Below are 72,089 nucleotides of genomic sequence, written 5' to 3'. Positions count from 1 at the left end.
GCCGCGCGGAATCCACTGCAGGACGTGGAACAGGATCATGGTTGTTATCGTGATCTGCCAAGGGGGCACGGATCTGTTGATCGAGGTTCGGCTGCGGTCGGAATCCGGCCTCTGTAGCAGTCTGAGAAGGGTCCTCCTTCCGATTGGGGTTGTAGGTGGAGTCCGGCTCCCGTAGGAGTCCGGACGAAGCTTATCCGCAGTGGATGTCGGAGGCGGAGCCCGGCTCCCGTAGGAGTCCGGGCGGAGCTGTGCTGCAATTGACGTCGGAGGCGGAGCCCGGCTCCCGTAGGAGTCCGGGCGGAGCTGTTCTGCTGTGGAGGGCGGAGCCCGGCTCCCGTAGGAGTCCGGGCGGAGCCGTTCTGCTGTCGAGGGCGGAGCCCGGCTCCCGTAGGAGTCCGGGCGGAGCCGTTCTGCTGTCGAGGGCGGAGCCCAGCTCCCGTCGGAGTCCGGGCGGAGCCGTTCTGCTGTCGAGGGCGGAGCCCGGCTCCCGTAGGAGTCCGGGCGGAGCCGTTCTGCTGTCGAGGGCGGATCCCGGCTCCTGTAGGGGTCCAGGCGGAGTCATTCTGCTGTCGAGGGCAGAGCCCGGCTCCCGTAGGAGTCCGGGCGGAGCCGTTCTGCTGTCGAGGGCGGAGCCCGGCTCCCGTAGGAGTCCGGGCGGAGCCGTTCTGCTGTCGAGGGCAGAGCCCGGCTCCCGTAGGAGTCCGGGCGGAGCCGTTCTGCTGTCGAGGGCGGAGCCCGGCTCCCGTCGGAGTCCGGGCGGAGCCGTTCTGCTGTTGAGGGCGGAGCCCGGCTCCCGTCGGAGTCCGGGCGGAGCCGTTCTGCTGTCGAGGGCAGAGCCCGGCTCCCGTAGGAGTCCGGGCGGAGCCGTTCTGCTGTCGAGGGCGGAGCCCGGCTCCCGTAGGAGTCCGGGCGGAGCCGTTCTGCTGAGGATTTCGGCTGTGGGTATTTTATACCCAACACTAGTCCCCCTACTTCCGAGTTTGAATTTCAAGCGAAGGAAGTACACAGAGAGAGACGTGCGCAGCCAAAATTGCCCCTTCGATCCCTGCGCACTGCCACCCCCACTTAATGCGCGCACGCCAGAATCCATTTTTCGGTGAAGGCGACTTGAAAAGTCTTTTCGGAACCCCCGTTGAAACGCAATCCCAAGCGTCGCCCTGCGGGAATCTGTGAGCGGTCAACCCTCGATGGCGGTGAAGGGGATAAGCGCGCCACGTGGCACACACCAGTTGGCCCAGGAATACCCGCCGCCATAACTGCGCCAGGATCTATCGGCTATTTAAACCCCTCAGTCCCTTCGTGGTTTCATCCTGGCGCTGTTATTCCATCTGAGAGTCCTGCTTTTCCAGTCCCTGTCTCTTTCCCTCACACCATGTTCTCTACTCGGGGGGCTGCTCTCGAGGGAATTTTTAGGGTTTGGAGGAAGGTGAGGAGGAGAATGGCGGCTGGTGAAAATCTCCGTCGTTCTAAAGGGAGCCCAAGGAAGAATTCCTTCAACAACAGGGGTTTAATAACGGGGGCTGTCGGTGAAGTTATTCTGCCCGCGAATCTCGGAGTAGCAAGGCGGGGTGATACCGGTCAAGAGGGCGGAATAGACGTCATAAGCCATGACGGGATCCTTGACGCCGTCGGGGCCGAGAGACCAGAGGCGGTCGGCGTCGACGGTGGGGCAGTAGAACTTATTGCGGGGACGGTGGAAGTAACGCATGCTGACCTTGCCGGAGCGTCTCGAGTGGCGGCCGTCGTGGTGCATTCGGAGATGAGGCATATCTCTGGTGTCCCAACCGCTCCTGAAGTGGCTACGGTTTTTCTTGAAACAGGTCTTCGCTACTGCCGCCGTTACCCCCACCGCCTTCGGAGATCTATCCCACCCCTTTCCCGTTAAGGTTGGGACTTCGGGAACAGAATGAGGCGAGATGGGGCGAGAGCTGTTACACGCACTGGAGAAGGATAGAGACGGAGTTCATAGCTCGGAGCGGCCTCCGATTCGTCCTGCCCGAACCGTGCTCGCGATACTTGCGATGACGTGTATCTCCTTTTTTCCTGACCCACCGGGTCTTGTAACGTGTACTTCTGTTAAATGAAAAAGTGATTTCAGTACCTTGTTTGCATCTTGTGTTAAATAGTTGTCTGCCGAACTTCTTCATTTTTCTTTCCTTCTCTTTGTCTGTGTTACGTCGTTCCAAGGTCGTCGGCGACCTTTTCAGTTCATGTGGGGTCGTCATTCGCCGAGCTTCTTTTCGGCTTTTATGCCGTTAGGAGATACCCACTTGTCAGGTTTGCTGGGATTTTTCTCCGCTGAAGTCGGGGCTAAGTTCGGCTCCCTTGATAATCCGAACGGAGAAGCCCTCGGAAGTTGGAGTAGCTTGGTCTTCGTAAAAGTCAGGGCAAAGTCTTTCTGTAATCAAAGTCATAAGTAAAGTCCGGCTTCCGTAGAAGTCCGGGCGGAGTTGTCCTGTAGCTGATGTTGGCGGTGGAGCCCGACTTCCGTGGGAGTCTGGGTGAAGTCTGGGTGAAGTCTCTTTTTTCTCTCCCCCCCGCTTTTTTTTTTTTTTTTTTTTTTTTTTTTTTTGGAACCCGGCTCCCGTAGGAGTCCGGATGAAGTCTTCTTTGGCGTAGGGACCCGGCTCCCGTAGGAGTCCGGGTGAAGTCTTTTTGGCGGCGGAACCCGGCTCCCGTAGGAGTCCGGGCGAAGTCCTCTTGTCGTAGGAACCCGGCTCCCGTAGGAGTCCGGGTGAAGTCTTTTTGGTGGCGGAACCCGGCTCCCGTAGGAGTCCGGACGAAGTCCTCTTGTCGTAGGAACCCGGCTCCCGTAGGAGTCCGGGTGAAGTCTTTTTGGCGGCGGAACCCGGCTCCCGTAGGAGTCCGGGCGAAGTCTTCTTGGCGTAGGAACCCGGCTCCCGTAGGAGTCCGGGTGAAGTCTTTTTGGCGGCGGAACCCGGCTCCCGTAGAAGTCCGGGCGAAGTCCTCTTGTCGTAGGAACCCGGCTCCCGTAGGAGTCCGGGTGAAGTCTTTTTGGCGGCGGAACCCGGCTCCCGTAGGAGTCCGGGCGAAGTCTTCTTGGCGTAGGAACCCGGCTCCCGTAGGAGTCCGGATGAAGTCTTTTTGGCGGCGGAACCCGGCTCCCGTAGAAGTCCGGGCGAAATCTTCTTGGCGTAGGAACCCGGCTCCCGTAGGAGTCCGGGTGAAGTCTTTTTGGCGGCGGAACCCGGCTCTCGTAGAAGTCTGGGCGAAGTCCTCTTGTCGTAGGAACCCGGCTCCCGTAGGAGTCCGGGTGAAGTCTTTTTGGCGGCGGAACCCAACTCCCGTAGGAGTCCGGGCGAAGTCTTCTTGGCGTAGGAACCCGGCTCCCGTAGGAGTCCGGGTGAAGTCTTTTTGGCGGCGGAACCCGGCTCCCGTAGAAGTCCGGGCGAAGTCCTCTTGTCGTAGGAACCCGGCTCCCGTAGGAGTCCGGGTGAAGCCGTTCTTGGCGGCGGAACCCGGCTCCCGCAGGAGTCCGGGCCTTCCACTTTGCTCATGTCAGGACGAGGTTCTCCTCCTGTTCCTGACAGGGCTGCGGGGGCACATTAGGGCGTTGCGAGGCCTCTCCCCCCATCCGGTCTAAAAGAACCGGGCCTTCGACTTTGCTCAAGTTAGGGCGAGGTTCTCCTCCTGTCCCTAACAGGGCTGTGGGGGCACATATGGGCGTTGCAAGGCCTCTCCCCCCATCCGGTCTAAAAGAACCGGGCCTTCGACTTTGCTCAAGTTAGGGCGAGGTTCTCCTCCTGTCCCTAACAGGGCTGTGGAGGCACATATGGGCGTTGCAAGGCCTCTCCCCCCATCCGGTCTAAAAGAATCGGGCCTTCGACTTAGCTCAAGTTAGGGCGAGGTTCTCCTCCTGTCCCTAACAGGGCTGTGGGGGCACATATGGGCGTTGCAAGGCCTCTCCCCCCATCCGGTCTAAAAGAATCGGGCCTTCGACTTTTATAAGGTTGCCCTCTCGTTTTTGATACCATCTGCTTGAATTGTCCCAAGACAAATGGGCACGCATTTTTTGATTAGGACGAAATCACTGGTAGTACATCCGTAAGTTTTCTGAGCTCCACGGTCGCGGGAGGTCGGCTCCTCCGAGCTCCTTAAGATAATAAGTTCCAGGTCGGACTACTTCTTTGACCTCATAAGGTCCCTCCCAATTTGGGGCAAGCTTCCCCTGGCCCTGCGGTTGTGAGACAGTAGCTCGTCGGAGCACTAGATCCCCTGCTTTAAATGCCTTGTTCTTGACTCGGGCGTTATAATATCGGGCAACTTTTGTCTGTAGGCTGCCATTCGAACCTGAGCAATCTCCCGCCTTTCTTCCAGTAGGTCGAGGTTGGCTCTGAGACTTTGCGCGTTTTGGGGTTCGTCGAATGCCACGACTCGTGCCGACGGGAGTTTAAGCTCGATCGGGATGACGGCTTCCGTACCAAAGGCTAAAGCAAAGGGAGTCTCTCCTGTAGGCAACCTCTGGGTGGTCCGATAAGCCCATAGCACATGATAAAGTTCGTCCGCCCAAGTTTCTTTTGCTTTTTCGAGCATGGTCTTAATCCCCTGCAAAAGGGTTCTGTTTGTTACCTCGGCTTCGCCGTTCGCCTGGGATGGACCACTGACGTGAATTGTGGGAGATGTTTAGGTCTTCACAGAATTCAGCAAATCTGGCTCCCACGAATTGCCGTCCATTATCAGTGATCAGGGTTCTAGGCAAACCGAACCTGCACACGATTGATTTCCAGACGAAATCCTGCACTTTCGCTTCCGTGATTTTGGCTAGTGGCTCGGCCTCGACCCATTTGGTGAAGTAGTCGATTGCTACAAGGAGGAATTTCTTTGACCGGACGCCATGGGAAAGGGGCCAAGAATATCCATCCCCCATTGCGCAAAAGGCCATGGGGCACTCAAGGGTGTGAGCTCGGTAGCAGGTTGTCTCTGGACGTTGGCGTACCTCTGGCATCGATCACATTTTTTGACATATTCGATTGAATCATGATGCATCGTTGGCCAGTAATACCCTTGGCGGAGTAGTTTGTGGGATAGAGATCTGGCACCCAAATGGCTTCCGCAAACTCCCTCGTGTACTTCCCATAAAGCGTAGTCAGCTTCTGAGGGTCGGAGGCATCTCAAGAGAGGCAAGGAGTACGATCTTTTGTACAATTTGCCCTCATAAAGGATGTATCGGGAGGCTTGATTTGGAGTTTCCGGGTCTCTTTCGCATCCTGAGGGAGAATCCCATCTCTAAGATAGGTTATTAGCGGGTCGATCCAGCTGGGTCGTGGTCGATCTCCATTATGAGCACGGTTCTTTCGTACTCGGATGTTTTAAAACTTCAAAGAGGACGCCTTTGGGCAATTCGGCCGGAGCCGATATCGCCAGTTTGGAGAGAAGATCGGCTCTGGTATTCTCCGACCTTGGAATTTGCCTGATGTCGAAATTGCCGAAGGCAGGGGTGAATCCTTCACCTTCTCAAGATATTTGGCCATACTGTCCTCCCGCGCTTCAAAGCTCCCGCTGACTTGCCCCACCACAAGTTGGGAATCGCTGTGCACCCGGAGTTGACCTATTCCAAGCTCCTTAGCGATCCTCAATCCTGCGATCAGAGCTTCATATTCCGCTCCATTGTTTGTTGCGGGGAATCCGAAACGCAGAGCGTACTCCGCGACGACTCCCTCCGGGCTGGTCAAGATCAGGCCTGCACCCTGGCCTGCCATGTTGGAAGATCCGTCCACATGGAGGGTCCAAAAGCCATCGGGGAACTGGCTTCTTCGTCGGGGGAGTTCGGTTGAGTCTTCAGGTCGTCAATTTTGCTTTGCTCAGGTTCGGCCTCCTCGGGGATGGTGCATTCTACTATGAAATCCGCCAATACTTGGGCTTTATTGCCGGTCTAGGTTTGTAGTTGATGTCGAATTCTGTGAGCTCGATTGCCCATTTCGCCATTCTCCCAGATATCAGCTCGGTGAAAACCGCCTTGATCGGTTGGTCGGTGAGTAACGTCACCGTGTGCCCTTGAAATAAGGCCGGAGTCTCCGAGCTGCAATCAACAAGACGTAGGTCAGTTTTTCTAATTTAGTATACCTGGTCTCGGCGTCCCTCAACACACGACTAATGTAGTAGACGGTCGTGGACTTTCATTTCCTCTTTAACAAGGACAGCTGCAAGAGCTGTGGGAGAGACTGCCAGGTACAAAAATAATTCCTCCTTAGGCTCGGGCTTCGCTAGCAGTGGGGGCAAGCTAAGGTAGCTTTTTAATTCTTCGAATACCTGTTGGCATCAGAGGTCCAACAGAAGTTCTTCGGCTGCTTGAGGGTTTGAAAGAAGGGCAACATCGTTTGGCCGACCTCGCGACAAAGTGATTAAGAGCCGCAACTCTTCCTGTGAGGCACTGAACCTCCTTGATCGACTTTGGGGCAGTCATATTTTGGATGGCGCAAATTTTCTCCGGATTGGCCTCGATCCCGCGCCCCGATACCATGAAGCCCAGGAACTTTCCTGAGGTTACCCCAAAGGCGCATTTGGTCGGGTTCAGCTTCATTCTATACTTTCGAAGAGCGCCAAAGGTTTCCTCGAGGTCGCGACATGATTCCGGAAGACCTGCTTTTCACGAGCATATCGTCCACATAAACCTCCATGTTTCGGCCGATCTGCTCCTTGAAGATTTTGTTCACCAGCCGTTGATAGGTTGCGCCCGCGTTCTTGAGGCCGAACGGCATAACCCTGTAGCAGTAAAGGCCGCGATTAGTGATAAAAGGTGTCTTTCTTCATCTTCCGATGCCATTCTAATCTGGTTATAGCCGGAGAACGCGTCCATAAAAGTGAGAAGCTCATGGCCCGAGGTAGCATCCACCAGTTGGTCGATCCTGGGAAGGGGGTAGCTGTCTTTGGGCAAGCCTTATTCAGCTTTTTGAAGTCGATACACATCCTCCACTTGCCGTTTGCTTTCTTGACCAAGACAACATTGGAGATCCACTCAGGATAATTGACCTCCTTGATAAATCCGGCCTTGAGAAGTTTATCTACTTCCTCGACTATTGCCTCTGCCTCTCCGGGGCATGACTCCGGATTTTTTCTTTTGTCGGCCGATGTTTAGGGTCGACCTCCAGATGATGTTCATGACCTCTGTGTCAATCCCCGGCATATCCGCCGGGACCCATGCGAAAACGTCCGCATTCCTTCGGAGGAAATCCACGAGATGCGTCCGCACCCCCTCCTTCAGGTTGGAGCCAATTAACACCTATGCTCCGCATTCCCATCGTTCAAAGGAATTGGTATTAGGTCCTCGATCGGACCGCCCCTCTCTTCAGTGAGGTCATCATGCGCATCCAACCCGTCGATCGGACAGAGGTCCGCTTGATCGCTCCTTTGCAGGGCAATGTGTAGCAGTGCCTGGCCAGCGCTTGGTCTCCCCGGACTCCTCCGATCCCCTTGCCGTGGGGAACTTCAATTTCAAATGGTAGGTCGAAACAACGGCTCTGAGGGCATTGAGGCCGGGTCGGCCAAGAATTGCATTGTAGGCAGATGGCGCCTTTACCACCAGAAAATTCATCAGGGCTCTGGACTGCTTTGGATGCTGACCCGCGGTCACAGTTAGAGCTATCATTCCTTCCGTTGGAACGGCGTCACCAGTAAACCCTATCAAGGGGGAGCAAATCGGCCTTAAATGATCGCCAAGAGTGGCCATTCTCGTAAAGGCACTGTAGAATAAGATGTCGGCCGAACTTCCGTTGTCGACGAGAATGCGACGGACGTCATAATTTGCTATGTTCAAGGAAACTACGACCACATCGTTATGAGGGAATTGGACTCCCTGGGCGTCTTCTTCAGTGAAGGCTATGGGTTCTTCAACTTTTTGCCGCTTGAAGGGCGCAGCTGATGTGCTGATTGCCTCCTGCCGGGATTCCCCCGAGATGACATTGACGGAATCTGGCGGGACCGGTCGCCTGGCCACCCTTTGTCGGCGACCAGAGCCGGAGGTAGTCGTGCAGAAACCTCGCGAGAGGGCATCGGACGGGGAAAAGAGGATTGGGTGCCGGAAAAGATGGCCGGAAGCGGGTCCGTTGAGCGCTCCTTCAAGAACAAGGGTGCTGCTAAGACACAGGCCCTCCTTCTAGCACCAATCCTGTTGGTGCAAAAATTGCTTGCGCCGGAGAAGCTGGAGTCGGGGAAGCCGCGGTCGCCGTCGGGACCTGCAAGGGAAGTCTAAACCGGAGGTGGGGTTGCTCCGGCAAGACCCTCCGACGCTCAAGTCAGTTCTCTGTCTCAACAAGAATGGAGTGCTCGAACGGAGAATTTAGCAGAGTTTTGAGATAAGAAAAATGACCTTAAAGAATAACGTATCTGGGTCCCCCTTTTATAAGCGGAGGAGGCAACGGATTGATGGCGACGTCTGTAACCGCCTGGTAGTGGGCCGCCCATGGTCAGGAGAATTGATTGCGAAAGATAGTGGGGTAGACCCGTGGCCATCGTCATAGCCGCCACGTAGGGCCTGTTGCAAGTAGTGGAGCGGCGTCCGTTGCCACTAGTTGTCAGCGAGTAGTGGGATCGTGCAGCACCTGCCGCAGGGAATGGAGCAGCATCGTGGCCGTTGATATAGCCTGTCAGAGAGTAATGGGTCCGCCGCAGGGGGCGATGGAGCCGCACGGAATCCGCTACAGGAAGTGAAACAGGATCATGGTTGTTATTGTAATCTGCCAAGGGGCGCGGATCTGTTGATCGAGGCTCGGCAGTGGTCGGAGTTCGGCCTTTGTAGGAGTCCGGGAGGGATCCTCCTTTCGGTTGAGGTCGTGGGTGGAATCCGGCTCCAGCAGCTGATACTGAGGTCGGAGACTGAGGTCGGAGCTTGGCTCCCGTAGGAGTCCGGGCGGAGTCGCCCTGCTGTCGATGGAGGAGTCCGACTCCCGTAGGAGTCCGGGCGGAGCCGTTCTGCGTCGATGGCGGAGCCCGGCTCCCGTAGGAGTCCGGGCGGAGCCGTTCTGCCGTCGATGGTGGAGCCCGGCTCCCGTAGGAGTCCGGGCGGAGCCGTTCTGCTGTCGATGGCGGAGCCCGGCTCCCGTAGGAGTCCGGGCGGAGCCGTTCTGCGTCGATGGCGGAGCCCGGCTCCCGTAGGAGTCGGGCGGAGCCGTTCTGCTGTCGATGGCGGAGCCCGGCTCCCGTAGGAGTCCGGGCGGATCCGTTCTGCTGTCGAGGGGAGCCCGGCTCCCGTAGGAGTCCGGCGGATCCGTTCTGCTGTCGATGGCGGAGCCCGGCTCCCGTAGGAGTCCGAGCGGAGCCGTTCTGCTGAGGCGGAGCCCGGCTCCCGTAGGAGTCCGGGCGAAGCCGTTCTGCTGTCGATGGCGGAGCCCGGCTCCGATAGGAGTTCGGGCGGATCCATTCTGCTGTCGATGGCGGAGCCCGGCTCCCGTAGGAGTCCGGGCGAAGCCGTTCTACTGTCGATGGCGGAGCCCGGCTCCCGTAGGAGTCCGGGCGGAGCCGTTCTGCTGTCGATGGCGGAGCCCGGCTCCCGTAGGAGTCCGGGCGGATCCGTTCTGCTGTCGATGGCGGAGCCCGGCTCCCGTAGGAGTCCGGGCGGAGCCGTTCTGCTGAGGATTTCGGCTGCGGGTATTTTATACCCAACAGCACCATTATCAGGAAAGGCACCAAATTTAACATTTGATTTTTTTTGATTTTTTAAAATATAGCTTACTAATATTTTTTATTTTTTTTGCAAAAAAAAAGAAAAGAAAAGAGGACAAAAAGCTTCAAATTGGTGAGATCAATCCTAGCCATAGTTTTTTATTTTTTTAGTAATAGTTGCTTTCTTTTTTTAAATTAACTTAAAAATCACCTACATAAACCTAATAAAAGCCACATGAGAAGAGTAGAAACTTAATTATTTAGAACATTCATCATCTTAGATTTACTTTTGATATTCACCGGAGATAAGATAAACGTTCAACTTTATTTAGTTTCATACATCTACTTTAGTTGCGTAGAACCCCTTGATTGAAATTGATTATGTATATTCATATTAAAATAATTTAAGGACAACACCCATAATAAGATAAAGTAGAGATTTTATCGTCCTTCGTTAGTCCAAAAACAACCAACCAGCATCTCGCATTAACTCAAGTCTAATTAAAATTCAATAGACATTGACTCTTAGGATCAATTTAGTTCAGTTCGAGTATTATGGTAAAGTCAAGTGCAAAATAAGTTTGAACTCATCTCTGAAACTAGTGTCTAAGGCAAGAGATTAAAAAGGCAAAGCCTAAGTAGACTCGTGGTTATTTGATTGATTTCGTTAGCTTATCTGGCCAATCCAATTGATGTTTAAGGCAGCAATGGGGGGACTCCCACGATCCTGCCTCTTACCTGACTAGTTGAAGAAAGTGAGAATAGACCCAACTTGCATCTAGATCGAGCCACTCTACATCGAACTATTAGGTTTAAGAAATTTGTAGGTGTCTAGGTTTAATTATTTGCTAACTTACTTATGATTAAAAAAAATAAAAAATATATATAAAAAAATTGAACCACATATATTAGGGTTTTGGTAGGAGATCTCTTTTTTCTGACCTAGTTGAACCCAATCATAAAATTGAATGGTTAATCCAAGTTGAACCTGACAATCAAATAGCTGAAAATCCTACAAAAACACCTAGGCAGATGAAGGAATATTTTATTTCTTTCACTTATAACTCATTGACTTGTATCCACTTACCTGATATTTCTACAAGCTATTATGAGATCAAGTCGATCACAATCCAGATGCTCCCATCTTTCTATGGAAATACCAATGAAGATCCTTACAAGTATCTAAATAAGTTCTTAGAAATCTGTTCCACGATGAAGATCCAAAATTTTTCTGATGATGCACTTAGACTGACCCTATTCTCCTTCTTACTTAAGGATAAAGCCAAATATTAGTTTAGCACAACTGGAAGATCAATCCGAACTTGGGCTGAATTACAACATAAATTTCTTAAGAAATTCTATCCCATAGGTCGAACCAATACCATGAGGCGAGCCATCACTGGATTTGTTCAGCTTCCAGAGGAACAAATCCATGAATCATGGGAGAGACTTAAGAAATTTATTAGAAAATATCCATACCATGGTCTACCTAAGTGGCAAATTATTCAAGCTTTCTATGAGGATTTAAGTGATCAATATAGACAAATGGTAGATGCATCTTATGGAGGTACATTCATGAGCAAGAATGAGGAGGAAGCCTATATCTTGTTTAAAATTTTAAGTGAAACTCATCAACCATGCTTCATTATCTTCCTATGAAAGGTCGATCCCTCACCAAAAGTGGGTAGGAATCTTTGAGATCAAACAATTAGACTCTAGTTCCAAGACTAACTTGAATCTGATAAATAAAGTCGACCGTCTTGCCCAAAAGTTAGATCAGTTTCTAACTCTAAGTCAATAATCTCTTATGCAATACACACCATCTCCTAATTATCAGAAGATTTATTCTATCTATACTAGCTTAGTCCATCATATGAGTGAATGTCTCACGATTGCATAGTTTCCATCTTTCATCCAAGAACAAATTCAGGCTACTCAAGGCTAATCCAAACCAATTAATGACCCATTTTTAAACAAATATAATCAAGATTGGAGGAACCACCCTAATTTTTCTTGGAGACCTCAACAGACTCAAGCTCAAATCCAAATATCGTCGATACAAAACTTTCAAAATAGACCCCAGTATCAAAACTGTGCCTATAATAGAGGTCAGTCTAATCAGCCTATCCAGCCATCTTATTACAATCAGCTTTCATACCCACCTCCTCAACAAACCCCTCTAGTCGATGATAGGTTTAATCAATTTCAACAAATGATTATAACCCAACAGCAATCCATCATCAGGCTAGAAGCACAAATAGAACAGTTAGCTGAGTCCACCATAAGGAGAGAACTAGGTCAATTGCTAAGCCAACCAATACCAAATCCCATGAACAACCCATCCAATGTGCACCAACCACCTGGGCCTAGTCATCAATCCAATGCCCCACCTAAGAATCCTTAATTTGAAAATATCAAAGCAATTTCGGAGCTTAGAAGTGGTAAGATTCTTAAGGACCCATATTAAGATCAAGTGAGAGAGGTTAGTACTGATGCTAGCCAAAATATGGACTTAGAAGAAGAGGTAGAAGAATCTGAGCCTAAAACTAGTATTGATGCTGGTTCCAATTTAAGTGAAAAATATAAAGAAAAGAAGAGAATGGATGAGTTATCTAAGATATATCAACCAAGAGTCCTGTTTCCTTCTATCCTAGAAGCCGGTTCTTCCTCTCTAGAATTATCACCTCCTCCAAAACTGAAGTCGCCCTTGGTCACACCTAAGTACATATGTTTAGAATTAAGTAACATCCTTCTAGTACCCATTACATCAAACTCAACTCCTAACCTAAAAACTCAATTCATGAGCATTTTAGAAGAACAAATAAGAAAAATTCTCAACAAACAAGAGTCTGTGAATGGGTTTGTAAATTATCTTCTTAATATTGAAAAGATAAAAATGACTAAGAATGGAGTCATGAATTACTTTTTGGAGATTGACAACAAAATACTAAAATTTATCAATAAAGATATCGTAGGCCATTTTTTTGAGATTGACAATCCAAAACTATTAAAATTTGTCAATCTAATATTTGATACGGGATAAGCAAAATCTATATGGTCTGATTGAAGATGGTAAACTTAGCACTTTTTGAGAGACAATCCAGCTTCTGCTTTTTAATATCTTTTATATTTTATTTAGGTTAATCGAGTCTTGCTTAGTATCTTTTATAGAATTTGAAGACAATGTTAGCTAAGTTGGGAGGAGAATCAATTTTGAAAAATTTTTTGAGTCAAGTGATATCTCTCATTTTCTTCTTTTTTATTTGTATCCTTTATTTTTCTTACTCCATTGAGGACAATATTGATTAAATTTGGAGGAAAGAATAATAAAAAAAAATTTTAAGTCCTCAAGTAAGTTAGTATTTAGCATTTAAGTACTTGATTATACTTAAGAATCAAGTTGAACCAAGTATTTTTTTTAAAAAAATAAATTGATGTGCAGACTAAAGAGTTTATGAGATATCGAGAGATCAAGTATTAAAAAAATCTAATAAATAGTTAAGTTTAGAATATAAATATTTTTTTCTTGAGTATTTCTAAATTTTTCTACCATCATCAAAGAAGAGTCTACTTTCTATAGGCTTGTGTAGGGTAACTATACATTTCTTTATTAAAAAAAATTCAAATACTTCATGCTGAGTAATCAAGCCTCTTTGCCTAAGAAAGTATTGAGTTTCGTGTCAAAAGATATGAAGGATAAAGAAGTTTTGTTGTAAAACTAGTTTTAACTCATAGCCTATTTGATTTGAGTAAGTCTGAGGGGTATTTTATATCCAGTGCTCTAAAATCATCTAGTTCAAGAGTCATTGGCTAAAAACTCACTATATGGGTCAGACAGAAAGTTTAAGGGATTAAGACACTTAATAGCAATACAATGTTAAAAAAAAAAAGAAAGAGCAAAGTTTAGACATTGATCTCCCACCAAGTAATCGAATCCCTTTGCCTAAGTAAGTGTGGTGGTTCGTATCAAAAAGTGGATAATATAAAGATATTTTTATAATAAATAAAAGATGAAAGTGAAAATACGCTTCTCCATATGAAAGTTAGATGATTTAGAGATAAAAGTAAGAGACATTTAGAAAAAATTCAGAAAAAATTTAATGTTCTTGGTTTAACTCCCATATTGATTAGTACTAATACCTTAATGCCATACCTCACTTACGCTCTACTAAACATCAATGGCCCTTTTTTGAAAATTGCATGGTAAAATTCGAAATTCTAAGCTAAAAATATACTGAACTCTAAATTCTTTCTTTACTCAAGGATGATCAAAATTTAAGTTGGGGGGTGTGACCAGTACATCAAATATGTTATAAAAAGTATTAAAATTTTTGATATTTAATTTTTATTATTTTGAATTTAATATTTTTTATATTTTTTTAAAAATAATTAAATATGAAGATTTCGTTGTAAATCAACAAGTAACCACTCTTCAATACATATAGATGAAGCTGATGTCCAAATTTAAATTTGTTACACGTACGACATGCAAAGATATACTGACATAAAGAATCAAACGAATAATTAATATATATATATATATATATATATATATATTAAAGGAAGTGGGCATGAGTATTTAAATAAGGAGGGACCCATGGGCGTATTAATTGCATGAAGACAAGTGCTGGGTGTGAGAGGCTTTGAAGCAGGCAGGCTTCATGAGGTTTTTGAAAGCAGAACCCAGCGATTTGAATTTGCATGGACTTCACAGTGGAAACAGATATGGAGTGCTGGTTTCACGTGTGGGTCTGAGAGATTTGAAGGAAGCTCACAGGGTCACGTGGGGTTTGTAGGCGCATGAAAGAGGGCTAATAGGTTTGCTGGAGTGGGTTTTGAGCTTATTTCAGGTCAATTTGAAGCGCATAGAAGCAAGTTCTGCATTGGTGGGTTTGCGAGTTCGGTCAAGCGGGTCTGCAGCACCATTTAGATAGTTGTAAAGCCATCTGAACACCTAATTTAAAAGGGATTCAAATACTAACTTCAACCAGAATTCTTGCTCTTCACGGGAGATACGTCCACTTCCTATCTATTAGTCCCAAAATCACAAGATCCTCTCTCCTCTAACACCTATAAAAAGAAGTCTAGGTATACAAGAAAAATCATCCAAGAGAAGAAAAGGCATAGAGAGGAGGCAGCAAGCATAGCTTGGGATTACGGAGAAAAACTCCTGCACTATCTCCATGCCTACACCATCTCGAAGATCAGATCCAAAGGAAAAGAAGAAGAAGAAGCCCAGTTTGCTCTAAAAAGTTTGAAGAAAGAAGGAGAGGTCATCAACCATCTTTCTGACGAGACTGCTCAATCAACTTCACATTCTTTGTTATAATTTTATTTTATTTTATTGTTCTTTTAAATTTCTTATACTTGAATTTTATTTTTAATTAATATAAAATTTATTTCATGTACTTTAAATTTTTGTTATTTATTATCTTACACTTTAAATTTTTATTATTTATTTTTATTGTAAGTAGAAGCTAGGATCTAAATTGTAGATCTTAGTACTAACTTTAGTTTTCATACTTTTAATTTTTATTTTTTAATTTAAATTACTTTCTCAAAATTTTTTTATGAAAATCAAAGATTTCAAATCAGCACTATCTTCTCTATGAATTCGACGTGATTCATCACTTTCTATATAGTTTTAATAATTTTTTTAAAAAAATTAAAATTAATTTGATAATCATAGTGTCTTAACGACAACATCGCGATATTATCAGAAAGCATCCAGGAGAAGGCTAAGGCATAAAGAAGGGGGCATTAGGAGGCCAAGAAGCACACCTTGGAGGTTCAAGAGATATCTAATACTCCAAAATCACATATTCTGATGGGGAGATTCAAAATTGGGACAACCTATAATGCCCTAGAAAAATAACGGTTCATGCTGGCAGAAAGGACTGGAGTAAGTATTGTTAGTTCTACAAGGATCATGATCATCATATCGAGGAATGTGTGTAACCAAAGAATGAGAATGAAGCACTTATCCAATGAGGGCACCTTGATAGATATGTGGATGACTAGTGAGGATAAGGAAATGCTGGCTAAGATAGGTGAACCCCAAAGAGGGGGATGATAATTGACCAACTATAGGGGTGATCACTACAAATTCTGGTGGACTTGTTGTTGGAGGATCTAGCTCTTTAGCTTAAAGGGCTTATGCCTAGCTGGGCTGAGCTCATGAGACAACCTTGCAAAGATCGAGGATCCAGGTGAAGGAACCAGATCTAGGATTTCAGGGTTAGATCTTGAAACTTTTTCAAGATAAGGCAGCGGAAGACTAAAATAAATAAAAATTTATCTTATAAAATTAGAAAATTTTTAGATCTAAGATCCTATTAAATGATTATTATATGACATTAAATCAGAAATTAAAATATAAAGAGCAAGAACTACATGTTGATCATATCAACATGTTTCTATACTACATCTAATGTATGTAAAATATAATAGATCAGATCTATTACCTTGCAAGTTAGACGTTCTAATTTTGTTGATCCGGACTTAAGGATGATGTTGCGAGCCGCACATGCATCCGGCCTCTAGGAGTCGTCCACACGATCCCGCGAATCACGATCAGAAGTCCTGGTTCAGAAAATCAGTACAGTATGCTAGTACTGCGCTGATCCTTCTTTGATGGTCGATCAGATGCCTCCTTCTTCTTGATTTAGACTCTTTTAAAGATGAGAAGTAGGAGAAGGAGTTTTAGATATGAGACACTTTTAAAAAACTCACAGATGGAGGAAGAGAAGAGGTGAACTCATCAACCCTAGAAGAAGATCATCTTCTTCTTCTCTTTTCTCTAACCCAGATACTTAGTTTTGTGTCTATTATATCTCTACGCCCCAACACCCTTTCTCTCTGATTTTCATATGCCCCAAAGGTCTCTCAATGCTCTATAATCCACAAAAATTTCAAGAAGAAATTCATCTTAAATAATGAGATATGAAGAATCCTTGTCTAGGTCAAATACCTAGTCAAGAAAAATTCAAACAGGGCAAGATAAGGGGTGTCCAACTCTTGGGCACCCCCTCCTTCTTTTTCTGTCATGGACCACCAGCAAATGGCGCACAATATGTTCTATAAAAGTCATAAAAATCTCAGAAAAAATCTAGGTAAAATTAGTACCATAAGGAAAGAGTTTTGGTTTCCTAAAATTCTATCTCATAGAATTTGAAATCCAAACTAATTCTTACTTTGACTTGGTCTACAACTACATTCCATATAAGAGAGAAAGAGTGAAAAGCTTTGGGCATACGTGAAGGCCTGGGAGAGAAGGTTTTGTCATACAAAATAAGAGAGAGTGGGCGTGGGGGGCTAAGGTGGCGCAAGATGAAATCCTAGTCTTACTAGGATTCAATTTATGACTTGTTCAAATTTGGTTTCTCAAACCAAATCAAACCAAAATCAAATCAACTCAATTAAAATAAGTCTTAACCTAATTAAGAATCTAATTTAATCAAATTAAATTAGATTTAAATCTGATTTAATTTTTTAATCAAATTAAAAATTAGGTTGACCCAAATCCTAATTGAACTAGGATTAGTTTTTTCTTGCACTTGGCTTATCCAATAAACCAATTGAACTTGATCCAATCAAGTTCATACCAAATCTAATTAAATTATATTCAATTAGACTTAATCTCAACCCATTAACTTAATTAAATTAAGTCAATTAGTAATCGAATTGCTAATCGATCCTCCTGCAACACTTGCACTAGGTTAAATGTCAATCGTATTGATCGTTTAACCCTAGAACGATTCTTAATCATTGATCAACCATCCGATCGGATCATGAACTCTAATGTGTGTGATCTCATAAGTCCGAACCTAAGCTGGTAGCATAGAAATAATTTTTTATACCAATCGAAGTGACTATCTAGCAATGGTATCCGACGGTCGGATAGATCGAATGTGTAGAACAACATCCTTAGAATCCATACGGATATAGTTTTCATATAATTCATCCTCTTGACCAAAATGCTCATAGGGCATCTCAGAGTTCAACTGTCAACTCTAATCAGGTTGTCCACATTGTATTTCAAAATATCAAATCCATCTGATAGATTACCGTGACCAAGGTTTTGCTAAATTGAAATACAACGACTCATTTTTCTCCAACTCTTGGAGTGGTCAATCCCATCTTGATCATACTCTGACTTTGCAAGTACTTGACTGTGCCCAAAAGCTTTCCGTCATCGAATTAGAAATTCAGTTAGTCCAGTACCAAAGCATAGCGAGTTGCTTGCAAGTCACTGAGACGATCTCAGATCTAAGAGACACTTATATCTATATCCCATCAAAGACATTCTCGACAACAGAATACTCTGAAATTGATCACGTTCAATGATGATGTACCCTTACATCTCACTTGTATGCCATACCAGTATCTCTACACTCCTTGGTTAAGAGGACAACCAATCCATATGGCCTATAGCGATCTATGCTCGATAGAAGCTGTCGTCCTTATTAATAGCCTATCATTTGATCGTGAATAGTTTTAAGGACTAATCGATAAATCCTCTCTTTATCGAACATAAATAGTCCTAAAGATTTCATCACAACAACAGAGTTCATTAGAAGATGAAAACTTATGATGAAAATGTCAAAAATATATTTTATTTATTAACAAATCAATTACTATACAAGGTTGCTCAACCGTCAATAAATTGACGATTGACTTTTGGGACATATTTTCCAACACCGGGAGACAATCACATTTTCTGATGCCAACTTATAAGATGTTCAAACCCCACATGATAATGCTATAGTGGTCATCTTCCTTATTGTTGCTTACTATGAGACAACCTTAGAAAGACCGAGGGCCCGAGAGATTATCACATTTTCTGATGCCAATCTATAAGATATTCAAACCCCACATGATGATATAGTGGTCATCTTCCTTATTGTTGCTAACTATGAGGTGCAGTGGATGGTGGTGGATAATGGAAGCTCAGCCAACATCTTCTTCTATAATGCCTTTTATAGGATGAATATATCAGTAAATTAGTTAAGGAGAATAGAGTCCCTATTGATCAGATTTTTAGGGGACCCAGTGTCTGTCTAGGGTTTCATCACCCTACCAGTTATGGATCACCAAGGGCCTTGGCAGGTGACTTTCATGCTTAACTTTTTGGTGGTTAAGATCTTATTTGTTTGGGTACTGTTTTTTTTATTGTGGTGCATAGGTTGAACGTAGATCCCAAATATCGATCAGTATGATAGAAGAAAATAAATTTTGCCCCAGAGAGGTAGGAGGCAATCAACGAAGAGGTGGATAAAGTCCTTAAGATCAAATTTATTCATAAGGTAGACTATACAATATTGCTCGCTAATGTAGTCCTTATTAAGAAGGCCAACAGATAGCAAAGGATTTATATTGACTTCACCGACCTCAATAAAACCTACTCAGAAGATATCTTCTCACTACTAAGGATTGATTAGCTAGTCGACACCACCTCAGGGTATCAACTCTTCAGCTTCATGGATGCTATCTTAGACTCCAACCAAATCAAAATGCATCTAGAGGATGACGAGAAAATGACATTTATCATTGACAAGGGCCAATATTGCTACAAGATCAATTTGAAGAATATTGGAACTACCTATCAGAAGATCAACCACATCTTCGAAGAGTGGATCAATCAGAACATAGAGATATATGTAGATGACGTATTGATGAGAAGTCAAAGGGTTGAAGATTACATAGTTGACCTAGATGAAGCCTTCAAGATCCTGATGAAGCACTACATGAAACTCAATCTGAGAAAGTGTGCCTTCCGGGGTTCTGTTAGAAAAGTTCCTAAGGTTTATGGTGATCCAACTATGAATAGAAGCCAATCTAAACAAGATTCAAGTACACCCCAAAAAATCTATAATTTTCGATCTCACGCACAACAAGAACTTTGACGTTTGATTATGTTGGGACCTATGAAGCTATCGAGAAGAAGGTCAAGTTTGTCTCCACGGCGGAGCCAGTAAGAGAAAGAAGTAGGCATATATATATGCCAAGTCCTACTACTCAGGATCTGATGGAGGATTCTCAGCTACTGGAGGAGGTCAAGAGCAGACCCAAAAGGATTGAGGGCATCACCATCCAGTTGCATCTGCTCGAGACCATCCTCCTCTAACTCCTTGTCCATACTCATCCATCTCCTCCTTAGCTTCCTCCTCAAAATCGCTCTCATAAGGAATGAGACAAGTGATGTCGAATTTGGGAAAGTACCTCTATGTCTAAAGCTAATAGTCAAAAAGGCCAGACAAGTACGAGTTAATGGTAGTGGAGGCATGCTCACTATAATAAGCCAAGGAAGCCCTGTAAACTTCCATAACTTGGAAGATCTTCTCCTCGACTGAAGCCAGTCATTTCTTGGCCGCCACCTCCTCCTCAATCTTGGTGACTTGAAGTCAGGCTACCTTGCATTAATCTTTTAAGCTCCTTAGTTTGGTAGCCGCGAACTTCAACTTGGCTACCAGCTCATCCAACCTTTTCTTCACATTTTCTTGCTCCTACTGCATATCTCAGGCATATTAACGGAGCTCACGGTATCACTCATGAATGAGCACAACATGGGCTATACCTGAAGTTAGAAAACTAGTAATGGATCACTACAATTGCAGCTTGGAAGGCTTTGCCAGAAATGGTCCTCATGTTATCGTCTTGATACTTCTCCTAGTTGGTAGAAAGAATTATGCCCCTCACCAACTTCTATGCTACCTTTGGGTCAGACAGAACTAAGAAAGGACCACCTTGAATCAATCAAAATCCCTTTTGGGCTAAAATATACGACCAGCCCTACTCAGAAGGGTGTTTCTTTAGCATGTAGCATGCATGGATCAGCTCAATAGTAGGCTGTATCTCATGCAGTGATAAAAGAGATAAGAACCCAATAATGGCTGCCATGCATTGGAAACTAGATGGGCAGGAACCAATAGAAAGCTATGCAGAAGGAGGATGACAAAGAGGGAAGTGGAAGTCTTAATCTAGCCTTTAGGATTTCCTCATAAGGGCCAACTTGAGCTGGGTAGCAAGCATTGACCCTCTCATCACTTCCAAATAATCTAAAGGAAAAGCTAGGAGGAACAAAGTAACTATGGTGAAATAGATCTAGATCGTCTTGATCCAGGATGCACTCCTGTACACCGAGACCAAATGCCTCTGGTTTGGTATCACCAGAGCTACTAGAATGATGAGAAAACCAACCCAGCTGATTGACTAGCCTAATAAGTACTCTCAAAAGAGAGCTTTGGAAGAAAGCAAAATGCAACAAGAGAAGAAAAAGAGCAGCCAACCTATGGTAGATTGTTGGAGGATAAAAGTAGGTGAAAGGATGCCGGAAGGAGGAAGAAGAAACAAGGAAGTGGAAGCTTCTTAAGGATGAAGGACTCCAGATAACGGATATTGAAAAGTGGAGGAACCGCCTTAGGATTTTGTTCTATTATATAGAATCTGAATGATGCTGATTTCATTGATTGTTCATTCCTGTACCCATAATCGCCACATGTAAACCCAACATTTGATGGCTTTATACTCCCACGGATCAATCCTGTGAAAAAGAGTGATGGGGACTATGAAAGTTCAGCCCATATGCACAATATTTTAAAAATGTAACCGACTTTATAGAGAACATCTCACTACTTCCTTCACTTGACCTGGGCTAGCACAGCTTTGGCTCAAAAGTGTGGGGCAAGTAATATAGTTTGAGTCTTTGGCTCGAAAGTATGGGGCAAGTAATATAGTTTGAATTTGTCATCCCAAAATGATCATCGGATAACTTAGCATGTCTAACAAAGTGGTGACATATATCCTGTGAAATTAGTGATCAATCAAATCTTCAATTTATCAGTGAATAATTATAGTTCGGTATGATCTCAATTTGCCCACAAAAGGAATATCTTCACCAATGGGCAGATAAAACAAGCACTCAAATCATAGCATAACTGATATGACATATCTTCATCAATCCGATCAATTAATAAGAAAAGAGTCCAACTACTCAACTGATAATCTCATGATCTCAATTACAAATATTCTCACACTTGTCTCTACAAATACTAGATATAAAGGACCCTCAAGTATGATAGGAGTCAATCTTGCATATTATTTCTCTCTAATCTTTTCTATTTCCTCTCAAAACTCTATCTAATTTAAGCATCGAAGGATTTCAACTAGATATATCTAACAAATCTCTAACAATTCTCTATAATCATAGATCTACTCAAGCATCAAGCTGAGCTTCTTTATCATTGCCATATGGAGTAGCTCCCATATCAACCTAGCCAAGTTAGGATTTGAGCAACAATATGCATTTATGTATGTTCAGCTTTCACTAAGCTATGCAAGTTGGTATCTTCTTCATTTTTTTCTTTCTTTTTTTTTTTTGGAGGATAGTGTGGGTGGGGTGCAAATCGGTATCTTCAGTTCTTGATTTTTTATGTTATGTATGTTCCATTTATGGCTCTTTAATCAATAGTTCAAACATTATTTACTCTGATAAGCTTTATTTTTCTCTCATTTGCTTGGAACTAGAATGTGTGTGCACTTTTAGGGAGGGTGGTGGACAGTTGCACATGTGTGGAGTGGCTTCAGAAAAATGACAAGTTGCTTCTTAGGTGTAGAAGCTATCGAGTCACGTGCATGGTTGGATGTGAGGTTTGGAGTGGGACCCAGGATAGGGGAATGATGGGCCAGACCCACTTAAAGGAGGTGGGAATGATGGGCTTCTTTTGAATGAGTCCAAAGAAATGAATGAAATTTACAAAATAAATCTAACCATAATGGTAAAATGATTTTGTATGAAAATCAATAGATTATTCACTTGTACTCCTATAATCATCCATAACCATATGAGGAATTTGTATAAATACTATGTGAAAAGGCTAGAAATCTGACTAAAACAAGCTATGTTGTATTCTCCAGGTAATTAACCTTATTATACAACCATAAGTTCTATTTAGAAGAACATAAAAATTTAGCAAAACAAAATAACTGAGATCCATTAGGGTTAACCACCTATAATGGATTAAGAAGCATATGTATAATAATTATTATGTCAAGTTTCACCTATTTTTACCGACATTGAGCATGTGAAAATTAGATTATTAGACAATTCATGCAAATGAAAGTAATATATGATGGAGGGATATGATCTGGTCTTAGCAATTTTTTGTTCATTAACATGCATGCAAAGGGCAGTGAAAATTTAAAATTTTAATATCATATATTAAGTATCCCTCCCCCATGATCATATTCATGTTCTCGTATAAAAATCTTAAACTTTAAGGTAGTTTAGAGTTTTACCTCAAAATAACGAATCGAGACAAAATTCGATCTTTCTTAGCCTCCCACATGTAAGGTCTCTAACAATATCCACATAAATCAATCCCTTGGATCAAACAAACCTTCAAATCACCCTTGAAGAGAGAGGGTCGGCCACTAAATGATGCTAGCCATTATTCTTTATAGCTGGCCATACTATGTATTTATTGGACATATTAGTTGGCTAGGGTCTGCTGAAGAGCTTGGGTCAGCTACACCAATCCTAACCTATGTAGGACTTGTGTTATAACCCATCTTGAATTAGACCTTAAACCCAATAAATCCTAGACTAATTAATTATGTCTATAATTAAATAAGCCCATACCATTCATATTAATTAAGTCCATACTCTTGGAACTACTTCCAAATACCATCTATTTTGGCCAAAGATTCCTTAGGGTCAAGTCCATTAGATGCATAGGACATTCTCTCTCTTTAGTGATAGATCCTATATTGCATACTCACATGTCTCCATCCATGACTCACTATAGCCAACATATATATTTCTCAAATCCCTTAATTAGGACATGACGTTATTACATAGTCAAACTATAATAACCCATGCATAAGATAATGATGATGCCTCAGGTCTAATAATTATTTATATAATTGTAATAATAGAGTATATCATTGATAAGGAAATAAACTTCATATGATAATTTTATAGTCAGATCATACTTAGCGAACTTGTTCCTTAACAAGCATCTATATAGTTGTATTAGTGTCTCACATAAGTGATATGAGATTCATCACTACAATTTTATAGTATGCATACCATGTAATAATCTTGTCAGATTATTATTATCTATTTAATAATCCAATGACTATAAGCATTTTTAGAACTATATACTAAAAAATATATATCTCATATTCTTAACCTTTTTAAGAATATGTTTTCCTAACATTGATTCTATGGATGTATTCATGTAAATTGACATGGAACAACACAAATATATATAAACTTGTCCTTTTATTAATTAAATGAAAGTATATAGACTTATCCAAGAGTATGTCATATTTATTGGCTTTCGGACATACACATAACAATTTCTTAGTTGCACTAAAGTCAATTACTCATATATCTTATACCCATCTTCTCAAGATGTTCCTTAAGCTTTTGTTGAGATAAAGCTTAAGTAAGTGGATTTGCCATATTTTCGGCTAATGCTACTTTATGCACTATGACATCACACCTTACCATGATTTCTCGAATAATATGGTATCTTCTTTCAATGTACTTGGATTTGTGATGAGATCTTGGTTTCTTTGCTTCTACAATTACTCCATTATTATCGTACAATAATGGCAATGGTTGCTCAATTGAAGAAATTACTCCAAGTTCAGTAATGAACTTTTTAATCCAAACAGCTTTCTTTGCAACTTCAGAAGTGGCAATATATTCGGCTTCTATAGCAGAGTCAGTTGTGGTATCCTTTTTGGAACTGTTTCAACTAATAGCCCCTCCATTATAAATAAATAATCATAATGTAGTCTTTCTATCATCAATATTCAATTTGAAATCAGAATCTGTAAAGTCTTAAAGCTTTAAATCATTTCCTCCATAATTCAAGAACATATCCTTAATCCTTCTTAAGCACTTAAGAATATTCTTGATGGCTATCTAGTGTTGCTCATCTGGATTAGATTGATATCTACTCGTGACACTCACTATATAAACAATATCAGATTTTGTACATATATATTAGGCTTACTATAGCATATGTATAAGAAATCCTACTAAGACATTCACTCTCTTTGGATGTTTTGGGGCATGTTTTCTTAGAGCGATGAATTCCATGCCTCACAGGTAATAACCCTCTTTTGGAATCTAACATGTTGAACCTTTTTTATGTATATTGATTGAGATAATCCTAGTAACTTTCTTGATTTATCTCTATAGACCTTAATCTCTAAAATATAGGTTGCTTCTCCCAAATCCTTCATGCCCTACAAGAAAATGGATCTTTAGCAATGGCAACATTGCCATTACTAATAACCATTTTTATTGACCACAAATGACAACCAAAAGGTAAGTCATTGAAAAAAGAAAAATTAGCCATGGATTTTTTGGTTTTTACCGACTCTTAATGTCGTCGCTAATAACTATTTTTTTTTTATTTGATTGATAAGCTTATTACTGACGGAAAGATGGTATTAGTGATAGTGTAAAGCCGTTGCTAATACACTGAAATTTTATTTTTTTTTAAAACGGAATAGTATTAGCAATGGCTATATTAGGGACGGCTTTAGCCGTCGCTAATACCCCTAAACTTTTCTGCCATCGATTGCCCTCTCCCCCCCACCCCTCAATTTTTAGCTTCCCCTCATTTTTTGCGCCCCCACCCTCACTTCCCCCACCCCCCTCTCGATTTTCTCCCACCCATCGGCAACCAATTGACACCCCCCCTCTCCCCCTCTCCCCCTCTCCTGATTCTCTAACTCATGTGCACCACCATCCCCGCTGTTATCCCCCTTCACTGCCGCCTTCCCCTTCCTGATCCCCATTTCCCCTGCTGTGCTGTCGGATTCGACTTCTCCGAGCCCCCGACTGTCTCTCCGAGCCCTTGGCCTGCCTCCCCCTGGCCACCTCCCCAAGCCTCCGACCACCATTTCGAGCCCCTAGCAGCCTCCTCAAGCCCCTAGCCCACCTCCCCCCATTCTTCCTCCCCCCTTTTACCTTTGCCTCCCCATCCCCCCTCTTCTCCTTCCACACAACACCACCTCCATGCTGCAGCACCTCCTTTTGATTGATCTGGTAAGTATTAGTGACGGTGACAGCGACGGCTCCATAGCAATCGCTAAATGCCATTGTTTCAAATTTTTTAATATTTTTTAATTAATATTTATTAAATTTAGTTAAATTAGAAAAGCTCTTTGACGAGAGTAGCCCTACTACCTTCGATGGTAGGGGCTTGAGGCTGGACCACGATCGGACCGACTCTGATCCGCTCATCTACTTCGATGGCGGTCAGAGCAGCTCAGTGATTGGATTCTAGGTCTTAGGCTTGGCATGAAATTTGAAAAAATTTTTGGGCCAGACTAAAGGAGGGATGTGGCCTGGCACACCCCGACCTATTTTCAGCCCTATTTGTAATGCCGCTGGATACTTTGAAATCTTTATAATGAGATTTGCCTAGATGCCATACTGGTGTGCTCGTACAGACTAGTTTGACACACTCCAAGTTCGCATATGCCGAACACGCATCCTGACTGTCCTCATTTGCATTGATGCTCTTTATTTAAAAACTTACTAATTTAAAAATTTTAAAAATATTATATTGCATATAATCATAGACCCATCTTTTGATTAATGTACATATTCTATGACATCCATATATTTATATATTTTTATACATATGAAAGAATTATGTACATTAGTCAATTGATTATCCAGTATGGATAATTTAAAAATTATAATTAATTTTATAGTTCATTACAATAATCAAACGGTATGTTGAGGGCTCGAAAAAAATTTTGAATAGTATTTTTTTAGTTCTCCTCACACATCTTACGTCATGTGGGGGAGAACTAAGAAGAGATATTGTCAAAATTTTTTGCAATCCCTATTATATATTATTTGATTACTGTACTTGATCTATAGAATTATATAATTCCTAAATGGGATAGAACCTTCTATACCTATTAGTTGATGATAGGATGCATTTATTGTATAAGTCATTTTAAATGGTAAAATAATTGAATAAGTATTTTATCTTGTATTTATATATCCAAAGTCCTTAGATAGCGTGCCATAGATCGTAGTTGGATGGATCATTGAGTAGTCAATGGGATAATTTTTGCTAAATATAAGGAGGGTGTCAAGTACTTCTATGATTATACTTTTGAAAATGTGACACTCTTAGTTCAAGGATAGGCTTGTTGTCCTTGTAAAAGATGTGTTAATAAAAAAATGCTTGATAGAGATACAATAATTTTTTATTTATATGAGAGTAGATTTATGCGAAACTACAAGCATTGGTACTTACATGGAGAGATGTGAGAGATAATTGCAAGGATTAAAAGTCAACAGGACAGGGACATAGATAAAATGCTGGACATTGTTATAGATGCAGTTGGTCCTAAATTTGATTGAGATATGAAAGATGATCCAAAAGCTGACAGCGATGATTTATATCATATGTTGAAAGATGCTGATGAACCACTATGGTCAGGATGTGAAACACACACTATATTATCAGCTGTAATAGAGTTGCTGAACTTAAAAGTTGAGTTCAATATAACAGTCAATTATTATAATATGATAGTAGCAATAATAAAGAAGATGCTACCAAAGGATGAGAAGCTCGTTAGGAGCTTCTATGCCTCAAAGAAAATAGTGAAAGGGTTAGACATGGAATACGAGAAGATAGATACATATCATAATAATTACATCATTTTCTACGAGGACCAACTGAAGAGCTCATGTGACGTATGTAGTGAAAGTCAATTTAAGCCGAGGCAAGAGGATAGAAATCAGAAGGACATACCATATAAGATTCTTTAATACTTTCTCCTCACTCCTAGGCTTTGGAGGCTCTACTTATCCAAGAGTACTGTCGGACAGATGAGATGGCACAAAGAAGAAATTTGCAAGTACACTGATATGATGAGTCATCTATTAGACAGTGAGGCATGAAAAAAATTTGATACTTGCCATCCTTAATTTGCTCAAAACTCATTCAATATTCGATTGGATTTATCTACAGAAGGGTTTATACTATTCAATTATGTAGCAACTCCTTATTCATGTTGGCCAATCTTTATTACTCCATACAATCTACCGTCTGAGATATGCATGAAAGAACATAATATTTTTCTTACATTAGTCATTTCTAGACCATAATACCCTGATAGAAGCATTGATATATATATATATATATATATATATATATATATATATATATATATATATATATATATATATATATATATATATATAAGGTCTCTTATTGATGAGCTAAAATTCTTATAGTTTGATGGCACATGTACATTTGATGTATGGAAGAAGCAGAAGTTTGTAATGAAGGCTGCATTAATATGGACCATTAGCGATTTTTCTGCTTATAGGATATTGTCAGGATGGAGCACTCATAGAAAGCTAGCATATTCCTATTGCATAGAGAATATAAAATTATTTCAATTTGAGCATGATCATAAGTCCTGCTGGTTCAATTGTCATCGTCAATTTCTCTCCAAGCATCATCCTTTTCGAAAGCAGCGAGACAGTTTCAGAAGAAATAAGATAGAGAAGGACCATGCACCCCGTCTTAGTCATATGGAAGTGTTTCAGAGGATATCTCAAGTGGATGAAGTCCAGTTTGGCATACTATTTGACAAGAAGAAATCTCAAAGGTTCGGTAAAACTCATAACTAGATGAAGCGCAGTATCTTCTGAAAATTACCATACTAGTCCACCAATTTGATCTATCATAATCTTGACATCATGCACATTAAGAAGAATATATTCAATAATTCTATACTATTATAGATGTCAAGGACAAGACGAAGGACAACCTCAAAGCTCAAGCAGATATGAAGAACATAAACAAGTATCCTCTATTAGAGCTGGTTGAGGTGTCACCTGAAAAATTTTTGAATCTGAAAGCATCTTATACCTTAACAAGAGAGTAGTTGAAGGATGTATGTAAATGGTGTAAAAATCTTAAATTCTTAGATAGTTATGTAAGTAATCTAGCTCGATGCATCAATGTCAAAAATTGCAGGTTCTATGGGCTAAAGAGCCATGACTGCCATGTCTTCATGCAATGATTACTCCTATTAGCTTGGCGTGATCTTCTTTCCAACTCTATATGAAGTTCTTTGATCGAGCTTAGTCTTTTCTTCAAAGATATTTATGCTATCGAACTATCCACCGACCACATCTTCAATCTTAAGGCTAGCAGTGTAAAGACCATATATAAGTTAGAGAAGATATTTTCTCCTAAATTGTTCGACTCCATAGAGCACCTCATGGTTCATCTAGCATATGAAGCTAGGGTGAGTGAACCAGTGCAGTACAGGTGGATGTATCCATTTGAAAGATATATGCAAAGTTTCAAGAAGAAAGTAAAAAATAAAGCCAGAGTCAAAGATTCTATTGTGGAGGCTTACATAATAGAAAAAATTTTAAATTTCAGTCATCACTACTTTAATCCTAGTGTGCAGACAAAGCTGACTCAAGTGGACTGAAGTAATGATGGTGGTGGTGATGAATCAACAAGGGAGATATCAATATTTGCCTATCCCGCTCGTAAATTTGGGCACGAGATTCCTCAAATTTTAACTGATACTGATTACAACAGGCAGAGGCATATGTTCTACTAAACTACGAGGAGGTCGATGCATATGTTGAGTAAGTGTCCATCACAATCTCAATTATTCAACCACTTATTACAGTATATTTATCTTATGCATGTTTAGGCAATATGATGGGATACTGAGACAGGACAACTCGAAGATAAGTGGAGAAGAAATTTTCGCACAGCACTCACAGAGCTTTGTAAATTGGTTCCACAAATTAGTAAGCATCCATTGCCATTTCATATGTTTTGGTTTTCTTCAATGTATTCTTTTTATAATATGCAGGTCATGTAAGGGGGTGAATCCATACCTAAGAAGCTAAGACCATTGGGTTATGGGCCAATAAAATATATTACATGTTTTAATAGCTATAACGTAAATGATTTTAAATTTCGCACTCGATGATATGGATATCATAAAAGCACAATGAACAGCGGTGTGTGTATAAAAGACAGCTGGTGAAAAGAGGTGGAGAGTGACTACTATGGAATCCTCAAAAAAATGATCAAGTTGACCTATCTTGAAGGTAATAGTGTCATTCTATTAAGTGCCAATGGTTTGATAACAAGCATGGTATGAAGGTTGTCTACGGCACGGGCTTATTGAAATTAAACATGGATCAAAAATATATATCAACAAGCCATTTGTGCTAGCTCAACAAGCTGTTCAAATTTATTATATTCTTTTTTCCATCAAAGGAGAGAGAAATGAAAGAATGGTGAACTGTATGCAAAATTAAGTCTTGAGCCATTCATTACATACTCGAAGAAGAAAAAGAGTCCCATTTATCAGAATGCTTTCAGAAGGATGAAATATCTGGAGTTCATCAGTCTTTCATAGATGCAGAGTTAGATGTTTCAGATTTTCTCTTATGTGATAGCCATCATAAGGAGGTAGATCATTCTGAGTTTGTTTTAAAGGGCAATCCTATCCAAGAAGAAGAGGAAGAAGATGAAGAAGTGGAAGAAGAGAAAGAATCAAACAAAAAATCCGAAGGATACCAAACATCTAAAGAGGCCGATGAGTAGTGCTGCTTGCTTGCGATGAACTTTTGGACCTCTAACTCCCTATGCTTCACCTCCAGCGAAGCACTCATGTGCCTCTCCTCACGAAGCTTCTGCTCTAGCTTAGAGACTCTTCTTCGAAGTCCCACCTCTCCTTTCTTGGACTTCTCTTCCAAGTCCAAGCACCTCTCGTGAACTTAGAATCATCGCGACCTCCTGGTATTATTTTATTTCTTCCATTATCTTGAATTACTTTAAATACTTGTCTTGCATCATTTTAAATCTTGCATTACCACCTATAATTATATAATTAATCTGTGAATCTATTTATTTTTATTTTCAGATATTATAGATCATGTCTTCCAGATATCGGAGCCATCAGAGTCGAGGAGAGAGCCCTTATGTAGCTAGCTCATATGGTTCTGTAACATACATACCACACGATAAATTTTAATACTTTAGATATTTTTTTATATTATTTTATCTTTTATTATCTAATATAACATTCTTTATGATATCTTGATACTCTCAGATTCGGACGATGCGGGGTCACTAGTGACCCCACAGTCATACGAAGCAGCGCCCGACTCTTAGAGTCAGCAGTGTGGTAAAGGACCCACCCGGCTTGCAGCACCTCCGACTCGACCGTAGGATAGAGAGCTCATCGATATTCAGAGCTGTTCGTAAGTACTATATCTTCACTGAATATATTTAAAATTTAGCCATTTTAGATTCTAACATTTATTCTTCAAAATCAATTTTGCAGCATATTTAGAAAGCCTGGGATACCTCATGTGGTTATCGAGATTATCTGATGATTGATGTTGGGGTCGATGAATAAGTTTTTCAGTTGACCATCGGAGGCTCGTGATGCAGCCTGGGAGATGTTCCTGGTAAGTCAAAGATATTTAATTTTTAAATTCACGATAGATTTATATTCTATTTATTAATACATACTTGCTTCTACTTGCAGGAGCACTATCGATTCGAGACTTCTCAGGATGAGGAGGCTGGCTGTCAAACCTTTAAGGAGATGGCCGTACGTAGGCTTTGGGATGGACTATATAGCCTTAGACAATCCATCATAGAGCACTTCAGTTTTGAGTCACCATTAGACGGAAAGTTTATACAGATCACTGGATACAGGCGAACATATGGAAGACCCTCTATGATCGATGGAGAACTGAGTACTCTAATAAACAGCAGAGGACATGGTAGAATCGGACTGCCCAGTAGGATCTGATCAAGCATACTGACGGCTCTATTGGCACACATGTTGTAGTCGATAAATTGATAAAAATTTTATATTTAAATTAATTTCATATTGAATTGAACATATGTTATTTTAATTAATTTAATTTTATTATTTATTTATTGTAGACATGGCAGCTGGATTGTGCACCAAGATAACTGTAGATATGGAAGGCCACACACGAATCTAAGAGGACTGGTGGTTACTTAGATCTTATATCTCGATAGATCATGATAATAACTTAAAATATTATTTATTAAATTTTTATATATACTAATATGTATGGACTAATAAATTTTTAAATTGTATAGGTAGATTATGCAGAGTATCTCGTATCATGGCACGGTGAGGATCCATCCTCTTAGCCCTTTCTTAACCTTGAGGGATAGCTCAGGGCCACTGGAGGGGTGAGTAGGAGCCAAGTCATAGGATTCGGCCATAGCTTTAACCCTCCAGCAGCTCGATACTCTTCAACATCCTCCTCTCAGATCTCAACGACCCAAACGTGGAGTGATGCACATGTGGAGGAGATTATGTAGAGGCTTTGGAGCCAGCACCTTAGAGCTTCTGAGATGCCATCCGCGATACAGTCTTTGAGATTTTTCTGGATCCGCATCTATGTAATCAGCTAGGCTCATTATCACAGCCATCATGGTAAATAAGTCTATTAATAATTTTTTTATTTATTTTAAATTTTTATATTTAGAAGCTTTATATATTTAGGCTTGAGTCTGGAAAGAGGATCTAGGAGATAAAAATTTAATCTAACCATCCAATCGATGGGTCGAAAGTGTCTATAGCTTCATATCATTGAATGAAATATATAGAAATAATCTGTTCGAGAATCAAAATAGTATATAAAAAAAATACCTCCGTATCGATATATACCCTTTTATTTCGAAACTTATTAATAATATTTTATTTTTCTTCATTACAGGATACTGGGATATCCAATTCTCATCCACCAGCTATTGGAGAGGACGTACAAGAGCAGAAAAAGGATGAGGAGGATGATGAGGAGGATCTCACATGATTTTTTTTTTGATATGTATATAATTTTGATACTTGTAAAGCAATATAAATTTATAAAATTATATAATTTATATTTTAATATAATATAACTAATTTTATATTTATAATTATAATAAAAAATTATTATTTTATTTATAATATATTTTAAAAAATATAATTGCTTTTTATTATTTTAAAATAAGTTTTAAAAAATATAATTTTTTTAAAAAAATAAAAAACTATTAGCGAGGCTAATTACGTCGGTAAAGATTATTATCGATGTCATTAGCATCGACAACACCATCGCTAATATTTTTTTAAATTTTAATTAAAAAATTAAAAAAAATATATTAGTAATGGATTTATTATCGCTAATATTGTCGCTAATTACACATATTAGTGATGGGATTATTGCCATAGCTAATAATGATAATTAGCGAAGACTTTATTTCTGACAAACTTTTAATGACAGATGTCCGTCGCTAATAGTATTAGTGATAGGGATTAGGTTCTTAGCGATGACAATTAGCCATCGCTAATAATCTATTTTCTTATAGTGATGGAGAAGTTTTCCGACAATTAAAGTTTGACTGATGACATCATTCTGATGTCATTATCTATGAGTAAAATATCATCCATATATAATATGAGGAGTGTTATTGTGCTTTCACTAGCCTTCTTATACACACATGGTTCATCCATATTTCTAATGATACCAAACAGTCTGATTGCTTCATCAAAAGGGATGTTCCAACTTTGAAAAGCTTGTTTAATCCATAAATAGATTTTTGAAGCTTGTGTACCTTATGACTATCACCTTCAGATTAAAAACTCTCAGGTAGTTTCATGTAAATATCTTCCTTAATTTGTCCATTTAGGAAGATAGTTTTTACATCCATTTACCAAATTTCATAGTCATAATATATGGCAATAGCAAGTTGCTATGAATTTAAGCATTATCATTGGTGAAAAGGTTTCCTCATGATCAATGCCTTGTCTTTGACCATAATCCTTGGCCATTAGCCTTGCTTTATAGGTCTCTACTTTTCTATTAGCTCCAATCTTTCTCTTGAAGAGCCATTTGCATCCTATCGATATTATACCTCCAGTTAGAGCAACTAGAGTCCGTATGTTACAGTATATAGAATCTATTTTGGATTTTATTGCTTCTTGCCATTTGCTCGAATCGATGTCAGACATCGCCTCTTGATAACTAATAAAATCATTTAAATGACCATTATCTCCTAAAAGAAATGCTTCCTCTACATCCTTATTGATACGATCGCGATGCTGTCGTTAGGACACCGTGATTATCAATCAAATTTTGACTTCAATAAAAATTAAAAATATGTAGAAAGTAGTGAGTCGGGTCGAATCCACAGAGAAGGCAGGATTTTGATTTGAAATCTTTGATTTTACAAAAAGAAAATAAAATTTTGGAGAAAGTAATTTAAGTCGAAAAATAAAAATTAAAAGTATGAAAAATAAATTAGGTACTAAGATCTACTAACTAGATCCTAGCATCTACTTACAATAAAAATAAATAATAAAAATTTAAAAAGCATAAAAATAAATTGATACTAAGATCTACTAATTAGATCCTAGCTCTACGTGCAAAAAATTAAAAGACAAGAATTTAAAGTGTAAGAAAATAAATTTTGTATTAATTAAAATTAAAATTTAAGTATAAAAAATTTAAAAAATAATAATAAAATAAAATAAAAATAAAACTATAACAAAGATCTGAAGTTGATCAGCCAAACCTTGTCAGGAAGATGGTTGATGACCTCTCCGTCTTCCGTCGTATTTCATAAAGCGAACCGACTTTTCTCCTTCTTTTCTTTGGATCCCTAAAGCTATTTTATTTTTTTATTTTTTTTATATTTTTACTTAATTTTTTACTCACAAAGCTTATTCCGGATCTTCTATTTATTGATGAATTTTTCATAATTTTTTGGTAGGAAAAGGAGTCCTAAAACCCTTAGAAATCATATTAATCTCCTTAAGAATATTCCTGACCATCGGATCTGGATTGGACCGCTCAGATCTGCCCAAAAATCAGCTTTTTACTCCTTATCAGGATCGGATTCGATTCTGACCATTCGATCACACTTCAGATAAAATCTAAGCCATCGATCAGTGCTTCTGATCTCCTATTCAAAGTCGGGAGCGTCCTCAGCTGTTGGATCTCTTGATGGATCGCTTCTGAACCGTCGGATCATGTAAAAGAGTCCTCTTATAAACCGACAATGAACAGAAACCATTGGATCTAAATCGGATTGAATCTCAGTCGTTGGATTGCACCCAGGATCTTTTTCTCGCTGTGAACTACGCCTGTGGACCGCATAAAATTTTTTGTGGACTGCATCCTGGCTCGGTGGACCGACCATCCTAGCTTTGTGGATCGAGCGGCCGGTCCACCGTACATCGAAGGCTATTTTTTTTATTTTTTAGGATATTTTAGCTCCATTTTCACTTCGTTTTTATCTGAAAAATTGAAAAAAAAATATGCATTAAATTTTTTAAAAATTTCTCTCCATTTTGGTATTTAAATTGCTTAATTAAATTAACATCTATTTTTTTTATAAATATATCTAATTTCATATTTTTTTTCAAAATCACTTATTTTTTAAGAAAATTCAATAAATTCATGAAATTAAGATTTTTAAAAAGATGTTAGCACCATAAATTATCAAAAATACCTACAATAAATGTAAAAATATACCACTTATCACACTCTCCAACTTGAACTTTGCTCATCCTCGAGTAAAGAAAGAATTTAGAATTAAATACCATTTAACTTAAAATTTTGAATTTCACCTATCAATTTTCAAAAGGGCCACTGATGTTTAGTAGAGCGTAAATAAGGTATGTCATTGGGGTATTAATACTAGTCAATATAAAAGTTAAACTAAGAACATTAAATTTTTTTTGAACTTTTTTAAATTATCCCTACCTTTATCTCCAAATCATTCACCTTCACATGGACAAGTATATTGTTACTTCCATCCTTCATTTATAGATTATTTTTTTTTAAAATATTGTACTACTATTGAGTGTCTTAACCCCTTAAGCTTTCTGTTTGACCCATGTAGCGAGTTTTCAGTCAATGACTCCCAAACCAGATGGCTTTAGGGCACTAGGTATAAAATATCCCTCGAACCTACTTGCTCGAATCAAATAGGCTACGAGTTAAAACTAGCTTTACAATAAAGCTTCTTTGTCCTTCATACCTTTTGACGTGAAACTCAATGCTTGCTTAGACAAAGAGGTCTGGTTACTCAGCATGAAGCACTTAAATTTTTTTTTTTTAAATATATGAAGAAACGTATAGTTATTTTACACAAGTCCATAAGAAGTAAACTCTTCTTTGATGCTGGTAGAAAAATTTAAAAATGCTCAAAGAAAACTATTTAAGTTCTAAACTTAACTCTTTATTGAGTTTTCTTAATACTTGATCCCTCAATATCTCACAAACTCTCTGATCTGTACATCAATTTTTTTTAAAAATGCTTGGTTTAACTTGATTCTTAAGTATAATCAGATGCTTAAATACTAAATACTAACTTACTTGAGGACTTAAAAAAAATTTTATTCTCCCCCCCAACTTAATCAATATTGTCCTCAATGGAGTAGAAAAAATGAAGGGTGCATGCAAAGAGAAAGAAAAGGAGAGATATCACCTGATCCATAAGTCTTTTTAAAACTGATTCTCCCCTCAACTTAGCCAAGATTATTTTCAGATCCCTACAAAAGACACAAAGCAAGACTCGATTATCCTAAACAAAATATAAAAGATAGCAAAAAGCATAAAATTAAAAATTGGGTTGCCTCCCAAGAAGCACTAAGTTTACCATCTTCAGCCAGACCATGCTGATTCTCTTACCTATCCCATGTCAAATATTGAATTGATAAATTTTAATAATTTTGGATTACCAATCTCAGGAAGATGGTCTATAATAAATTTTAATATTTTATTACTAATCTTCATAATATAGTTCACATCCTGTTCTTAATTTTAGAAAAATAGTTCATAAACCCATTCACAGACCTTTATTTGTTGAGAATTTCTCCTATTTGTTCTTCTAAAATGCTCATGAATTGAGTTTTTAGGTTGGGAGTTGAGTTTGAAGTAATAGGTGCTGAAAGGGTATCATTTGATTTTAAATATGTGTACTCAGGTGTGATCAAAGATAATTTTAATTCTGAAAGAGATGGTAATTCTAAAGTGGAAGAACTGTTTTCTAAGGCTGAAGAAAATGAGACTCTTGATGGATATATCTTGGATAACTCATCCGCTCTCTTCTCAATATCAGTTTCAGGCTCAGATTCTTCTATTGGGTTAGCCTCGGTACTAATCTTTTTTTTTAATTTTTATTTGGGCTAGCATCAGTACTAGCTTCTCTCACCTGATCTTGGTATGGGTTCTTAAGAATCCTATCACTTCTAAGTTCAGTAATTGCTTTGGCATTTTCAAATTGAGGATTCTTAGATGGGATATTGGATTGATGACTAGGTCCAGGTGGTTGATGAGTGGATGGGTTGTTCCTAGGATTTGGTATTGGTTGGCTTGGGAGTTGATCTGGTTCTCTCCTTATGGTAGACTCAGCTAATTATCTTATTTGTGCTTCTAGCCTAGTGATAGATTGTTGTTAGTCATGATCAATTGTTGTAGTTGGCTTAATCTATCATCAGCTAGATTAGTCTGTTGAGGAGGTAGGTATGGTAGCTAATTTTGATATGGTGGCTGGATAGATTGACTGGGCTGACCTCTATTGCAGGCATAATTCTGGTATGGAGGCCTACTCTGAAAATTTTGCAAAGAAAGAATTTGGGTCTGAACCTGAGTCTGTTGGGATCTCCAAGAAAAATTAGGATAGTTCCTCCAGCCTAAATTATATGTGTTAGAGAATGAATCATTGATAGATTTGGAGTAACCTTGGGCAGCTTGAACTTGTTCTTGAATGAAAGGTAGAAATATCATGGGACATTCGCTAACATGATGAGCTGAGCTAGCACAGATAGAACAAATATCCTGATAATTAGGTGGTGGTATATATTGTGCAGAAGATTGTTGACCTAATGCTAGAAACTGATCAAATTTTTGGGCAAGAAGGTCGACTTTATCTAATCTTTGGACTATTAGGTTCAGATCGGCCTTAGAACTAGAGTCAGAATATTTGATCCCATAGAATGATGAAAACATCGATGGGTTATAGGTGGAAGGAATAAAATATTTCTTCATCTACCTAGGTAGTTCTTAGAATTTCTAACCATTTGATTATCATGTTTAGCATGGATCAATCATTCAATTTCAGGATTAAGTTCAACTAGGTCAGAAAAAATTATACCATGTATGTATTAGTGCAAACCCTAATATGTGTGTTGTTGAGATTTTTTTTTTCTTAAGAAGAAGGAAGAGAAAAAGAAGAGAAAAGAAAAAAAGAGAAAAGTTCTAAAGGTGAGATCCTTAAGAAAAGTCTTAGACCTAAAGATGTAAGATGAGAAGAATTAGTTGTGGTTAAGTGTTAATTACGATCAAGTTAGCAAATAGTTAAATCTAGACACCTACGGGTTTGTTAGACCTAACAGTTTGATGTAGAGTGGCTTAGCCTAAATATGAATTGGGTTTGTTCTCACTTCCTTCAACTAGTCAGGTAAGAGGTGAGGTCGTGGGGGTCCTCCCATTGCTTGCCTAAGACACCAATTGAATTGGCCAGGTAAATTAACAGAATCAATTAAATAACCATGAGTCCACTTAGGTAGAGCCTTTGTAACCTCTAGCCTTAGACACTAGTTTCAGGGGTGAATCCAAACTTACTTTGTACTTGACTTGACCACAATACTCAAACTGAACTCAATTGATCCTAGGGGCCCATGTCTACTTGATTTTAGTTAGGCTAGGGTTAATGTGGGATGCTGGTTGGTTGTTTTTGGACCAAGAGAGGGTGATGAAATTTTCACCTTATCTTGTTATGGGTGTTGCCCTTAAATTGATTTGAGATGAATATGCACAATCAATTTCAAACAAGGAGTTCTATACAACTAAATTAGATGCATGAAACTAATAAAACTTGAAAGCTTACCTTGTCTCCAGCGATCACCAAAAATAAATCTACAATAATGAATGCTCCTAAAAATTAAGTTTCTACTCTTGTCATGCAATTTTTATTAGGTTTATGTGAATAAATTTTAGGTTAATTAAAAAAATATAGTAATTAATACTAAAAAAAATAGTTAAGGCTAGGGTTAAGAATGATCTCACCAACTTAGAAGCTTTCTATCTCCCTTTTTTTAAAAAATTTTTGAATTTTTTTCTGCAAAAAGATAAAAAAAGTTAGTAAACAATAGTCACAAGAAAATCAAAGAAATCAAACATTAAAATTGGTACCTTCTCCGACAATGGTGCCAAAAATTTGATATGATCGCGATGTTGTCGTTAGGACACCGTGATTATCAATCAAATTCTGACTTCAATAAAAATTAAAAATATGTAGAAAGTAATGAGTCGGATCGAATCCACAGAGAAGGCAGAATTTTGATTTGAAATCTTTGATTTTATAAAAAGAAAATAAAATTTTGAAGAAAATAATTTAAGTTAAAAAATAAAAATTAAAAGTGAGAAAAATAAATTGGGTACTAAGATCTACTAACTAGATCCTAGCATCTACTTGTAATAAAAATAAATAATAAAAATTTAAAAAGTATAAAAATAAATTGATATTAAGATCTACTAATTAGATCCAAGCATCTACGTGCAAAAAATTAAAAGATAAAATTTAAAGTACAAGAAAATAAATTTTATATTAATTGAAATTGAAATTTAAGTACAAAAAATTAAAAAAAATAATAAAATAAAATAAAAATAAAATTATAGTAAGGATCTAAAGTTGATCAGCCAAGCCTCATCGGAAAGATGGTTGATGATCTCTCCGTCTTTCGTCGTACTCTGTAGAGCGAACCGACTTTTCTCCTTTTTTTTGGATCTCTAAAGCTATTTTTTTTATTTTTTTTATACTTTCTACTCAATTTTTTTGCTCACAAAGCTTATTCTCAGACCCTCTATTTATAGATGAATTTTTTATAATTTTTTGATAGGAAAAGGAGTTCTAAAACTCTTAGAAATCATATTAATTCCTTAGAAATATTCCTGACTGTCGGATCTGAATTGGACCACTCAGATCTGTCCAAAAATTAGCCTTTTACTCCTTATCAGGGTCGGATTCGATTCTGACTTTTCGATCGTACTTCAGATGAGATCTGGGCCATCGATCAATGCTTCTGATCTCCTATTCAAAGTTGGAAGCATCCTCAGTCGTTGGATCTCTTGATGGATCGGTTCTGGACCGTCGGATCGCGTAAAAGAGTCCTCTTATAAACCGATGATGAACAGAAATCGTTGGATCTAAGTCGAATTGAATCTCAGTCGTTGGATCACGTCTAGGATCTTTCTCTTGCTGTGAACCACGCCTGTGGAATGCATAAAATTCTGTGGACCGCACCCTGGCTCTATGGACCAAACGGTCAGTCCACCGTACACTAAAGACTATTTTCTTTATTTTTTAGGATATTTTAGCTCTGTTTTCACTTCGATTTTTCCCTGAAAAATTGAAAAAATATGCATTAAATTTTTAAAATTTTTCTTCATTTTGGTGTTTAAATTGATCAATTAAATTAACATCTATTTTTTTATAAATATATCTAATTTCATATTTTTTTCAAAATCACTTATTTTTTAAGAAAATTCAATAAATTATGAAATTAGGATTTTTAAGAAGATGCTAGCACCATAAATTATCAAAAATATCTACAATAAATTTTAAAATATACCACTTCTCACTTATGTATAAATCTATATCTATTAGGAGGACAAAATACTCTACTAGATCTTTGAAGGGGTTGTGTACTTTGAGACTCAGTTTGATCAGGGGTCATCATCTCATTAGGGTCAATTTATTCCTTATCGAATACCTCTTTGCGATCTATTTTTTCTGATTCTCCTTCATCTTGAATCAACTATGTTTCAAGAAAGATTGCATTTCAAACCACTATGACTTTTTGATCTTTAGGACAAGAGAAGTGATATCTCATTGTTTTCTTAGGATATCTAACAAATCTAACCATATCGGACCTTGCTTCCAACTTACCCATATTTTATTTCTTAAGGCAACCCCAAATCCTAATATGTTTAAGACTTTATGGTTTACCATACCATCCTTCATAAGCTGTCTTAGGTATGGATTTGAAAGGAACTCTATTCAACAAATAGCATGCGATCAATAAGGTATATCCCCAAAAGGAGATAGGTAGGCAGTAAAGCTCATCATAGAATGCACCATATCCAATAAGATATTGTTTCTTCATTTTAACACTCCATTACATTGTGGTATATAAAGAAGAATCCATTTGAAACAATGCCATTATCTTTGAGATAATCCAAATACTCAACACTAAGATATTCACCACCTCGATTGGATCGAAGTGCTTTAATTCTTTTCCCATTTGATTTTCTACTTCATTCTTAAATTCTTAAATTTTTTAAAAGCTTCAAATTTATATTTTATTAAGTACACAGCACCCCACCTTAAGTAATCATTGGTGAATATAATGAAGTAATTAAAACCACCTCTAGCCATTTGCTTAAATGGTCACATGCATCACTATGTACTAGGGCAAGTATATCATTGGCTCTTTTACTTTGTCCTATAAAGAGAAACTTGGTTATCTTTCCTTGAAGACAAGATTCATAAGTTGGGTATAGTTCTGAAGTGAATGGGCTTAATAGCCCATCTTTAACCAACTTGTTAATTCTTTCCTTATTTATATGATCTAATCTCAAGTGCCACATATACTTCTCATTTATATTATCTCTAGGCCTTTTGGGTTTAATGACATTCACATTATATTCATTCATATTTAAGTTATCATCTATATTTATAAAATAGAGATGATCCATATAAATGCCAACACCACAAAATTTATTTTCAAAATAAATAGAACATTCAATTGTTTCAAAAATAATCTTAAAACCATCCATAACTAGCTTAGGGATAGAAATTAAGTTATTAACAATGATTGGCACATAAGGATAGTTCTTCAAAATTAAAATATAACTAGATGATAACTTCAAATGATATGTCGCCATGGCTAATGTAGCAACAGTTGCTCCATTTTTCACACATAGAGTCACCTCACCATCCTCTAACCTTCTACTGTGCTTTAGATCCTTCATAGAATTAGTTATATATGAGGTATAGGCAAAATCTAAAACCTAATTGGAAGTAGAACTAACCATAATGTTAGATTCAATAATGAACATAGGTGACATACCTTCAAAAGGTTTGTCCTTGACTTTCTTGGGCTTACCTTTTATGCTCTCGAGGTACTCCTTATAGTTTCTCTTCCAATGTGCATCTTTATCATAATAGAAACACTTTCCCTTATTGGCTTTCTTATCCTTGATCACTCCACTCCTAGGCTTTTGAGAATTTGGCTTCTTAGGAGTAACATTCTAAATAGCCATCACACTCTTCTTTTATTCTTTGATTATTGCTTCATAAGTGACAAATGTTTACAACAATTTCGGATAGAGTAGAGTTGAACTTGTTCATGTCGAAGTTCATAATAAATGGCTTCAGTGAGTTGGGAAGTGATTGCAAGATCAAATTTTTTTCACTTCAATATCCATATTGGAACCAACATATTCTAGTTCCTCAATCTTAATGATCATACTAAGAATATGATTATTCATGGATGAACCCTCAAATATTCTCATATTAAATAATTTACTTGTGACTTCAAATCTCATGTACCTACTTTGCTCCCCATAGAGTTCCTTTAAGTGAAGTAAGATATCGGATGCTTCGATATTGGATCATGTTGCTTTTGCAACTCATTAGTTATAGAACCAAGCATGTAACATCTTAGTTTCCCTTTGTCATCCATATATCCACTTCTCATAAATGTATCTTTCATTTTACTTGCCTTAGGAGAGAGGGTTGGTACAGATTGATCAAGGACATAAAGTATCTTTTAGCATCTAAAAATAATTTTTAGATTTCTTAATCAATCTTGAGAATTGGGTCCAATCAAAACATTTTTATTGAGTAAAACAGACAATATATTCAATGATGCCATAGTTTCTACATAGTCCATCTTGGATTAGACCTTAAGCCCAATAAGCCCTATACTAATTAATTAAGCCCATACTTAATTAAATAAGCCTATACTAATCATATTAATATCATTAAGCCCACTAAACTATTTTAGTGACTTAATGACCCAATACTAACCTTTGGTCCACATTGACTCTATAATATGTGACCCATTAGGTTCATTATCATTTGATAGTAGAAACAATATTAACTCCTTAATGTCTCAATTAGAACTATTTCTAATTATCTCAAATTAAAACTTCTTTTAGTTCTCTCTTAATAAATAATGTTTCATAATTATTCATAAGATTTCTGCTATCCATGAGTGATATCTAGCAATATATCATGACAATCTAAATAATGATGAATTAGATAAAATTGAATCTTTTTATTACAATTATCATGTAATCAAATTCTTCTATCACACAAATGTTCCGATTGTGAGATTTTGTCAAACCCACTGATTCAATCATATGCCCAATCTAATTGATCATAACCTATAACGATTACTCTTGGAACTACTTTCAAATACCATTTTATTTTATCCAAAGATTCCTTAGGTCAAGTCCATTAGATGTATAGGATATTCTCTCTCTTTACTTAAGAGTAATGGATCCCATATTGCATGCTCATATATCTCCATGCATGACTTACTTTAGCCAACATATATATTTCTCAAATCCCTTAACTAGAACATGAGGTTATTACATAGTGAAACTATAATAACCCATACACAAGATAATGATGGTGCCTCAGGTTTAAAGATTATCTACACAATTGTAGTAATAGAGTATATCATTGATAAGCAAATAAACTTTATGTGATAATTGTATAGTCGGATCATGCTTAGTGAACTTGTTCCTTAACAAGCACCTATATAGTTTTATTCGTATCTCAGATAAGTGAATGAGATTCATCACTCTAATTTTATAACACGCATACCATGTGATGGTCTTATCAGATTATTATTGTCCATTTAATAATCCTATGACTACAAGCATTTTAAGAACCATGTACTAAGAAATATATATCTCATATTCTTAACTTATTTAAGAATATATTTTCTTAACATTAATTCTATGGACATATTCATATAGATTGACATAAACAACATGAATATATATAAACTTATCCTTTTATTAATTAAATGAAAATACATAAACTTGCTCAAAAGGATGTCATATTTATTGGCTTTCAAGCATACAACTAACATTTTCTTTTTTAATCTTTATAAGTTTTTGATATTTTGAGAAGATATTGTCTCTGTAAGTTGTTAAATGCACTCCCAACTTAGTTATAAAAAAAGCTAGCATAATTTTGTTAAGATATGATCTTGCCTAATTTTTCAGACAATTTGGCTAAAGGACCTCCTCAATTTTTATGAAAACAAGCATGGCCATTTCTTAGACCTAGACAAATTCTTTCTTAATATAGCATTATAGGTCTTAATTAGGTAGGGTCCGGTTTGAATTGTATGTCAAACATATTGCTCTAAACAAATTTGACCAGTTGGACCAGGTGACAATTAATATAGAACTGTACTAGACATTCTATTTAAATCCATTAAATAGATTCAGTTTATTCAACTTAATGCACCCATTTGTTGACATTTTCTAGAACTGCACCTAAACAATCTATTTAAATACATTAAATAAAAGGAAGAACCACAAAATATCTTGGGTTAATGGCAATAATTTTGACCAATACATCAAAATCCTACTTAAGAAATTTAAAAAAAAAATATTTGATGGTTGAGAAATAGCTTTGGGCAATCAATTTAGCTATTTTAAATAGATAATTAGGATAGTCTCCTTCAGGGAAGGAGAAAGAGGCCAATATAAGCATGATCAATTAGTGCCTAGTGACATTTTCAAAAATGCCTCATTGTTTCAGTAGGAGGTGAGTTGGCCAAGAGATCCATGGTTAATGTTATCAACCACCGTTCACTGACACAAAAATAAAAAACAAAAGGAAAAAAAACTGGCATTTGAAGATTACTACATCGTCTCTTGGTAGTTAATATCAAATTGAATAAATTTTTCAGAGAAATGACAAGAGACATATAAATTGGTATTTAGAAATTTTGAGTGCCATCCATATGAAATTTGAAAAGGCAAACGGTGGTCGAGAGATAACTTTCGGCCATCAATTAAGCTATTTTAAATCGATGATTAGGATAGTTTCCTTCAAGGAAAAGAAAGAAGCAAATATAAGCTGTTGCCGTAAGATTCAGGGAGGTGTTTACGTGACTGGAGCTGGGCGTCAATCAGAATCCACGATGTCAGAGGGTATCTGCAAAGAAAGTCCACACTCATTAAAGAGTATTTCGGTAAGGGACCCTCCAATACTTAAGTTAGCCGGAGCTTTGGGAATACTAGAAGAAAAGATAGCAAAGACGGAGTGAGCTTTCTTATCCTGAGGTTCTCTTCCTACCTCTTTTATTTGGAGGTTGAGCTATTAGGTTACTAGCTAGAATATGTGTTTGCTAGGCTTAGCTCTGTAGACCGACAGGCCACGTTCTAGCTTTCATCATAGGAGAAATCTCTCCCACTCCCCTGTATCGAAGTTGTTAGTCCTAAGTGTCAGGTGCAAACTTCATTTGCGTGGTTGGCTGAGTGGACGATGTCTGATTTCACAGCTGGCGTGATCTCACCACATCATCTTGAGCATATTTTTGTGGAGAACTGGTTCGATCGATGGGTCTCTCCCGTAACATAAGCTATGACCAATTAGTTGGCTGCAAAATTTTCAAATTTGCCTCATTGTACTAAGAGATCAATGGTTAATGTTATCAACCACTATTCACTGCCACAAAAAAAAAAAAAAAAGAGCAAAAAGAAGAAAGGAAACTTGGCAGTTGAAGATTACTTAGTTATCTCTTGGTGGTTAACATCAAATTGAGTAAATTTTTTGGAGAAATGATGGGAGACATATACAAACAGGTACTTATGAATTCTCAGAGCCAGCCATATGAAAATTCAAAAAAACAATTTATGGCTGAGAGATAACTTTGGGCAACCAATTTAGCTATTTTAAACCAAGATTATGATGGTGTCCTCCAACAAAGGATACAGAGGAAAATATACGCGACGACTAATTAATTGCCAAACAAAATTCTCAAATCCATCCCATTGTTTCAATAGGAGTGAGATAGATGGTAGATCAATGATTAAAGTTATCAACTACTATTCACTACCAAAAACAAAAAAAAGGGACAAAAAGTAAAGAAGGAACTCGACATTGAAGATTAACATCAATTTTTTTCCGAGAACATCAAATTAAGTAAATTTTTCAGAGCAATGATGGGAGACGTAAATAGGGTACATATAGATTTTGAGTGCCCGCAGCATGAATATTTTTGGTGCGTAAGACTCTCGAAGGCACGAAGTAGAGAATTGAAAGGAAAATAGAAGTATAGAAGGCCCAACCCATAATTGATAAGCGGTAGAACAACCTGACAGAAAGGGAAAAAAAAATCCCAAAGTGCTCCATCTCCAATCCGGTTTGTTAGGAGTAAGCTGTGGACTTGACAGATTAAAGTTCTCTGGGTGACTGAGGAAGATCTTACTGAAGTTTATTTCTGTTGCCGGACAGGAAACCAAACATTGTTCTCCGTTTCCAAGGGAATAAGAAATGCTGAGCCACGGTGGATTGAGAGCTTCCAGAAAACCCTTCCAGATGTGACGAACAAAGCGAGTGAGTTTCACTGATTGTGGTCAGAGATTCATAAGGACTTCCTTCTGGAGGTTCCAAGTTCAAACCATTATTCACAAAGGAAGACCCAAGTTCAAACCATTATTTGCTGAGGACACAGCAAAACATAAGATAACGTGGATCAGTCCACATGGTAGATTGAAGCATAGTTTGCTAACCAATAAACAATCTGGTTTCCTTCTCTATAGACTTGAGTGGCATTAAACCTGCAGCAGACTAAATATCAAGAAGTATGACAATCTGCAGAGGTCAAGAAAATGTGCTGGCCAAAGTTTGCTTATAAAAGTCTGCCAACTTTGCACCTTCCTTCAGCATCAGAAGCTTTGATGCTAAGAACAGATCCCTTTGTCACACAAGTGGAATGTGAAAATTACCTTCTGATGTTTGAAACTCCAGAAGAAGAAAACAAAAGACTATATATTATACAAATCTCTTCCATCATAAATTTTTTTTGAAAAAATTCCATAAGTAAAAGAAACATGTCTGGGATTACCACCCATAACCACTATAAAGCGTCACTCCCTCTAGAAAATATATACTCTCAACTCTCCCACCCCTTCCCCTCCATCTAACAGTTTAAATAAAAAGGAAAAGGGAAATGATAAGCTAATATCTAAACAAGCTCCTTACTTTATGGTTTCATCGCTCTTCTACAGATAAAAAATAGAAAGATTAAGTGTTCAATTATGTGCCTACCCATTTCCGCTCACAGTATCATTACTGTCCTGCAGATTAGCATCAGCTTGCTTCTTCTCCCGCCAATTCTCTCCCCACATCTTGGCCTCTGCCACAGCTCGCTCGCGATCAAAATCCCTGTTCAAGATACCGACCATCTCTCTTGGATTGTCCTCTTTCTCCACATCTAGTTCCCACCTATGCCCGAATCCTCCTTCATTCTTTGCTGGCATCCTTCTGCCTTTCTCATCACCACACCTCCTTTCCCCAGCAGATCTATTGTTGGAATTAGGTCCTGCACTGGAATCATAAGCCTGGGATGCCAAGTAGGCCAGAGCAGTCACAACATCAGCAATAAGTGGGCGGGAGGCAGCTTCCTCTTGAATGCACATTGAAGCCACAGCAAGGGCCTGATAGAGCCCACGCGTGGGGTACCACCCTTGAAGCTTTGGATCAGCTACCTTTGGGAGTTTCCTTCGGTCATTGAACATGGGCCGAGCCTACAAAGATACAAATATGGGCATGATGTTTTTTATTGATGAGTAGGAAAAGCATAACTTTGCATGCAATCCTTGAGTAACTTTCTATGTTTGAGTACTGTAATAAAAGGTAATCTAAGTTCCAGTAATACTTTGGTTACTACATAAGTATGCATTATAATGGATAATTTTTTCACCGCCTATTTCTATTATGGCTGCATCCTCCCACAACTGATATCTCCGTTGTTACTGCTCACAACCTCCAATAGAGATTAAACAAATAGCACTGTATTCAGGCCCCTCACCTTGCCAAGGCTATATGGTATTCCTCAATGCATAATTTATTCATCACTTGATCTCCCATGGTGCTAGTCCATTTACATATATGTTTGTAGAACCATTTATGGTAATGAATAATGGTCTGTCTTCATTATGGTTTTACATTGGCTTTGTCAAATCAATTAGATTGCCAGTCATTGCTGAGTAAGTTGCCATATTAGACCTAACAGAAGGTAACCCGATACATAAATAAATGAAGAACACAGACAACGGTTGTTTGAGAGTACAGACACCAGACTGCATCATGTTTAAATCGAAAATAGGGAAGTGTCAAAATCTAATTGGGAAAGCAGGTGACTTAGTAAACCCTACCACAAGAAGATCAGAAAAGCTTACCCATGAAACAAGATTTTGTTCCCCATGTGCTCTGGTACTATCAATGGCCTTCCTTCCAGTGATCAACTCTAATAATACAACTCCAAAACTATAGACATCGGACTTGACAGTTAATTGTCCAGTCATAGCATACTCTGGAGCACAATATCCATAGGTTCCCATCACCCTTGTTGAGACATGGGATTTATCACCAACAGGACCGAGTTTAGCGAGCCCAAAATCGGAGAGCTTTGGGTGAAACCCCTCATCCAATAATATGTTGGATGATTTGAAGTCCCTATATATGACTGGAGGGTTAGCTTTATCATGAAGGTACTCCAATCCTTTGGCTGCACCAGCAGCAATCTTCATCCTTGTGTTCCAATCTAGTGGTTCTTTACCAGGTGGGAGGTCTGCAGAAGAATCATTAAAAAATTTGATCACAAGCTCCCAATACTGCAAGCAAAAGCACTTGCTTTTTATATCTTACAAAATTTAAAGACCTTCTGGTTGACTAATTGAATCCAGAGTTGCTATTAATTTTATTGGGAAAGGAATACTTCAGACCAACTGACAAACATCAAAGTGATGATGACAATATGTGAAGTGAATCATAGAGCAGGCAACTGACAATTGCTTAAGCATGCATTCAAGCAGAACCATCGTACTGATGGCACAAGGTTGAAACTTATGATATTATAGGCACATAAAAAAATCTCCAACAAGCCTTCTGTTATCTACCAGATCTTTGCACTGTGTATCAAGCTATGATCCTCTAAGCCGATAACATTTTCTAGCTAGTTACATCAATCTCAAATGACAGTAAAGAACTCTGACCAAGGTAGTTTCAGGGAAAAGAGGGACAACACATAAGCAGTGTTTCATAGACATGAGAACTCTGAAGTATCTGGCTCCAAAAGAGTGAAAAAGGAGATGCTGTGATATTAGAATAAAATATAGTCATATATTTATACCTTTCAATATTGATTGTTTAAACATTAAAGAAAAAAATTAAAAAGATATTGTTTGTTAAAATATTTCAACATACATCTCTCTCATCTAAACATCCCAATTAACTTAAGGATAAAAGAAAATAATATTTTGTAAACTTGTTTCATTGTCTACACCCCTGATCAATCTCCAGAAAGAACAAATACTCCTAACATTAAAATAAGAGATCAAACTCATTACTGCAATAGTTGAGCTCCCTTCCAGTGGCTACCAAAGAATTTCATAAGTATTCAGGCATCTGATTGGTATGCAAGTCATGTATAAGACATTGATCCTTGGAGCTGAACATGAGTGTCCAAGTAACATGGCACATAGGACCTATAAAGCTGATTGATGGGAATGAGACCTACCATGTTGGTTAAGTAAATCACGCTCATGCAACCAAAGACAAAACGGTCCTAGAGGGCCCCTGGACTTAGGAAAGACTCTAATGAAGAGGTGAAGTAGCATTGCCTAACACAGCAAACTCTATGTAGTTTTAAGCATAAATTATAAACCAAGGAGAGAACTTAAAATACAATTCTCATATGTCATATTTGTGCAGGTTACAGACTCCAATGTTGTGGTCAGGAATCAAGCCGTACACAAGCACAAAAGCTGGTGAAGCTATCACACAGGGTTACTGAAGAAATCATTAAATAAAGGGGACCAAAAAGTTTCATCATTTCTGCATCATGATATCTCTTAAAAACTGAATAAAAAGCTCCATCATGCCACATAAGGGGGATCAATGGCCACTTCTATCCATAAGAAAGAGGCAGGTCAATCAAAAACCCTACTCCTTTGATGCTCGCAACTAAAACCCTGCTATCTAGGATAATTATAATCTCTCACAATATCTCACATCTTTTATGCATGATTCGCCTATGTAGGAAAAAGTCAAGTACTGCACATAACTCAAGAAAAAAACTCTAGAAAGTCGCATGACTTGCATTTAAAATGACTTAGTAAAACAAAAGACTTTTCTCATGTAAAAGTGCAGGACAGATCTTGTGAAATCAGATCATAGATCAGATTTTTCATGACCATCAGGTTGTCCAGTTCCTCAACTAAAGTACAGCATGCTTACCTTACAATAAACTGGAAAAGTTTCTATTAAAAGTGCTACAATACCAACTATACAGTAGGAACCAGATTGTTAGGCAATAAAATAATTAGCCTAGCAATGATAAGGATGTTAAGAAGACTTTATGGTAGACATCATGTTACGGTGGGAAATACATGTATCAAAGAAGGTAGATATTATTTCAAATAGAGCATAAAGAGAAATCACCAAAGATGGTTTGGTAGTGCAGGACAAGTGCTCGACAGAACATCACAAGGAGGTGTCTTCAATTTAGCTTCAAGATATGAAAAACAGGAGAAGTCGTGGAAAGAGAGTTTAAGCTGGTGAAATTTCAAATGATTTGGCTTTTAATAGCCGACAAGGCATGAAAGAATTATGTCCTACAAGCCAATCGCATATGGGATGCGATAAGGTGTTTATTGTAATTTATCTTCCAAACTCATGTAATTGACATTAATATTATTAATAAAATTGATATTTTTGATTCATTATATGCTGCATCTTATTACTTTTAAGATTATAATGGACCTCATGGGTCTGGACAATAGTTTTAGGTCGTGATGAGATCACGCCAGTGAGACCTAAATCCTTGATAGTCCTGATCTAAAATATTCTAGTCGTTGGTACATTGAGTCGGAAATCAATGATACCGGTAAAACTAGCATGTCCTATGTATGCTCAAAAATGAGGGTGGTTGATCTCACAACCACTTGTGTGGTGACACTAATACAAGGATATGAATGCTCATTAGAGAATGAGTTCACTGAATTGACCTGCGAGAGAATAATCGGATGGAGTCTTATTTATATGTCAACTGATAATTCTCTAGTGGGAGTTATGTAAGTGATCCTTTGACCTGAGATCACCATAATACCTTATGTACATGGATCCATGTTTTGGTTCACTACCTAACTTGGTTCTCTGATCCTTGTGTGGGGTGTTCTGGATATGGTGAAGTGTGCATGGAGGTTGTGAGTGATCAATAAAGGATCAGTCACTCCTAATAAAGGGAGCGAACATCCTATATGATCTCATAGGATGGTGATTCTGAAAGTCTTTGACCAAGCAGGGTGATAATTAAAAAGAATTTCTAATGTATCATCAACTGAATTATCGCCTTCAAATCGAGATACATAAAGATAAGTGATTGAATTTGACATATTTTCATACCCACAGCTCATTTGGATGTTGTTTGACTGAAGGATTGAATTACACGGAAACTTGCCACTGAAAGATATTTTGATAATTTTTCACCAAAATTTTAAATCTTCCGGATAGTAATGACATGTTGCTAGACGTCAATCTTGACTTGTAGGTTAACAAAAATTGAAAGAATTTGATTCTGGAATCAATTTGGAAGAGTTCAAGTTGATTGAGACTCTTCGGGTGACCTAATCTCATCAGATTAGGGTTACGTCGGAAGTCCAGATCCACTGCTAGCTAGATTTGAAACCTAATGGATCACATACTTTGAGATTTGGCCTTGATCAGATTTAATTAGAGTTTAATATAAATTCTGTGGGTTAATTTGATATGCTAGCACATTGTATTAACCCAAGTTCCCAAATTAGTTTGGTTCAAAGTATTTGAGCTAACCTAGACCAGTTGGCTTTGACCTAATGGGATTGGATCAATTTGGATTGGATCCTTATCCAATTTGGACCAGTTTCAAGTGGAGGACTCCTCCACGTTCACCAAAAGCCATGCAAAAATATAATTGCCACCACCTCAAATCAGCGTGAGAAATAAAGAGTCCTTAAAGAAGGCTCTTTATTAAACCATTGCTTAGAAGATAAATCAAAAATCTATGTTTTGATACCAAAAATTAATGAAATTTTTATGGCACGTAGAGAAAGAAGAGTCCTTCTGCTCCAAGTATCTGAATCGCCAAAAATTCACTCGATGAATTTATTTGGCGCATGGAAAGTTGGCGCCCCTTCATCCCATGTAACGTTCCTGTCCCCTATTTATAGGAGACGCCCCAGATAGCTTTTGACTGAGATTTTTGGGTGAGCCAGAAAGAAGGGATGTGGAAATCATAGGAAAATCTGAAAAAATTTGAGAAAAAAAAGAGGAGAATTTGAGTGGCAAAAGTTGCTACAAGGGTGGTGAGATTTTCAGCAAGTGTTGCTGGAGTGCCCTAGGATTTGATTTTTCCATGTGTTGAAGCCAAAAATTAAATCCTAGGTTGTGTGATATCTGAAGAGTGTCTTCTTGGTGTCATTTTGATGGCAAGATCAAAAGCAACTGGGCTTTGATGCGATCGTGACGCAAGTTTGAAGCCGACAGTATTTTTGAGAAGACAAAACTGCGATTGCACACCGATTGGGAAGGACCTTGGCCAACTTTCGTGTGGATCACCGTTGGAGGACTTCTACCTTGGGTCTTGTGAAGAACACCAACGTGCCACTTTTTCATTTTAGTTAAAGTATAATATTCTATCTCTTTGCATGCTTGAATTTGCTTTGATCGTGTTCGGCAAGGTGATTCTAGAGTTTTGAATTCGGCTCAATAGTTTTATTTGATATAGCTATTGATTTGAGTATTTTAAAAATTTTAAAAATCACTTTCCGCTGCGTGGTCGGAACCCAACGATGGTATCAGAACCATCCTTGTCTGATTCGATCAAACAAGTGCAATATAGTAGCTTAAATTGTTCTTATTCATATCCTGCTAAAAATGTAGCATTATTTTTGCATCAATTCTTCAAACTCAAAAAAATATTTTTGACTTTTGGTGAACCATGATTCTAAATTTCAATTATTAAATTATAATTTATGATAATTTAAAATTTTATTATCATGATTGCATGATGATTAAATCGATGTATAGCTAATAAGGGTGTTATGCATGCCTAATTAGATTAGAGTATGTTATATTATATGAATTTGTTATTTATATGTTATGATTTGATTGCACCCTTATATGTTTTTGGCATGATAATGTGATTGCTATTTTGAATAGTAGAAGCATGCAAATTTGCATAATTTGTAGTATATATTTTATCACTTATATAGTTAGATGTGTCGAGACCAGTTTAAAGTCCCTCGTAAAATTATATTAAGTTGTAATGTCAGGATTCACTTTTAAATCAAAAGTAAATTCTTAAGTTCAATTGGTGTCGAGGAAAGTTGAAAGATGATTTCTAATAGATCCGTATGCTGGTCTGACCAACTCTTTTGGTGTCTAAAAAGCTACGGAGAGCCTCCCACCTACTTACCTGACCAATTTGATCTTCTTAAATTTCAGACTTAGATTGATTAGTATGTAGACACTACAAGGGCCTTCCTTCAAACTTGGTTGATAGAGTATGTCAAAATCTTAGTGAGCTTATTGTGCTATCTACAAGCTTACTATAGAAATTGACATGATGTTGATCAAGTACATATTGATGCTTATGACATATTTGAATAGTGTTACTTTGTTGTGCTATCCCAAGGACAGCATTGTTTAAGTATACTATATGGGATTGAAGGGTCAACTTAACTAGAACCTATAGTTTGTTGTGCTATCCACAAGACTATATGTGATCTAAAGCCAGAATGAAAGATGTTGAGAATTTAAAGTATAATTGGTAAAGAGTTACCTACTCTTAAACTCATGAATACTTGTTGTGCTATCCACAAGGTGTTTGTGAGGAACAGAGATCTCAACCCCACTAAGAAACATTAGTATGTTTCTCGATTTTCATATTTGAGGGCTATGAAGTTCGATAAAATAGTGAAGACACAATTAGATAAAAGTCCTAGTCTATTTGTAATGTCTTCATGAGTTGTATGCTTATTTATATTCTTATCATTATAGATTAACTACACTTATGGCATCCTCACTGTCCCTTAGAGGTATCCTAGATACTAACAAGTTGATCGCACCCAACTATGTCGACTGGTTAAGGAACTTGAGAATTGTTCTCACTCAGGAGAAAGTCTCCTACATTCTAAATACACCTGCTCCAGATTCTCTTGGGAAAATGCTTCCGAGGAGGAAAGGGCCACAAACAAGATGTAGAAAGATGACAGTGTGACTGTCAAATGTATCATGCTTGCCTCCATGAGCAATGAGCTCCAGAGGCAGTATGAGGACATGGACATTCCTCTATTCTCCTTAATCTTAAGGAGTTATATGGGGAGCAAAGTCGAAGTGTTCGATATGAAATATCAAAGCAGTTATTCCGTGCCCGTATGACTGAAGGCTCTTCCGTGCAAACGCATGTCCTAAAGATGATTGATTTGATCACTCATCTGGGACAGCTGGATTTTGCCATGGATGGTGAACTGAGCCAGGATTTGATCCTGCAGTCTCTCCCTGACTCCTTTTCTCAGTTTGTCATTAATTATTATATGAACAAACTGAACAACAGCTTGTCTGAGCTGCTGAATATATTAAAAACAGTAGAAAGCCATTTCAAGGATGAAAAAGCTCAGTTCTTTTGTTGATAAGATTAGCAAGAAGAAAGCGAAGAAGGATTCTAAGAAAAAACTGAACCCTAAGGCTGACATCTCCAAGAAGAAGGTGAAGAAGTCTCACCAAATGTACTTGTTATCACTGTGGCAAGGAGGGCCACTAGAAGAGAAATTGCAAGGAGTACCTTGCAACCGTGAAATCAGCAAAGTTGCTAAAGGTTTGTATATCATACAAACTAATTTATCATTAAGTACTTCAATATCAGATTCTTAGGTATTGGATACCACCTGTGGTTCATACCTTTGTAAATCATTGCAGGATCTATAGGAAATAAAGAATCTGAATAAAGGTGACTTCGAGCTGTTCGACGCAAGTGGAGAGTCCATTTAAGCTGAAGCCATAGGAACCAGGGTTTTGAAGTTGCCTTCGAAAAAAATTTTGAAACTAAAGACCTATTATTACATTCCAAATATTGTTAGAAATATTATTTCTGTACCATTATTATTGGAACAAAGTTTTGAAATAATAAAAAGAACAATGATTGTTCTATATATTTTTCTAATGAATATTATGAAAGTGTTTTATTGATAATGATCTTATGTTTCTTTCACTTAATGATAATATGCTTCATGTTAATAATATGAAAAAAAAAAGAGAGAAAGTGAGAATTAACAAGTTATATCAAAATACAAAGATAATTTCTTTGATCCTTATGATTATAAATCATATGGAACTTGTGAATCTCGCCTCATGAAAAAATGACCAAAACTCCATTTACTGGACATGGAGATCAAGTGAATGACATTTCGGACCTTGTACTACTGATGTGTGTGGTCCAATATCGATTCAAGCCAGAGGTGGATACTTTTACTTCATTATATTTACTGATGATATATCTAGGTTTGGATATGTGTATTTAATGAAATACAAATCCGAAGCCTTTGACAAATTTAAAGATATCAAAGAACGATCGAGAAATAAACTGATAAAAGTATTAAAGCTCTTCGATCGGATCGAGGAGGAGTACTTGTCTAGTGAGTTCTTCGATTATTTGAAACAAAATGGTATACTCTCCATGGACACCTCCTTATACTCCACAATTAATAAATTGCGGAAAGGAGGAATCACACCTTATTAGATATGGTGCGGTCCATGATGTGTTTCACGGATCTTCCATTATCTTTTTAGGTACGCCTCTAGGCTGCAGCATATATTTTAAATAAATACCTTAAAATCTGTTTCTAGCACTCCATATAAAATATAAAAGAAAAAAGACTCAATCTTAAGCATTTTAAGATTTGGGGCTGTCCAACTTATGTGAAAAATATTGATGGACATAAACTGGATGCTAGATCAGAAAAAAAAGTTTGTAGGTTATCCCAAGCAGAGTATAGGATACTACTTCTATAACCCTACTCAACAAAGGGTGTTGTTGGTAGGCATACATTTTCTTGGAGAAAGAGTTTATCAAAGAGACAGTGGGAGGTCTGTTGAACTTGAAGAAGTTCAAAACCTACAATCCATCCAGATTCACAGATGATTCTCAACCAGATGTGCCCATTGTTAAGGCACAGCCACTACACACCCTCTCCGAAGATCGAGTAGATGCATAGTATACCACTCAGATATGGATTTATCATTGAGAATAATAACACAACACACATCATTAGAATGATGAGCCTACAACCTATTCGAAAGCTGTCATGACTAGTGACTCTGACAAATGGCTCAATGCCATGAAATCCGAAATAGACTCATGTATGCCAACCAAGTTTGGATGTTGGTTGATCGCCTGAAGGTGTGATCCCAATAGTTGCAAATGGATCTTCAAAAAGAAAATTGGAGCAGATGACCAGATAGAGACCTATAAGGCCAGACTTACGACAAAAATTTCAACAAAAACAAAGTGTTCATTATAAAGAAATTTTTTACCGGTAGCCATGCTCAAGTCTATTCGAATAATTCTTGCTATTGCAGCATACCATGACTATGAGATCTGACAGATGGATGTCAAGATGCCTTCCTCAATGAAAACTTTGAGGAAGAAGTCTATATGACTCAACCAGAGGATTTGTCTCAAGTGGGAGAGCTAATCAGGTATGCAAGCTGAATAGATCCATATATAGATTAAAGCAAGCATCGAGAGCTGGAACATCCGTTTTGATAAGACAGTCAAATCATTTGGCTTCATCAAAAATATGGATGAACCTTGTGTGTACAAAGATAGTGAGAGTACTATTGTCTTCTTGATCTTGTATGTGGATGACATACTGCTCATTGAAATGATATCCCAATGTTGCAATCAGTCAAAACTTGGCTATCAAAAAATTTTCTATGAAAGACTTAAGTGAAGCATCCTATATACTTGGTATAAAGATCTATAGGGATAAATCAAAAAGATGCTAGGCTTGTCCTAGTCTAGGTACATTGACCTTACGTCGAAGAGGTTCAATATGGAGGGAAGTAAAAGAAGTTACTTGCCCATAGGTCATGGTATACAACTCTCTAAGAAGATATCTCCTAAACACCTGAAAGAGAAATAGAATGATTCTATTCCTTATGCTTCGCAGTAGGATCAATAATTATGCTATGTTATGTACAAGGCCTGATGTAGCTTATGCCTTGGGCATTGTAAGCAGATTTCAGACTAATTCCGAGGAGGATCATTGGAAAGCTGTGAAAAACATACTCAATACTTGAGAAGAACTAAGATGTTTTTCTAATATATGGTGGATCTGATTTAAAACGGAAAGGTTATACCGATTCTAGTTTCTAATCTGATCCGAATGATAGCAAATCGATATCTGGATATGTGTTCACCTTGTATGATAGTGCAGTAAGTTGGAAAAATTTCAAACAGCAAACTGTTGCTGATTCGATCACTGAGGTTGAATATATTACTGCAAGTGAGGCTGCTAAGAAGGCCGTCTGGATGAAGAAATTCATCACAGGGTTGGATGTGGTTCAAGATTGAACAACCAGTCCTCTTTATTGTGATAATACTGAGACAGTTGCTCAAGCCAAAGAACAAAATCTCATCATAAATCCAAGCACATCCTAAGACGGTTCCACCTTTTCGGGAGATAGTTGAAAGACGCGATATGATCGTGAAGCGTGTTGACACCAAGAACAATATACGGATCCGTTCACTAAGACCTTGTCAATGCAGCAATTTGACCGTCACTTGATAGCATGGGTATCAAGTATAAGGCGATTGACTTTAGTGCAAGTGGGAGATTGAAAAAATTATACCCTACAAGCCAATCGCATATGGAATGCGATAGGTATATATTGTAATTTATCTTTCAAACTCATGTAATTGACATTAATATTATTAATAAAATTAATATTTTTGATTCATTATATGCTGCATCTTATTAATTTTAAGATTATAATGAACCCCATAGGTCTGGACAATGATTTTGGGCATGATGAGATCACGCCAGTGCGATCTAAATCCTTGATAGTCTTGATCTAAAACATTCCTAGTCATTGATACATTAAGTCGGAGATCAATGATACCGGTAAGACTGCATGTCCTATGTATGCTCAAAAATGAGGGTGGTTGATCTCACAACCATTTGTGTGGTGACACTAATACAAGGATATGGATGCTTATTAGAGAATAAGTTCACTGAATTGACCTGCGAGAGAATAATCAGATGGAGTCTTATTTACATGTCAACTGATAATTCTCTAGTGGGAGTTGTGTAAGTGATCCTTTGATCTGAGGTCACCATGGTATCTTGTGTACATAGATCCATATTTTGGTTTACTACCTAACTTGATTCTCTGATCCTTGTGTGGGGTATTCTGGATATGGTGAAGTATGCATGAAGATTGTGAGTGATCAATAAGGATCAGTCACTCCTAATAAGGGAGTGAACATCCTATGTGATCTCATAGGACGGTGATTTGGAAGTCTTTGACCAAAGCAGGATGATAATTAGAAAAAAAATTTAATATATCATCAATTGAATCATCGCCTTCAGATCGAGATACATAAAGATAAGTGACTGGGTTTGATATATTTCCATACCCCAACTCATTTAGGATGTTGTTTGACTGAAGGATTGAATTACATGAGAACTTACCACTAAAAGTTATTTTGGTAATTTTCCACCAAAATTTCAAATCTTCCGATAGTCATGACATGTTGCTAGACGTCAATCTTGATTGTGGACTTGACAAAAATTGAAAGAATTTGATTCTAAATCAATTTGAAAGAATCTAAGTTGATTGAGACTCTTCGTAATCTAATCTCATCAGATTAGAGTTACGTCGAAAGTCCAAATCCACTGCTGGCTAGATTTGGAACCCAATGGGTCATACACTTTGGAATTTGACTTGATCTGATTTAATTAGAGTTTAATGTAAATTCTATGGTTAATTTGATATGCTAGCAGATTGTATTAACCCAATTTTCAAATTGGTTTGGTTCAAAGTATTTGAACTAACCTAGATAGTTGAGTTTGACCTAATGAGATTGGGTCAATTTGGATTGGACCTTATCCAACTTGGACCAGTTTCAAGTGGAGGACTCCTCCACGTTCACCAAAAGCCACGCAAAAATATAATTGCCGCCCACCTCCAATCAGCGTGAGAAATAAAGAGTCCTTCTTAAAGAAGGCTCTTTATTAAACACGTTGCCTTAGAAGATAAATCAGAAATCCTATGTTTTGACGTCAAAAATTAATGAAATTTTTATGGCACGTAAAAAAGAAGAGTCCCTGCTCCAAGTATCTGAATCGCCAAAAATTCACTCGATGAATTTATTTGGCACGTGGGAAGTTGGAGCGCCAAAAGTTGGCGCCCCTTCATCCCATGTAACGTCCTGGTCCCCTATTTATAGGGGACTCCCCAGATAGCTTCTAGCTGAGATTTTTGGGTGAGCCAGAGAAAAGAAAATGAAAATCATAGAAAAATCTGAAAAAATTCTGAGAAAAAAAAAGAGAAAATTTGAGTGACAAAAGTTGCTACAAAGGTGGTGAGATTTTCAGCAAGTGTTGCTGGAGTGCCCTAGGATTTGATTTTTCCGTATGTTGGAGCTAAAAATTAAATCCTAGATTGTGTGACATCTAAAAGTATCTTCTTAGTGTCATTTTGGTGGCAAGATCAAAAGCAACTGGATTTTGGTACGATCGTGATGCAATTTGAAGCCGACAGTGTTCTTGAGAAGACAAGGCTGCCGCTGCACACCGGTTGGAAAGGACCTTAGCCAACTTCCGTGTAGATCACCATTGGAGGACTTCTACCTTGGGGTCTTGTGAAAACACCAACATGCCACTTTTCATTTTAGTTCAAGTATAATATTCTATCTCTTTGCATGCTTGAATTTGCTTTGATCGTGTTCGGTAAGGTGATTCTAGGATTTTGGGTTCAGCTGATAATTTTATTTGATATAGCTATTGATTTGAGTGTTTTAAAAATTTTAAAAATCACTTTCCGCTGCGTGATCGGAACCCAACAGGGCAGAGGTAGACCCATAAGACTAACACAAAATATGTGAATTCAGCACTTTTATGCTCAAGTACATCTTAACAGACAGCAGATACAGAAACAAGAAGAGCTATTGACTAGCTAAAGGCAATTAAATAAAAACATTTGGTTGATTAATTAGCAATGCCTGTTTGATACTATGCAATAGTCCATCATCAAAATTATTCAATAAAATCTTGTTAGAACTTATAGCCAGAATGGCTATCTTAGAAACTCCCCATACTTGGTCAAATAGAAAATATAGGTATGTTTGGTGAGCATGGCAAGCAGAAGATCACTAATACAAACACAATAGATCAGTTATAATGAAAAAGTCAATAGACACATGCACTGCACAGATGTAATTGCAGTTGGTGGGAGGGGTTACAGTTGGATGGGGGTTGCTGCTCTAAAAATGTAACAGTAAGCATAGTAAACAGCTGAATCAGCAACAGAATTGCATTTTAGGGTGACTGTTGCAAATTCATGAACAAAACAGACACATTAGCACATGCAAATAAGATTTAAGACTTTACGGTGAATGAAGTTGAAGAAATTATCATCCCAGTTTGCCATCTTTCTCATTCTTAACCTCAAAGTAAGTTGATAATCTAAGATTTACACAGGATTAGCTGGTATATAGTTAAATTGATCTTAGGCTTTCTATTACTTACCTGTTTCTTCTGTTTATCAGTTTTAAGCACTATCCAATAAATATAGTGATAATTAAGCCATCATCATGAGTTTCCATTCATGATATTTAAGAGTCCAATGCCTTGGGTCCAGAAAGATGAACAAAGGAAAGCATACAGAAGATTTAGAATAATTGGTAGTGGCGGTAGAGATAAGAAATACTGGTGAATCATTGTTTTGTTCCTGACCTTAGCAAGAATAAATGCAAATAGAGATAATATGCCTTGAACCAGCAAATACAAGAACCTACATCAAGCTATCAAGCTACAGCTACAGCCATCTGCCTTTTTTGCTTGATGTCCTTATACTTCTTCGACAGACAAACATGTCACTGAGAGTAAAAACACAGACTTAAATGAAGAGTTTATAAAGAACAGGTTGAGCAAAGCATGAACCATCATTGAGATTCTTGAAGTGAGGAGGCTAAATGCAATTGAAAAAGATGAAGATTGAATCAAATCATTCTTGCACATATGGTTACTTCCTGAGAATTTATAGAAATACTTGTTGGATACGTAAGAAATAGACTAAATAAATGATGTGAATTCAAAGAAGATCAGCATACATAAAAGGAGAAAAAGTAAGCATTATAATCACTTCCAATTTACACTAATAATAAAAGACACATTTCATCTGCCTTCCCCAATAGAAACCAGATAAGCATTCACCATCTTGAAAACTTTCTCTAAGCAATTTATTTTTCACAATTAAAGTGTCAGTTAATGTACAAACTTTTTAACAGCTAACTGCAGTAAAGGAAAACTAAATAGTAAATGTTGACCAAATTAGATGTCAATACTGAAAAATGATTACAAAGCCTACCCAAATGTTTGTATAGATGTAGGAATTCTTCAAATAGAATTAAGGACATATTCATTCTCACGACGAGAATGAAAAAGTGTTCCAATAATGAAATGCGAAGAAATTCTGAGCAACAATGCAAAGTCTCAAGATTTGCAACTAATATTATTCTGAGAGTATATAATTTTTTTTGGTCATTCCTTTTCAGTTTTCCATTATTTTCTAAAAGACTGTGATAGAGGAGCCAAAAGGGATTCAATCACAAGCCAACAACAAAATTTAAGATTGATTGTTTGTTTATCCTTAACCAAGATTTCTTTGACTTTGACACAACAAAGAAAAAAAAACCAAATTGGAGCAGAGATCAAGCATTTAAAAGAGATCAAGAATTTAGAATTCCAACCAAAGGAAGACCGCTATCATCTGTGATAGTTCAAATAAAAATAGCAAGTTGGAGCAGAGAAATCATACCATGTAAGTGATCTTCCAATGATCCCAAAGGCATATACTCGTACACAAGTAGGCGTTGATCTCCATCAGCACAGTAACCAATGAGATTAACTAGGTTGGGGTGATGCAACAGACTAAGCATGAGGACTTCCACCAGAAACTCTCGGTTTCCTTGAAGCCCATTCCGATCAAGCTGTTTGACAGCTACAACCTATGGCATGTGTAGACATATCAATGAACCAACGGTTTCATGTTTCTTATCATTTTCTCATTTGCTAATAGATTCAAGTAATGAGCTTTCAACCAAGCCGTGACACTTGGTCCACGAAACAATATGCTTTGCCTCAAGCCTATAGAAATAGATCAAACGTCATATCACAATTCTCATGCAATTTGACCAAATTACCTGACCCGTGCTTTCCAGATGACCCTTATAGACCCGTCCAAACCCTCCTTCCCCTAAAAAACATTCTGGCCTAAAATTCTTTGTTGCTGCTGCGAGCTCCCGAAAGGTGAATGTATGTGCTGAAATATTAGAACCAGGCTCTTCCTTTGGTCCCATTGAGTCCCTTTTCAAATCCAAATTGCTTCTGTTCTTTATCCTATCAGCTCCTGCACATTAACAAAATATCCAGATAAAAATCTTCAACCTACGAGAAAACTGGGAACTCATCAAACAGCACCCAATGATCTGTAATTCCAGTCCTGATATTTATAATAGATCAACAACAATGAATTCAACAGAGCTCATACTTGATAAATTTTAAACTCATTGAAATGTTTGAAATTTCAATCAATTCAACTGCACTCTGTCCAAAGAAAAATTAACTCATCAAACTCAAAATTCATACTGCCAGTAGCAAAGACAAACTAAGCCTACTCATTTGGAACCAGATCAGACATCAGTGAGATGCAATCAAAGACATATAGGCTTCTTTTCTAGGGAATCAGGAGTGAATAACTAAGACAGCGTCAAATCTCAGCATAAAGAGCTCCAGGACTCTGGATCAGATCCATCCAATGAAGAGATCTGCAGGGAGCACAAGGAATCCAACTCACCAGAAGATAACTTCAACACCTGGGGGAACCATGGGCTGCTCCTCCCTCCTGTCATCCCCTCCGTTTCCGGGATTCAGCTGCGCTGCCTCCTTGGAATCGAAGCACGAGAAGCAACCCATTTCGCGTAAAGATCACAACTTAGGAAAGAAAAACCCTTCAAGATCGGATTTTTCATCCAAATTTCTCCTTCACCGATCGCATTGAGTGGGCTCTAGGGTTCCCAGGATCGAATTCTATCAAAAGTTTTCGCGCTTTCGGATCTGATCGACGTAATTTGAAGAGGGGAAAAAAAATCGGATTTTTATAAGGGGAGAGAGAGGGAGGGGCTGGGTTGGGGTGTGGAATGTACAGTGAGGACTCTGGACCTTGTAGAGGTGAGCTGTCCAAAGCATCGGCTTCATACGCGTACCACGGTTCTAGCATCCGTAACTCTACAATTGTCCCCAACGAACAAGGGTCGTAATTTTTTTCGGCCTGATAGATATCCATTCCAATCTAATCCGAATGAAATAGAGTTGATCTGATTCAAATAAGAAATCAGATGGATATAAATTTTAAAAAAATATTTAAAATAAATTTATATTAGATATAAATAATAATATATTTTATCTGAAATTCATTACAATAATATACTTTTTAATTTAAATAAAATTTAAAATAATAAAATATCTTCTCATTGAATAAAATTCGAACGGTCAAATCTCTCACTTTTTCATTAAACAAAATTCGTTTCTCTCTCTTTTCTATCATTAAAACCCAAAACCCCCCTCCTCCTCCAACCCCTATCTCTATCCAGCTATTCTGACACCCAAGGGCCAACCCCTAGCGATACTATGACAGCCTGATGGATCCCCATTCCCTACCACTCTTAGTGGCGGCTTGATGGAAGCTTGATAGTGGATCAGGAGAATGTTGGCGGCAAAGAGAGCCTCCCTATTTGGTCCGCTCCAAGCCTCCCACCTAATTGAAACCGTAGAGGATAGAAAAAAAAAAAAATACAAAAAAAAATTATAGAAAAAATCAAAAAAAAAAAATCAAAAGATAAGATCTTTCCCACGTCGATTGATCTTTTCTTTCTTTCTTTTACTTTTTTTTCTTTTCATTTCATTCTTTCTTTCGGAGGTCACGGGGAAGGAGAGCACCTAAGGAGATCAGAGGGGTTTTTAGGTTCTGATTAGGATTTTTTTTGAGCATATGGGATTTTGGGCGAGTTATGGCGGTGTGGGTTGGTCCACTGAGGTTTTGAGAGCTTAACCTTGGTGGAAGCATGATATTTTATAAGGTTTAGGGATGGGATGGCGAGCGGCGGTGGAATGAAGAATGGAGAAGAGCAGTCATTGGTGGGATTTCGGATATATTGATCCAATTCGATTTTTTTTTGGAGCTCGATGTGATCCGATCGAAAGATATATGAATGGATATAGATATTATTTTTTTTAATAAAATAAATATAAATATCGATCAATCTAATTAATATCCATCTATTGGCATTCTTATCAACGAACTTCATGCATCTAAATCTTTGAAAGTACCCCACGTCCGCCTCTCCCATGCAACAAGTACATTACCGTATTGCTGAGGCTTTCCATCTCCTAGTAATGCACATGACATGTGTCCATCTCCCACGTACATGACAGGTTTGCCACGTAGCCATCCCCCATGTTGGCATGGTACAGGATGGGGAAGGTGTGTCTCTCTCCCCATCCAATCTCCCTGCATGCCACATGTCCCTTAGGGGGTGGAGATCAATGCCTCTGCTATACCTTCGTACGCGATGGCCATGATCATGTCAACATGGCGAGGGATGGAGGAGTTGTCCTTGTTGCTCCCCTATTTTCCTATGGTCACATAGCCTATGTCAAGGCCCGAGCCCGGGCGACGACCGATGCATAAAATGGACTAGCTAATCTAGCAAGCTAATAAATATATTAAAATAAATTAAATATATAAATTTATCGAAATTTAATCAAAATTTTTTTAAAAATTAGACATTCTCAAAAATATAATTTTCTACTTAATCAATATATTCATACGTACAAATACAAATTCATATTTCTAATAACCAAAACATCTACATGATGTGTAACAGAAGTACATATATTTACAAACAGTCATTCCAATTAAGCAAATACAGTAAAAACTAGATCCTACCTATAGATAATGGAGCACGTCTAAAGTTTATACACAACTAAAATATACCAAAAAAAATATAACTATGAGATAACAAAATAGACACCCACACACACAAGTGTTGGGCTAACCAAAAAGGATGACTGCTCCTATCAAGCTGAGGAACCTGAACCCTTCACAACACTAGCATCTGAAAAAAAAAAAAAGATCGAAGTAATAAGATGAGTCACAAGATTCAGTGAAAAATAATATATCTATAATGGAAATAGGACAAGCTCAGGCACTGCCGTTTTAATCAAAAGCATTTATACAACTTTCCCAAAAACATAAATATAAGAACATTTCCAGTCAAGTAGTGTAATGGAATAGATGCAAAAAAAAAAAAAAACACATTCCTTTAATAACTACAATTCGAATTATCCTCTAAATAATAATTAATGAATAGATCAATTATAATGTACTAAATTTTAAAGTAAACATATATCCAACGTATGAAGGAAGGTTTCTAATCTAGAATCAAATAATTACTCGCTTATCCGAAACTTTACCAATACTGCACATGTGTATCAACACGTCGGGCTAACACCACCCCTGTTAGTTAGGAAAACAAAACTAACGATGTCGACTAAACATGCCAGGCTAGCACCACCCTTACCAGCTAGGATATCCAAAACATAGTACACCAAGACTAACGCCAACTACTGCTAGCTACAGTGTTCTGTCAAAGTTTTCTCCCATAAAATCTTATTGTCATCTGTCCAAAACATAATTTGTATCTCATTTTCTCATGCAAAGATAACCAAACAAAACTCATCATCAATATCATCTTTCCAAACATATCCATTGTTTTCATGTTCAACTTTTTTATTAATAGTTAATGGTATTCATATCATATATCAAAAGATAAGTTTAAAGATGCCTGTCCTAAGATTCACATAAGCTCCAGCAATTGAGAAAGTTAAAATATTCCAAAGCTCTTTCATCATAAGAAATAAAATAAATTTTTAAGATATTCATTAAGATAGACATTCTAAAAATAAGATATTAAAAATAAAATTTCAATTTGCTGAAATTCCATAAAAGAGTGTAGCATATGATATATAAAATTTCATAGGAACAGATAAACTAAGATAAATATGTCAAAAGAGTTCAGAGAATATAAAAATATGTCATAAAGTATATTATCAACTCACCGCACAAGCCAAAACTAAGGAGGTCTAAATTTATATTGCCTTGGAGCCAACAAAACAACAAAAAGAGCTCCTAACGAACTCTTATAGCTGCTAGATCACCTTGGTGTCTAATTCATTTGAAACACTACTTTTTGAGCTCTATTCCATTCCTATAACATTAATAAATACTGATAAATACACTTCAAGATAATAAATAGAACTAGGCATATTTTGCTTTTAGACTGATTTCATAACTCTTCTAATCCTTGCGTTCATTCAATTCTATTTTGCTCTGATTATAGTTAATTAAACTTTAACATGAACTTAAGAATCCCAATAATTCAGTTGTAATCTAGTCTCATAACTTATTCCAATTCAACTAATACCAATTCTAAACTATTTGCTAAAATAATTTTCAACTGATTTCAATGAATTCTGATAGTAGCACACTACTCTCCAATTCAAATTTAATCCATAATTTAACTCATCCAAAACACTAAACCTAATAATAGTTATTCAAGATCTAGGATTTGAAATTCTTACCTTGATTAGTTGAAACACTTTAGCTACTAATGCAAGTACGGCCTTCTCTTTCTTCTTCTTCTTTCAAAGAAGTTTATCACTAATTTATCCTTTTCCAGCTGACTTTTCTTTGATTTTCGATTGAGAGTATGACCTTTCTCAACTTCTCTTCCTTTCTATTTCGTTCTGTTTTTGCTAGAAAATCAGAACAACCCTAAACAAGAAAAATCGATGAATAGCCTCTTAGAAAAATAAATTTTACAAACTTACGTAGTTAGGTGTCAATTCGATGAATTAGCCAGCAATTAACTTGATTTTTCTATCCCTTTATTTACACAAAATAGTTACTGAGTTGGTCCCTTAAAAATACTTTTTAAATTTCAAGTTAAAGCACTTCGATTTTGATCTGCTATCCTGCTGTTTCTGTAGCTTAGTCGACTCAGTCTGAGATTAAGTTGGCTCAATCCACAACTCAGTCGGCTCAACCCAAAATTGAGTTGACCCACCAGTGTACTGCCATAGTCTTTATCATACACTTTCTATTTTTTATGACTTAGCCGATCCATTAATAAACTGAATCGATCCAGTCCTCTGATTTTTTTGAAACTGATTTAATACTCTACTTATTTACATTTCTTTATTTTAAGTTCATATCTTCATTTATTTTACTCTTCATTAATTTTAAAATATAAATATAAATAAAAAAATATCTCTCTATTTAAAATTAATAAAAATATCAAAAAAATTAAAATTTTAAAAAAAAGAAGTCAAAACTTGGGTTTTAGTTCAAATTTTTTCAAACCCAAAATTTTTAAATTTTTTTTCAGAATGAATAGGTTAAAGGATCTTAAAAATTTATTAAAAATTATTTTATAACTCACTAACATCTAAGGATCAATTATCATCAATTTTAGTTTCAAAAAAATATATATTTTATATAATCCTCCACATAGATGCTAGTTTTCAGGTTTAGAAAATTTTCAGGATCTGTAATGACAGACAGTCACAAATAGTACCCAAATAGCTTCAACAAATTTTGATAAAATAAGTTTAATTCAAAATAGTTTATAATTAAGATTAAGTGGCTCTCAAGGTCAATTCTAGAAACTTAAGCTAACACAAAAAAAAACACACGTTATCCAAAAATTTTATACAAGATCGGGATATTACAGCTTATATCTCTGCCCATATTTTCACTCTTTCTCCTTCTCCCTCTTATTCTTGCTTTTCCTATTTGCCCCCTTCCTACTCTTCCTATCCTTCTCCTCCGCTTCGTTTTGACCATAAGGTGTTGCTTTCAAGGAGAGGCCTCCCTTCCTCTCCCTATAGTCCACCTTCTGAGAAAGAGAAAGGGAAAGAGAAAGAAGAGAGAGAGAGAGAGAGAGAGCAAGGAGGGGCCAACACCTTTGACAAGGGAGATAGAAAGAAATTAAGCGATGGTGGGGAGAGAAAGAAAAAGCAACATACAGATCCAATAAGGAAGGAAGAAATTCAGGAAGGAAGAAGAAAAAGAGGGATATCAAGGGGAGAAGAGAGGGATGGAGGAAGGAGAGGGGATGCTTGGGATGCGATTTGACAACGTGATGCAATATTATAGGGTTGTTAGTAGAGGAGCCATTAGTAGCAAAGCTAACCTTGGAGAAGGATGGAATGGAAAAGAAAGAAAGAGAAAAAGGAAAGAAGAGCACATAGTGTGGAAACCCTAACCCTAGAGAAAGAGCACCGAAGGCAAGGAAAGGGGGGAGGAGAGAGGGGATTGTTGGTGGAGGATATCCGCCATCCAATCCGACCTTCCCCTCTTCGGATTACAATCGAGCACTCATCGATGAGACAACCTCGGATACTGAAAAGAGATTCAAGAAATTAAGGTGAAGCGATTTACGTCATCAGCTTTTACCCGATCTCTGGATTGGATGTTTACCAATCCTGAGGTCAGGATCTAACCGACGATAAGGGATAAAGCCTAATAACCTATGTGCACACTGATGCATCTAAGGTAGAGCCTCAACTTTGCACTAGCCTCAGGCCATCGATTTATTTTTAGCTATATAGGTGATCTTTTGGAACCTTCTAACAACTTTCAGAATATAGGCACGACCCATGACTGACATCCACAACTAACAATCCTGATTTATAGGTCAGTAAATAGATTCTCTATCCTAATGGTCTATCAAGTTGAGGCCTAGCAATCTAAGAAATTAAGGACTAACGGCTTACCAAGTTTCGACTTAACAACTTACAGCTCCACCTCTATATATAGAGGTACTAAGGAAACCCTCAGGTAAGTCTAGACTCTAGAGAATACTAGTCACTCTTGCTCTTCCTCTCTCTCTTTCCTCTATCATTTTCAAGCTCCGACTGACTTAAGCATCAGAGACTTACCCCAGAGAACTCCCGACAAGAGTAGGCTTTCTTTGCAAGTTCTCCTAGATGCACCCCATCATCGGATCAACATTGAGCCTCGGGTGAGAAGGAGTCTGACCTCAACCACATTAGCCTCAAACTATAGTCTTGCAGTAATAAATTAGTGTTAAAGAAAGGGCCAATAGTCTGATCAAGGAGAAAGAGAGCATAACAAGAATGAGAGCACATAACTATGTCGCATCCCATCGACGACCCTCTGATCCTCTGATCATAGTCAGAATGGTGCTACCCAACAGTCTGCTATTGCATAGCCTCCTATCCCAACCGATCCGCAGCTACTCAACACCCAGGTCCAATAGATCCGGATGCTGTCTTGCATAGTGTAGCAGCTCCAACAAATGACAAACAGGCCTCAATCCCAGAGCCACCACCTCAAATGGCTCTATTTCAGCATAGTTGCCGATCTCAACCCAAGAGCCTAAAATCAGCCCCTCGTCAGTCACCTTTCCATCACAGCTTGAGGAAGGATGACTAACGATGGCGATCTCCTCCCTCTTTTGATAGAGATTCGACTCTATGTTATCCCCCATAGCTAAGGAGGTCTCTTCGGAGGGAAGATCTTGAATGAAAAGTTCAGAATGTCAAGCACCATCTCATCGAGATCTAGAGATAGCAATCCAATAAGAGAGTGAATTGGATTTTTTAAAAATTTCAACCAAATATATGCTCTAATTACAAGTTATGAATGTGCTTGTGAGGTGTCAAGAGAGATATAAAAGTAGTAGTGGGAAATAAATGAAAACCAATCATACAATCACAAATACAATAAATTTATAGTTGTTCGGTGTTAATCTTAGTATCTATATCCACTCTCCAATACCTCCTACTTGAAAATTTTAATTATAATCACTCCTTGATTACAGTCTAATTATTTAGCTAGGCTTATAATCAAATCTAATTGATTTTGCTCAGGTTCATCTACGACAACCTTCCTAACTAAGTCTCCCAAGACTTAATCACAATATAATCATTCAATTATGGGCTTGGACTAGTCTTAAATTTTAAGGTTCTATCCCCAAGAAACTTGCTACAACACAAAGAGTACAATCAATGAATAATTTAAAGTTTATAAATAAAAACTCTTTGAAGCCCAAGAAAATCGCTGATGAAGCATCTCAAAAGCTTTGACTTCTCCTTAATTTTTTGAGAGAGGCTTGAGGAATTATTTTCAATATTTGCTCAAATGGTGGCTTACACAATGAATGCACTCAAGCTCTCTCATCAATTGAATTGAATGTTATAAGTTTGGAATTGATTGCTCTCTTAAATTCTCCTTCTTTCTTCGCTTTCATTTTTGCTTAGATGTGTTTCCCAATTAAATTCCTCAAATATGTCTAAAAATGGTTGGCCCGTGTTTGTATGGATGCTAACTCTGGATATCGATCTTCCACATTCAAAGATCATACATAGCTATTTGAGAGTTTTTGAGATCTTTATATATATTTTTTAAATAGATATACAAATAGATAGAAGAATATTAAAAGATATGATAAGATTTGTATTTCATAAACATGCTATTTTCATAAAAACTATTCATATAACTACTTTTCAAAAAAAAGCATGAACTTTCATCTCACATATGCTGACACTGATTTTTAAAAAAAATTATAATTTCATCAATTACAGTTCATGTGCATAAAAAATATGATAATTTAAAAATTAATAAGGAGTGCAAGATCTACTTATAGGTTAAAAATTAGCAAGGAGTGGAAGACCTACTTACAATTTGAAAACTAGCATGGAGGGTAAAATCTACTTATAGTTTAAAAATTAGCAAGGAGTGTAAGGTTTATGTACCTTATTTATTTTAGTCCCTCAGACTTCGCTAGTGAATTTGCTAATCCTATTAAAAATATAATTAAGTTTAATTTGATGAATTTATTAAAATTACATAATAAGAAGAGGAGACTATTGATCAAGTGATCTATCCAACAAATCACTCGAGCAGCAATGTTATTTAAGGCCTCTTTATAGGGATCAGCTTAGGTTTATATGATAGGAAGATGGGATTCGATACTAGGACACATGGGTTTTCTTAGAGAGAAAGAGGGACAAGAGAGAGCAGATAAGAAAGAGAGAAGGAGAGAGAGTATACTAAGAGACCATCATTGGGACCAATGAGGGTCATGCTAGAGGGCCCGACTGGGACCAGCACAGTGGATAGCAGATAGCAATGATTGACTAGCAAGAAAGCATGGGAAAGGGCTCAAAATCAAGGGGATCTGGCCCTTGACTTGATTTTTTTAGTCATTGGCTATTCACCTGCGGCCATGACTTTCAGACAGGGTCATAGGGAGGCCAGACAAGTCAACCTAGGGTGCGGCATGGTCAATGATTAGAAAAGAGGCAAGAAGTTTGATTAAATAGGGGATGAAATAGAGGTTTGTCTTTCAATGGTTTTCTAGAGAACTTGGTGGCTGATGACGGTGCCTAAGGCCAAGAGAAGAAGGAGAAGAGAGAGAGAGGAGATGAGACCAGGGCTTTACTTTAGCTTCAGTGGCATCTCTTGCTCCAATGTCTAGTAGCTACAATGAATGGAAACACATGAAAATAGGGAGAAAGAGGAGAGAGGACCTATCTCCATCGATAGAGCATCATGGATGGGAGTGCGTTCCAATTTTATAGAGGAGACCTAGGGTTTCGATGGTCCTCACTCTCTGATTTCTTCTTGGTATCATCAGTGATTGCAAATAGAAAGCAGACT

The 72,089-nt window shown here is 38.0% G+C and overlaps 1 protein-coding gene across 1 annotated transcript; it reads right to left on the bottom strand.

Moving 5' to 3' along the window:
* Nucleotides 1–46,787: 46,787 nt before the first annotated feature.
* Nucleotides 46,788–63,402, bottom strand: LOC105034278 (serine/threonine-protein kinase PBS1). The gene is given in 6 exon segments (XM_010909359.4): nt 46,788–47,542; nt 48,197–48,588; nt 62,100–62,289; nt 62,485–62,690; nt 63,138–63,151; nt 63,153–63,402. Coding segments are annotated over 6 exon segments (1,389 nt in total). The 5' UTR covers nt 63,257–63,402; the 3' UTR covers nt 46,788–47,059.
* Between the last annotated feature and the right edge of the window lie 8,687 nt (nt 63,403–72,089).

Source organism: Elaeis guineensis, chromosome 1 (genome assembly GCF_000442705.2).
Source record: "Elaeis guineensis isolate ETL-2024a chromosome 1, EG11, whole genome shotgun sequence".
Lineage (NCBI taxonomy): Eukaryota > Viridiplantae > Streptophyta > Magnoliopsida > Arecales > Arecaceae > Elaeis > Elaeis guineensis.
Note: the sequence above shows the minus strand (reverse complement) of the source record. Positions and strands in the feature narration are given on the sequence as shown.